The sequence below is a fragment of the Oncorhynchus kisutch genome, linkage group LG21, assembly GCF_002021735.2.
Source record: "Oncorhynchus kisutch isolate 150728-3 linkage group LG21, Okis_V2, whole genome shotgun sequence".
NCBI classification, from domain to species: domain Eukaryota; kingdom Metazoa; phylum Chordata; class Actinopteri; order Salmoniformes; family Salmonidae; genus Oncorhynchus; species Oncorhynchus kisutch.
Genome location: NC_034194.2, coordinates 3,942,279 through 4,014,367, shown reverse-complemented (window position 1 = coordinate 4,014,367; position 72,089 = coordinate 3,942,279). Strand labels below are relative to the sequence as shown.

Sequence of the window (72,089 nt, the reverse complement as noted above, 5' to 3'; positions counted from 1 at the left end):
AGTACATCCGGCAGGCGAAGAGACTGCGGGTGAAGAATCCTCACCAGGCAAGGTGGGCCATGTTTTTCACTCGTTTTGTGTTTACTCTTTCTTACAGACCAGGCTCCCAGAACGTCAAGGCAGACGCATTGTCTCGGCTGGATGACACAGAGGAGCGGTCCATGGATCCCACTCCCATACTCCCAGCTTCGTGTTTGGTGGCGCCTGTAGTGTGGGAGCTGGACGCGGACATTGAGCGGGCGTCACGTGCAGAGCCCTCTCCCCCTGAGTGTCCAGCTGGTCGTCTGTACGTTCCATCTGCTGTCCGCGACCGATTGATCTATTGGGCTCACATGTCACCCTCCTCAGGTCATCCTGGGATAGGTCGGACGATGCGCTGTCTTGATGGGAGGTCATGGTGGCCCACTTTAGCTAAGGACGTGAGGATTTATGTTTCCTCCTGCTCGGTGTGCGCCCCAGTGCAAGGCTCCTAGACACCTGCCCAGAGGTAAGCTACAACCTTTACCCATTCCTCAACGGCCGTGGTCGCACCTGTCGGTGAATTTTTGACTGATCTTCCACCTTCACAGGGTTACACCACGATCCTGGTCGTTGTGGATCGGTTTTCAAAGTCCTGTCGTCTCCTCCCTTTGCCCGGTCTCCCAACGGCCATACAAACTGCAGAGGCCCTGTTTACACATGTTTTCCGGCACTATGGGGTGCCTGAGGATATAGTGTCTGATCGGGGTCCCCAGTTCACATCAAGGGTCTGGAAGGCATTCATGGAGCGTCTGGGGATCTCGGTTCGTCTTACCTCAGGTTTTCACCCCGAGAGTAATGGGCAGGTGGAGAGAGTTAACCAGGATGTGGGTAGGTTTCTGCGGTCCTATTGCCAGGACCGGCCGGGGGAGTGGGCGAAGTTCGTGCCCTGGGCAGAGATGGCCCAGAACTCGCTACGTCACTCCTCCACTAACCTTACTCCTTTTCAATGTGTATTAGGCTATCAGACGGTTCTGGCTCCTTGGCATCAGTCAGACCAAGGCTCCTGCGGTGGACAATTAGTTTCGGCATGCTGAGGAAACCTGGGAGGCAGCCCACCATAAGGCCCCAGAAAATTGGTGCAGACCGTTGCTGCAGTGATGCCCCGGTGTTCGCACCAGGGGACAGGGTCTGGCTCTCTACCCGAAACCTGCCCCTCCGCCTGCTCTGCCGGAAGCTGGGTCCGTAGTTTGTGGGGCTGTTTAAAGTCCTGAGGAAAGTGAACGAGGTATGTTATAGGTTACAACTGCCCACTAATTACCGTATTAACCCCTCGTTCCATGTGTCTCTCCTCAGGTCGGTGGTGGCTGGCCCACTCCAGGAGGCTGAAGTGCATGATGTTCCTCCGCCTCCTCTAAACATCGAGGGGGTCCCGGCGTACTCTGTTCGATCCATTTTGAATTCGAGACATTGAGCGAGGGGCCTTCAGTACCTCGTGGACTGGGAGGGGTACAGGCCGGAGGGGAGATGCTGGGTTCCGGTGGAGGACGCGTTAGATCCTTCCATGTTAAAAGAATACCACCGTCTCCATCCGGATCGCCCTGCACCTCGCCCTCCGGGTCGTTCCCGAGGCCGGTGTCGAAGCGCGGCTGGAGCCGCGCGTCAGAAGCCGTGCATCAGGGGGGTGGTACTGTCACGACTTCTGCCCGAAGTCGTTGCCTCTCCTTGTTCAGGCGGGGGGCGGCGGTCAACGTCACCGGTCTTCCAGCCATCATCGATCCATTTTTCATTTTCCATTGGTTTTGTCTTGTCTTCCCACACACCTGTTTTCAATCCCACCCATTATCTGTTGTGTATTTAACCCTCTGTTTCCCCTCATGTCTTTGTCAGAGATTGCTTATTGTCAGTGTAGTGTTTATTTGTATAGGTGCACATTTATCTTATTAATGTTATGGAGCAGGTTACTTGGACATTTATTAAAAGACTCCATTTTACACTCCGTTTGACTCTCCTGCACCTGACTTCCCTGCCACCTATACACACGTCTCTGACACCTATGGCCACAGCACATACTGAAAGCAATCCCTGCCCACTGGGCACAGACATCAATTCAATGTCAACTCTATGTTGGATTTTTTTTTAAACAACATTGATTCAACCAGTGTTGGCCCAGTGGGTGTAAAACTCTGCAGTTAAACTGTTTTTCAACTGGCCTCTTCACTCCAGCATTTTGGATATGAAATCTAATGTTTAATGAGGCGACATTATAGAACCTTTTATTTGAGGGTATTTTCATACATATGTTTTACCGTTTAGGAACAAAAACAAATTATGTATCTAGTCCCCCAATTTGAAGAAGACATAAGTATTTGTACACCTTCACTTGTAGTGTATCAAAGCTTTTAACCCTTTAAACGTAATGTTCAGTTAAATTATATATTTAGATATTGGTTCCCTTACCCTGTAAACAGTCTATGAACTTCTCTAATGAGTGACTGCAATCCACACTTTGGTTTAGGTACTCAGGGCCAACAAAAAATACTTATCATTTTCAGACAAACACGTTACTTCCTTCAGCACACTATAAGAACATTAGAACAGCGTGACTGTTTTTTAAATAAAATGTTCAATATTTCTTTAAACATCCTCTGTGTTGTGTGCTTATTGTTTAACCATTGATATGTTATAGGTCATTTTGAGAACATCAGGCTCTGTTGGAATTTCTACCAATAGCATGTCCGTCTATTAGTGAGAAATTACACTGGTCACTGTTCAAAACATTCATAAAGTATGAAAAGTCCTTACTTTAGATTAGGGACGGCAAATTTGACTGTACTAATGATCAGTAAATGGTTTATAAGTTAATTCATTTAACATCTCATGAATGATCTTCTGAATCATTATTACAGACTATGAAAGTTAATTAATGTGTGAATAACCTGCTTTCTAAAACAAATGTGGGATGTTATACATGAAGGATGAATAAACGATTTACTAATCCATTATACATTTTTTCTTACAAAGTGTTTTTACTTAACATTATAGTGTTACCCTTAATAGCATATTCTTGCATTTTACCCTCAACTACTTACACAATACACCATTGAGATAGACTTGAACGTTATCTGATATGCAGTAGTGTACATTTAAACTTTACTACACTTGATGAGGACGTTGTGTCACAATTGAGCCACGAGAGGGAGATGTTAAACAACATATAGAATGACAAATGAAGTCCTCAGAATGGACTTTTACAATACTTACATAGAATACTTAGAATACTTACTTACTCCAAGTCCTTCAAATCCAATCCATCCAAATCATTCTGTATCAACACCACATGTATCTTTTGACGAGAACTCTGAGATAAGTAACGTCAGTGTATTGTCACATGAAAGAAGCAATTACAACAATTGTATAACTTGACTATATCAAACCTTTGTGAAACTAGGGTTAAAATTATAGGAACTTCAGAGTTAAACTATGTTTAGCTGTCACTTTGAACCATGGATAAAATAATGCATAAATTATTATTATTATTATTATTTATGAAGGAATTAACAAGTGGTAGAAAATGGATGAAAAGTGATAAATTGTCACTTAAAACACACAAAAATAAGAAAATAAATAGGGTTGGAATCCAACAAATATAATAGGTGAAAACAACAATAGATAGAGTATTTGCTGTCTTTCTCTCAGACTTATTTGGTTGTGCAGTTTTAACACCAGACACACTGGCAGCCTCTTTTGAAAACACCTTTCTGGCCTGTGATCTGGCCACCACAAAGGTTTTCACAGAAAGCGGTATAATAATAGAGCAAGGGACAACCATTGTAAATACAATGTAAATTATATTAACCCATGTTATTCCTTCAACAATAACACATTCTGTCAAACACCTACTTGGTATCCGTAAATTTACAAAGTTTGTTTTATTATTAGCAGCACGGTATATGATACAACAACACCAGGTAATGGATATACAACAAATGATTCTTGTTGTTGTTATTTTAGAGTGGTACAGTAAGGGATCACACACAACAACATAGCGGTCAATAGATATCAAGACCAAATTGCCCAGAGATAAAGAAGTACACAAACAAGCAATGTAGGCATGAAACACACAGAAATATTCCCCAAAACCCCAGCATGGATCCATTGTTGCTACAGTCATTACTGGTATTACAATCAGTCCCACCAGGAGATCTGACACAGCCAGAGAAAGGATGAGCAGATTGGTTGTGGAGTGTGGAGCTGCTTGAAGGGAGAGATGGAGATGATCACCAGTAGGTTCAAAAATACTGTAACTGCTGAAATCAACTGTTCTCTGCCCTCTCCCGTACTCCCTGTTCACCCATGACTGCATGGAAATGCACGCCTCCAACTCAATCATCAAGTTTGCAGACGACACAACAGTGGTAGACATGATTACCAACAACAACGAGATGGCCTACAGGGAGAAGGTGAGGGTACTCGGAGTGTGGTGTCAGGAAAATAACCTCACACTCAACGTCAACAAAACAAGGGAGATGATCGTGGACTTCAGGAAACAGCACAGGGAGCACCCCCTATCCACATCGACATGACAGTTGTGGTGAAGGTGGAAAGTTTTAAGTTCCTCGCCGCACATATCACGGACAAACTGAAATGGTCCACCCACACAGACAGTGTGCTGAAGAAGACGCAAAACAGCACCTCTTGAACCTCAAGAGGCTGAAGAAATTTGGCTTGTCACCAAAAACACTAAAACTTTTACAGATGCACAATCGTGAGCATCCTGTCGGGCTGTATCCCCGCCTGGTATGGCAACTGCTCCGCCCACAACCGTACGACTCTCCAGAGGGTAGTGAGGTCTGCCCAACACATCACCGGGGGCACACTGCCTGCCCTCCAGGACACCTACAGTGCCCAATGTCACAGAAAGGCCAAAAAGATCCTTAAGGACATCATCCACTTGAGCCATGGCCTGTTCACCCGCTATCATCCAGAAGGCGAGGTCAGAACAGGTGCATCAAAGCTGGGACCGAGAGACTGAAAAACAGCTTCTATCTCAAGGCCATCAGACTGTTAAATACCCATCACTAGCCGACTACCACCCAGTTACTCAACCCTGCACCTTAGAGGATGCTGCCCTACAGTCTGTACATAGTCATGGAATCACTGGTCACTTTAATAATCGAACACTATTCCCTTTAATAATGTTTACATACTGCTTTACTCATCTCATATGTATATACTGTATTTTTTGTCAGTACCACTCAGACATTGCTTGTCCTAAAATATATATTTTTTAAATTCCATTCTTTTACTTTATATTTAAGTGTATTGTTATGAATTGTTAGAAGCTTCTGCACTGTTGGTGCTAGGAACAAAAGCAATTCACTACACTTGCAATAACGTCTGCTAAATATGTTTATGTGACCAATAAAACGTGATTATGATTTGATTTGATGTGTATTAGAGGTAGTAACCCTTGAATCGTAATGTTCAGTTCATTTATGGATTTGGATATTGGTTCCCTTACCCTGTAAGCAGTCTATAAACTGCTCTTACCCTGTGCCACTGACATTGCTCATCCATATATTCTTAATTCCATCCCTTTACTTAGATTTCTGTGTATTAGGTATTTGTTGTGAAATTCTTAGATATTATTTGTTAGATATTGCTGCACTGTCAGAACTAGATGCACAAGCATTTCGCTTCACCCGCAATAACATCTGATAAGCACCTATATGTGACCAATAAAATATGATTTGATCTGATTCCTAATGAGTGACTGCAATCCACGCTTTGGTTTTGGTCGTCACAGCCAACAAACACAGTACTTCCTTCAGCACACTACCACAACAGTGTGGTTCTTAGAGAGCATATTACATCAGCAAAAGTCAACCTGTGTTCTGTGAATGAGGTCTAAAACTCTAAGGAATTCCAACAATTAAAGGTGTTACTCCAGGGACCTAATAAGGCCCTAAAACAGCATAAACATTCAAAGTGAACCTATGTACAGCTCTATTGTCATTTGTGTGAGTACAACTTCTATTGGTCTCCTGCTCTGTTGTTTCCATCGTTCAACCAGGTGATAGCAGGAAGAGGGATGTCACAGGTTAGAGACAAAGGGTTGTTCAGCACCACACTCACATGTTCTGGGACCTGGTTCTGAACACAGATAATGGGGGAGACTGGAGGGACAAAACACACATTATGTATATTAACACATACAGACATACACACACACGCACTCATAATGCACACCTACATTTTGTACAATTCTGAGGTTGTTGTTTACGTACCATATACCTGCAAGCTCTACTCCTTGGCTGCGTTGCTGACGTCTGTGTAGATGCCTGTGTTAACTGCTTTAGAGCATGTACGTGAGTTTTGCAGCAATGTGTCAGATTGATTAGAGCCCGGGGTGGCCGTGTGGCTCTGCCTCACTGACCCAGGGTTATGGCTAATAGTGTGGAGTGGGCTAGATGTTAGCAAGTATGCCCTTAAAGGGAAATTACACTCAAAAATTCACAGTTGATTTTGTCCGAAAATGTTTTGCATGTCTGATATCAACTTTTCAAGATATTTGACATTCAAGAAGCAGAGTCACCGGCCACATCATCATGTGATGCGTTTTGCATCATATGATATTTTGCATCATCATGATGATGTGTCCATCGACACTTTGATTCTTGTTTTTTTCCCCTTTAAATCTGGAATACGTAGAGGTGAAACTGCCAGCTACTATTCCTGGGGTCCAGTAAAATTAAGGCTATGCAATATTACAATACATTCACTGATTCCTCAACACACTGCGTGACTTCAGGTCCCTACTCCACCACCACCACATATATACAGTACAAAATCCATGTACGTGTGTGTATGTTATCGTGTGTGTGTGTGTGTGTGTGTATGCTTGTGTCTGTCCCTATGTTTGTGTTGCTTCTCAGTCCCCGCTGTTCCATATGGTGTTTTTTAATCTTGTTTTGTTATGTAATTTTACTGCTTGCATGAGTAACTTGATGTGGAATAGAGTTTCATGCCTCCCAAAGTCTGTTCTGGACTGTGAAGAAACCTCTTGTGGCATGTCATGTCGGGTATGTATGGGTGTCCTAGCTGTGTGCCAGAAGTTCAAACAGACAGCTCGGTGCATTCAACATGTCAGTACCTCTCATAAACACAAGTACTGTAGTGATGAAGTCAATCTCTCCTCCACTTTGTGCCAGGAGAGATTGTCATGCATATTGTTAATATTAGCTCTCTTTGTACATCCAAGGGCCAGCCGTGCTGCCATATTCTGAACCTATTGCAATATTGCAAAGTCCTTTTTTGGGACACCTAACCAGATGACTGAAAAGATGACTGAAAAGTAGTCCAGGTGCGACAAAACTAGGTTCTGCTGTAAAGAAGGTAGAGCAGCGCATTCTTATGGACTGACTTCTCCCAATCTTAGCTACTGTTGTATCAATATGTTTTGACCTTGAAAGTTTACAATATAGGGTAACTCCAAGCAGTTTAGTCACATCAACTTGCATAATTTTCACATTGTTTATTTCAAGATTTAGTTGAGGTTTAGGGTTTAATAAATGATTTGTCCCAAATACAATGCTTTACGTTTTAGAAACATTTAGTACTAACTCATTCCTTGCCACCCACTCTGAAACTAACTGCAACTCTTTGTTAAGTGTATTCTACACTGAGATTTCCAAACATGAAGGGAAAGATTTTGACATTTGCCATATGGTCGGTGAGAAAGTACATATTGCAAATGTACGGTCCCTTACTAGACGTCCGCAAATGTTTCTAAAATTTGCGGACGGTGGTGGGCCGTGCAGTAGGGTCGGATCTTCCGGGAAGTCATCGAAAGAAGTCTCTCTGACATTCGGTTTCCGTTTTATACAATTTTCTAAATCTTGTGTTTTTTCCACCGTCCCGGTAAATCCCACCAGAGGGCGAATGGAATCATTTTGCAAATTTTCTCCTAGACGGAAAAGACTTTGAAGATGAAACTTGGTGAGAATAGGTTTGGCATAATGGTCAGATGGCCATGAACAAGATGGCGTCGAGGCCTCAACGCTTTTTGAGGTATGGCCATTTTTCTGGGATTAAGCGTTCCCTTTATTTTTTTGAGCAGTGTAGAATATGCATATAATTGATAGCTTAGGATAGAAAACACTCTAAAGTTTCCAAAACTGTAATAATATTGTCTGTGAGTATAACAGAACTGATATTGCAGGCGAAAGCCTGAGATAAATCCAATCAGGAAGTGACTCTTATTTTGAAACCTCTGCGTTCCTATGCATCCCTATTGAGCATTGAAAGGGGTATCAACCAGATTCCCTTTTCTACACAAATGCTTGTCTTGCTTTGGCTGTAAAGCATAATTTCAAAATCTGAGATGACAGGGTGATTAAAACAAGTCAAAATGAGCCTCAGTAGTGTGTGTGGCCTCCAAATGCCTGTATGACCTCCCTACAATGCCTGGGCATGCTCCCGATGAGGTGGCGGATGGTCTCCTGAGGGATCTCCTCCCAGACCTGGACTAAAGCACCCGCCAACTCCTGGACAGTCTGCGGTGCAATGTGGAGTTGGTGGATGGAGCGAGACATGATGTCCCAGATGTGCTCAATTGGATTCAGGTCTGGGGAACGGGTGGGCCAGTCCATAGCATCAATGCCTTCCTCTTGCAGGAACTGCTGACACACTCCATCCATATGAGGTCTAGCATTGTCTTGCATTAGGAGGAACCCAGGGCCAACCGCACCAGCATATGGTCTCACAAGGGGTCTGAGGATCTCATCTCGGTACCTAATCTCCAGACTGTCACATCTGTTACATGTGCTCAGTATGAACCTGCTTTCATCCGTGAAGAGCACAAGGCGCCAGTGGCGAATTTGCCAATCTTGGTGTTCTCTGGCAAATGCCAAACGTCCTGCACGGTGTTGGGCTGTAAGCACAACCCCCACCTGTGGACGTCGGGCCCTCATACCACCCTCATGGAGTCTGTTTCTGACCATTTGAGCAGACACATGCACATTTGTGGCCTGCTGGAGGTCATTTTGCAGGGCTCTGGCAGTGCTCCTCCTGCTCCTCCTTGCACAAAGGCGGAGGTAGCGGTCCTGCTGCTGGGTTTTTGCCCTCCTACGGTCTCCTCCACGTCTCCTGATGTACTGGCCTGTCTCCTGGTAGCGCCTCCATGCTCTGGACACTACGCTGACAGACACAGCAAACCTTCTTGCCACAGCTCGCATTGATGTGCCATCCTGGATGAGCTGCACTACCTGAGCCACTTGTGTGGGTTGTAGACTCAGTCTCATAATACCACTAGACTGAAAGCACCACCAGCATTCAAAAGTGACCAAAACATCAGCCAGGAAGCATTAGGAACTGAGAAGTGGTCTGTAATCACCACCTGCAGAACCACTCCTTTATTTGGGGTGTCTTGCGAATTGCCTATAATTTCCACCTGTTGTCTATTCCATTTGCACAACAGCATGTGGAATTTATTGTCAATCAGTGTTGCTTCCTAAGTGGACAGTTTGATTTCACAGAAGTGTGATTGACTTGGAGTTACATTGTGTTGTTTAACAAAAGGCTAAGCTGTGTTTCACTATATTTCAGTTGTGATTTCAAGAATATGAATATTTTCTAGTAAGATTTTTTGTCCGTTGCGTTATGCTAATTAATGTAGTTGATGACAATTCACCCGGTTCCGGGATGGGTAGTTCTAAGAAGAAGAGTCACTTCTTGATTGGATTTTTCTCAGGCTTTCGCCTGCAATATCAGTTATGTTATACTCACAGACAATATTTTTACAGTTTTGGAAACTTTAGAGTGTTTTCTATCCTAAGCTGTCAATTATATGCATATTCTGCCATCTGGTCCTGATAAATAGGCCGTTAACTTTGGGAACATTATTTTTCCAAACATAAACATAGTGCCCCCTAGCTTCAAGAGGTTAACACAATGTCCAAAGAAGGGCCAGATGTATACAGAATTGTGTCATCTGCGTAGAGGTGGATCAAGGAATCACCCGCAGCAAGAGCAACATCGTTGGTGTATACAGAGAAAAGAGTCGGTCCGAGAATTGAACCCTGTGGTACCCCCATAGAGACTGCCAGAGGTCCAGACGATCAAACCTCCGATTTGACACACTGAATTCTGTCTGAGAAGTAGTTGGTGAACCAGGCGAGGCAGTCATTCGAGAAACCAAGGCTAATGAGTCTGCCGATAAGAATACGGTGATTGACAGAGTCGAAAGCCTTGGCAAGGTTGATGAAGACGGCTGCACAGTACTGTCTTTTATCGATGGAGGTTATGATATCGTTTAGTACCTTGAGCGTGGCTGAGGTGCACCCGTGACCAGCTCGGAAACAGGATTACACAGCAGAGAAGGTGCGATGGGATACGAAATGGTCAGTGATCTGTTTGTTAACTTGGCTTTCGAAGACTTTAGAAAGGCAGGGCAGGATGGATATAGGTCTGTAATAGTTTGGGTCTAAAGTGTCACCCCCTTTGATGAGGGGGATGACCGCGGAAGCGTTCCAATCTTTAGGAATCTCGGACGATACTAAACAGAGGTTGAGCAGACTAGTAATAGGGGTTGCCACAGTGGAGGCGGAGCTGTTGGCCAGGGTTGGAGAAGCCAGGAGGAAGGCAAGGCCAGCCATTGAGAAATGCTTATTGAAATGTTCGATTTTCATGGATTTATCAGTGGTGACCGTGTTACCTAGTGTCAGTGCAGTAGGCAGCTGGGAGGAGGTGCTCTTGTTCTCCATGGACTTTAGTGTCCCAAAACGTTTTGGAGTTAGAGCTACAGGATGCAAATTTCTGCTTGACTTCCCTGAACAGTTGCATATCGCGGGGACTATTCGATGCTATTGCAGTCCGCCACAGAATGTTTTTGTGCTGGTCAAGGGCAGTCAGGTCTGGAGTGAACAAAGGGCTACATCTGTTCTTAGTTCTGCATTTTTTGAACGGGGCATGCTTATCTAAGATGGTGAGGAAATTACTTTTAAAGAATGACCAGGCATCCTCGACTGACGGGATGAGGTCAATATCCTTCCAGGATACCCGGGCCAGGTCGATTAGAAAGGCCTGCTCGCAGAAGTGTTTTAGGGAGCGTTTGACAGTGATGAGGGGTGGTCGTTTGACCGCAGACCCATAGCGGATACAGGCAATGAGGCAGTGATCGCTGAGATCCTGATTGAAAACAGCGGAGGTGTATTTGGAGGGCAAGTTGGTCAGGATAATGTCTGAGGGTGCCCATGTTTACAGATTTAGGGTTGTACATGGTGGGTTCCTTGATGATTTGTGTGAGATTGAGGGCATCCAGCTTAGATTGTAGGACTGCCGGGGTGTTAAGCATATCCCAGTTTAGGTCACCTAACAGAATGAATTCTGAAGCTAGATGGGGAGCGATCAATTCACAAATGGTGTCCAGGGCACAGCTGGGAACGAAGGGGGGTCAATAGCAGGTGGCAACAGTGAGAGACTTATTTCTGGAGGTTAATTTTTAAAATTAGAAGTTCAAACTGTTTGGGTACAGACCTGGAAAGTATGACATAACTTTGCAGGCTCTCTCTGCAGTAGATTGCAACTCCTCCCCCTTTGGCAGTTCTATCTTGACGGAAAATGTTGTAGTTGGGTATGGAAATCTCAGAATTTTTGGTGGCCTTCCTAAGCCAGGATTCAGACACGGCAAGGACATCAGGGTTGGCGTGGTGTGCTTAATGCAGTGAGTAAAACAAACTTAGGGAGGAGGCTTCTGATATTGACATGCATGAAACCAAGGCTTTTTCGATCACAGAATTCAACAAATGAGAGGGCCTGGGGACACGCAGGGCTTGGGTTGAGGGTACGGTAGGATGAGGGTACGGCTAAAGGATATCAACACTGGTTGCCTAGAGAGTTGTGGACAAAGAATAAAAGGAGCACATTTCTGGGCGTGGTAGAATTGATTCAGGGCATAATGTGCAGACAGGGGTATGGTGGGGTGCGGGTACAGCGGAGGTAAGCCAGGGCACGATGAATGGGCAGAGAGGGTCGGTTAACTACACACAGGGCCTGATTTCGCGGCTGGGGCCGACAGATAAAAAATTAAATAAGTGTCCGGATTTTCTCCTGTGTGTATTCTCTCATGCCTTTTCAGGGTAGCTAACACAGTAGAACTCTTTCCACACTGGTAACAGTGATAAGGCTTTTCTCCTTTGTGTATTCTCTCATGCCTTTTCAGGTTATTTAACACAGTAAAACTCTTTCCACACTGGTAACAGTGATAAGGCTTTTCTCCTTTGTGTATTCTCTCATGCCTTTTCAGGTTATTTAACACAGTAAAACTCTTTCCACACTGGTAACAGTAATAAGGCTTTTCTCTTGTGTGCGTACACTCATGCTCCTTCAGGCTTCCTAACTGAATAAAACTCTTTCCACACTGGGAACATTGGAAAGGCTTTTCTCCTCTGTGTGTCCTCTCGTGAGCTTTTAGGTCCCCTGATCCGGAAAATCTCTTTTCTCGCTGGTTTGGGCGTCTCTGGGTCTGGTTCCCTTGAAGGACTCTTCCTGCTGTCATAGCGAGAGTCTGGCCTCTCTCCTGCCAAAGACAGAGTATCTAGTTAAACAGAGACCTGAATGAAACCTCCACATGATAAAACGGTCTTCCTATGAGGTTCGATCTAGACTAGATCCCTCAATAAAAGAGCAGAACTGGTCATCACAGAGTGGCTGTAGTGATTTGTAGGCTGGGTAAATCCATTTGAATTCAATACATTTTTGACAGCATCCCTTCTGATTATTTTTTTTTCCTTACATGTTTGCCTATGGAAGAAGTGGTAAGAAAGTGACTTCATGTAACTGAATGTAAAAACATTCATGAGATATACAGTACCAGCAAAGGTTTGGACAGACCTACTCATTCAAGGGTTATAATTATTTGTTTGACCATTTTCTACATTGTAGAATAATAGTGAAGACATCAAAACTATGCAATAACACATATGGAATCATGTAGTAACCAAAAAAAGTGGTAAACAATTCAAAATATATTTTAGATTTTTCAAAGTAGCCACCCTTTGCCTTGTCAGCTTTGCACACGCTTGGCATTCTCTCAACCAGCGTCACCTGGAATGCTTTTCCAACAGTCTTGAAGGAGTTCCCATATATGCGGAGCACTTGTTGGCTGCTTTTCCTTCACTCTGTGGTCCAACTCATCCCAAACCATCTCAATTGGGTTGAGGTCGGGTGATTGCGAAGGTCAGGTCATCTGGTGCAGCACTCCATCACTCTCCTTTTTGGTCAAATAGCCCTTACACAGCCTGGAGGTGTGTTGGGTCATTGTCCTGTTGAAAAACAAATGATAGTCCCACTAAGTGCAAACCAGATGGGATGGCTTATCGCTTCATAATGCTGTGGTAGCCAGACAGGTGTGTGCCTTTCCAAATCATGTCCAATTAATTGAATTTACCACAGGTGGACTCCAATCAAGTTGTAGAAACATCTCAACAATGACCAATGGAAACAGGATGCACCGGAGGTCAATTTCAAGTCTCATAGCAAAGGGTCTGAATACTTATTTAAATAAGGTATTTCTGTGTTTTATTTCTAATAAATGTGACATTTTTTCTCCAAACCTATTTTCTCTGTCATTATGGGGTATTGTGTGTAGATGAGGATTTTTATTTATTTAATCCATTGTAGAACAAGGCTGTAACATAACAAAATGTGGAAAGACTTAAGTGACAAAAAAAGGGGGTTAAAGATGTGTAAAAAATATATAGATATAGTTTTATATATATATATATATATATATATATATATATATATATATATATCTCAGATATCAGACAGACACTTCAGAACTAACTTCCTTTAGATGTTTTGGGGGACTGTTGTTCCATGTTGTGAATGTTATCCAATGTGTTACTATGGTTACTGTTCCATGTTGTGAATGTTATCCAATATGTTACTATGGTTACTGTTGCTCCATGTTGTGAATGTTATCCAATGTGTTACTATGGTTACTGTTCCATGTTGTGAATGTTATCCAATATGTTACTATGGTTACTGTTGTTCCATGTTCTGAATGATATCCAATGTGTTACTATGGTTACTGTTCCATGTTGTGAATGTTATCCAATATGTTACTATGGTTACTGTTGTTCCATGTTCTGAATGATATCCAATGTGTTACTATGGTTACTGTTCCATGTTCTGAATGTTATCCAATGTGTTACTATGGTTACTGTTGTTCCATGTTGTGAATGTTACCCAATGTGTTACTATGGGTTACAGCAGTATGGACTAATATTTTTTGTTGATACTTCCATGGGTCTTACAGTTCAAAATTAAATAGCAAAATTATCCTTGGTATAACCTTCTTAAAACTGTACTGTACTGGGGAAGCCCTTCAAATAATTCCATATAGCTTAGAAGAACCTCCCCCTCAGACAGTTTTAACCCATTACAGTCTAAGCCCTATCTGAGACTTACATTACTCTGAGACTAGTTATCCTGGGATCTTACATTACTCTGAGACTAGTTATCCTGGGATCTTACATTACTCTGAGACTAGTTATCCTGGGATCTTACATCACTCTCAGACTAGTTATCCTGGGGAATAGTTTCAATACATTTGCAAAATATCTAAACCTGTTTTTGCTTTGGCGTTATGGGGTATTGTGATACATTTTAGAATAAAGGGATGCACCGATATTACATTTTTGGACAATACCGATATCCAATATTTTCCTTGACCCAAAAAACAATACCGATAACTAATATTAAACATTTTAGAGGCCTTTTAAGCATTCTAGTGCAGCATTCTAATAGTTGACGCAGCGGTCTAAGCCACTACATCTCAGTGCAGGCGTCACTACAGTCCCTGGTTTGAATCCAGGCTGTATCACATCTGGCCGGAATTGGGAGTCCCACTGTAGTTATTGGTGTAGAGTGGACGACAAAGGAGAGGGATCTCACATGTGGATAGGAAGATACAAATGATCATTATTACTGGAAAATATTCATTTAAAAATCCAGGAATTTTACAACTTTAGCTCTCTAGGTCATGCTAGTAGGTTACAGTAAGTTGTATCCAAGTGGTTCTCTCTCTCTAGGTCATGCCAGTAGGCTACAGTAGGTTGTATCCAAGTGGAAACAATTATCAACCCGATGTGGAAAGTGTCGAATTTGGTCAACAACTAAATTAATGGCTTATTTGCTACGTGAGGTTTACTTGATCCAACAGAAGTTTCGTAATGATTAAGTTATGTGGACACGTGACATACCGACAACTTTGATAAAACTATAGGAGTTGTCTCCAGATCCCTATGCATATTCATGCTAGTAGTTTAGCATATCTCTCCATTGAATACAGGCGGTTGACGACAACAACCCTCATAGAATATAAATAATAGATTACAATAAGATGTATCCACCAATCCAAAAAAAGGATAGGCGGGAGAAAGACAACCCACAGTGCCGCTTTGTGGACAACACTTCCCCCTGTTAGGGCAGAGAGACATCTTGTCAGTATAGCCATAATCTTTGGTGTAGTCAACCCAACTCTCACGTGGCACTATTGGGGGGCACTGTGTGTAGTAAAACATCACTACATGAAAATCACAACATGCCATGCCCCCCAGTCTACGGTCAGCAGATAGACCCTTCTCAAATATATATGTTAAGTCACTTTTTGGAAACGGAAGGGAGAAAACAAGGGGTAGCTTGCTCTCTACGTCGTCTGATTCTAGACATATCAGTCATCATCCCAGGGCCCTCCGTTGAAGAGGTATTGACGAGCCAACTCCGAATATCCAGTTAAAAACTAATTTAAGAAGGTACTTACTGGTGTTAATCAGATATCCTATCTCCTCCTCTTCATCTTTCAATGGGACAGTAATCGCCCCTTCACTCAAAAAAATGCATCCTCTTATTTTACTGTAACATCATCCTCTTTCACTCTGAACAAGTCTTCCTCTTCTTTCACTGAAACGTCTTTCTCTTCTTCTTTCATGGTAACAGCCTCAACCTCTACTTCTTTTTTCACAGTAACATCCTCCTCTTCCTTCTCCTCTTTCACGACAAAGTTCAGCCCCAGAGCTTCTTTCTCCGTCCAGCAGACCTCTTCTTTAACAGGAGGGGAGTAGTTTAGGGAGCTCATGTTCGGGGATGTTAGATAGTTAGCTATCATTAGCGACTTGGCTAGTGCTAACTTAACCAGCCAGCCACTATAGCTGACTAATACAAAATAACGTAATATTAAATTAAATAGGTTAACAAGTAGATACGACAGACGTGTGTCTAAAACACAGTAGCTAAAATACATTGAAAGCGTATAAACAGCTTGAATCTTTCGGGTATGTTGGCTAGCAAGCTACCGAGGTGGTTGACAAGCTGTTTATGAAGAACCGTCCACTAGATTATACGTCACGCTAGCAGCATCGCCCGAAAGACGCACATCGCTGTCTGCTGACTGGAGGGGAAACGCAGTTGAGAGAAATATTATATTTTCAGACAAAGCTTATTTTACATGGATTTAATTAAATAATACTATTATATTGAGACATACAAAGACAGGAATGTGTTGATTGATTAGTGAGAATGTATATTTTTTTACTACAGCACATTTAAGGCAGTTTCATTAAGTCAAACTAAATCTAAATAAGTTGCTAGCTACTGTAGGTCTATACTGCTCCTACATGGTGTAACAATATATCATGTGGGACTTTAAGGTAATGCTGTTGTTACACTGGAGAGTAGAAACTCATGCTTCCTACACTTTAACTTTAACTTAAATATACTGTAACGACCCTGGGTTTATATACGCGGAAATCGACTCTGCCGCACGAGCATGCGCCGGACCTCGGGCTAGAAGGTCGAGGGTTCGATACCTGCTCCCTGCTGTTTCATAACAATACGTTTTACTCAACTGCGTTACACACTCCAGTCAGCAGATGGCGGTCTGAGACTTTCATGCGATGTTGCTAGCGTGACGTATAATCTAGTGGACGGAACGCTTCTTTCAACAGCGTCAACAGTTAGTCAGCCACCTCGGTAACTTGCTAGCCAAAATAGCCGAACCAATAAAGCTCTTTAGACGCTTTAGTGTATATTAGCCACTGTGTTTTATACCCACTTCTGTCGTCTAGTTAGTTATCCGATTTAATTTCATATTTACCGTTGTTGTTATTAGTCAGCCAGCGGGCTGGTTAAGTTAGCATTAGCCTAGCTAACTAACATCTCCGACCATGAGTTCACTAAGCTACTCTCCTGCTGAAGAAGAGCGTGTCTGCTGGACGGAGAAAGAGGGTCTGTGGCTAAACGTTGTCGTGAAAGAGGAGGAAGAGGATGTCAAAATACCAAAACAAGTAGAGGGTGAGGCTGTTACAGTGAAAGAAGAAGAGAAAGACGTTTCAGTGAAAGAAGAGGAAGACGCGTTCAGAGTGAAAGAGGAGGAGGACGTTACAGTAAAAGAAGAGGAGGAAGAGAAAGAGGAGGATGCTGTTTTTGGAGTGAAGGAGGAGAAGGGGGAGATGACTGTCACATTGGAAGAAGATGAAGAGGAGGAAACTGGATATCTAGGCTCGGTTTCCCAAAGGCATGTTAAGGCATCCTATGGTTCTAACGATGAACGGGCCCCGGTTAACACTAGTAAGTACTGTCTTTTTTTAAATGTATTTTATTTATTTCACCTTTTTTTAACCAGGTAGGCCAGTTGAGAACAAGTTCTCATTTACAACTGCAATCTGGCCAAGATAAAGCAAAGCAGTGTGACAAGAACAACAACACAGTGTTACACATAAACAAACGTACAGTCTATAACACAATAGAAAAATCTATGTACAGTGTGTGCAAATGTAGAAGAGTAGGGAGGTAAGGCAATAAATATGCCATAGAGGTGAAATAATTACAAGTTAGCATTAACGCTGGAGTGATGTGCAGATGGTGATGTGCAAGTAGAGATACTGGGGTGCAAGAGGATAAATAACAATATAGGGATGAGGTAGTTGGGTGTGCTGTTTACAGATTGGTTGTGTACAGGTACAGTGATCGGTAAGCTGTACTGACAGCTGATGCTTAAAGTTCGAGAGGGAGATATAAGCCTCCAGCTTCAGTGATTTCTTTTTCAATTCTTTCCAGTCATTGGCAACAGAGAACTGGAAGGAAAGACAGCCAAAGGAAGTGTTGGCTTTGGGGATGACCAGTGAAATATATCTGCTGGAGCGCATGCTATGGGTGGGTGTTGCTATGGTGACCAGAGAGCTGAGATAAGGCGGGGCTTTACCTAGCAAGGACATATAGATGACCTGGAGCCCGTGGGTTTTGCGATGAATTTGTAGTGTGGGCCAGCCAACGAGAGCATACAGGTCGCAGTGATGAGTAGTATATGGGGCTTTGGTGACCAAACAGATGGCACTGTGATAGACTGCATCCAGTTTGCTGAGTAGAGTGTTGGAGGCTATTTTGTAAATTACATCGTCAAGGATCGGTAGGATAGTCAGTTTTACGAGGGTATGTTTGGCAGCATGAGTGAAGGATGCTTTTTTGTGAAATAGGAAGCCGATTCTAGATTTAATTTTGGATTGGAGATGCTTAATGTGAGTCTGGAAGGAGAGTTTATTTGTAGTTGTCAGAACCGTCCAGAGTAGTGATGCTGGACGGGCAACAATCAGTTGAAGAGCATGCATTTAGTTTTACTAGCATTTAAAAGCAGTTGGAGTCCACGGAAGGAGTGTTGCATGGCATTGAAGCTCGTTTGGAGGTTTGTTAACACAGTGGCCAAAGAAGGTCCAGAAGTATACAGAATGGTGTCGTCTGCGTAGAGGTGGATCAGAGAATCACCAGCAGCAAGAGCGACATCATTGATATATACAGAGAAAAGATTCGGCCTGAGAATTAAACCCTGTGGCGCCCACATAGAGACTGCCAGAGGACCGGACAACAGGCCCTCCGATTTGACACACAGAACTCTATTTGAGAAGTAGTTGGTGAACCAGGCGAGTCAGTCATTTGAGAAACAAAGGCTATTGAGTCTGCCAATAAGAATGTGGTGATTGACAGAGTCGAAAGACTTGGCCAGGTCGATGAAGATGCCTGCACAGTACTGTATTTTATCGATGGTGGTTATGATATCGTTTAGGACCTTGAGTGTGGCTGAGGTGCACTCATGACCAGCTCGGAAACCAGATTGCATAGTGGAGAAGGTGTGGTGGGACTAGAAATAGTTGGTGATCTGTTTGTTAACTTGGCTTTCGGAGACTTTAGAAAGGCAGGGCAGGAGGGATATAGGTCTGTAGCAGTTTGGGTCTAGAGTAGAGGTCGACCGATTATGATTTATTTAAAAATAAATGTACATATACACTGCTCAAAAAAATAAAGGGAACACTAAAATAACATCCTAGATCTGAATGAATGAAATATTCTTATAAAATATTTTTTTCTTTACATAGTTGAATGTGCTGACAACAAAATCACAAATTTATCAACCCATGGAGGTCTGGATTTGGAGTCACACTCAAAATTAAAGTGGAAAACCACACTACAGGCTGTTCCAACTTTGATGTAATGTACTTAGAAACAGGTCAAAATGAGGCTCAGTAGTGTGTGGCCTCCACGTGCCTGTATGACCTCCCTACAACGCCTTGGCATGCTCCTAATGAGGTGGCGGATGGTCTCCTGAGGGATCTCCTCCCAGACCTGGACTAAAGCATCCGCCAACTCCTGGACAGTCTGTGGTGGATGGAGCAAGACATGATGTCCCAGATGTGCTCAATTGGATTCAGGTCTGGGGAACGGGCGGGCCAGTCCATAGCATCAATGCCTTCCTCTTGCAGGAACTGCTGACACACTCCAGCCACATGAGGTCTAGCATTGTCTTGCATTAGGAGGAACCCAGGGCCAACCGCACCAGCATCTGGTCTCAAGGGGTCTGAGGATCTCATCTCGGTACCTAATGGCAGTCAGACTACCTCTGGCGAGCACATGGAGGGCTGTGCGGCCCCCCAAAGAAATGCCACCCCACACCATGACTGACCCACCGCCAAACCGGTCATGCTGGAGGATGTTGCAGGCAGCAGAACGTTCTCCACGGTGTCTCCAGACTCTGTCACGTCTGTCACATGTGCTCAGTGTGAACCTGCTTTCATCTGTGAAGAGCACAGGGCGCCAGTGGCGAATTTGCCAATCTTGGTGTTCTCTGGCAAATGCCAAACGTCCTGCACGGTGTTGGGCTGTAAGCACAACCCCCACCTGTGGACGTCAAGGCCCTCATACCACCCTCATGGAGTCTGTTTCTGACCGTTTGAGCAGACACGTGCACATTTGTGGCCTGCTGGAGGTCATTTTGCAGGGCTCTGGCAGGTCTCCTGCTCCTCCTTGCACAAAGGCGGAGGTAGCGGTCCTGCTGCTGGGTTGTTGCCCTCCTACGGCCTCCTCCACGTCTCCTGATGTACTGGCCTGTCTCCTGGTAGCGCCTCCATGCTCTGGACACTACGCTGACAGATACAGTGTATTGATGTGCCATCCTAGATGAGCTGCACTACCTGAGGCACTTGTGTGGGTTGTAGACTCCGTCTCATAATACCACTAGAGTGAAAGCACCACCAGCATTCAAAAGTGACCAAAACATCAGCCAGGAAGCATAGGAACTGAGAAGTGGTCTGTGGTCAACACCTGCAGAACCACTCCTTTATTGGGGGTGTTTTGCTAATTGCCTATAATTTCCACCTGTTGTCTATTCCATTTGCACAACAGCATGTGAAATGTATTGTCAATCAGTGTTGCTTCCTAAGTGGACAGTTTGATTTCACAGAAGTGTGATTGACTTGGAGTTACATTGTGTTTAAGTGTTCCCTTTATTTTTTTGAGCAGTGTATATATCATACAGAATATATATACATTTTTGTAATAATGACAATTACAACAATACTCAATTAACACTTTTATTTTAACTTAATATAATACATAAATACACACACACACACACACACACAGCTCTGAAGTGACAATGATACTGAAGAGTCTGCTTAGGAGACAAATACTCTCAACTGTTTGAATAAAAATAGAGTTTAAGTTACCTGTGATGAATGTTGAAAACAAAAACTGTAATTCCTATATGCAGGAAATCCTATTTTAATAATGGGCATGGTAAGAATTGACGACCAAAGTGCGAGTCATAATTCCCATGACACCTTCTAGCAAAATCTGAAAAGCGGTTCCTTCATTTATTCAATAGGATATTTTTAGATTCACTTAAAATAAGGTCTGTGTTTCGTGTAGGCTTACACCACCGTGCCAATTTTATAACTGTATTGATATCCATAGGACAAGGTAACTCTGATCAATATTGGCTAAATATAAGCAAAGATAATTTTTTTGTAGAGTGGATTTATGAAAATATGTTGACACACATTACCTTATCCTAGTGAGATTTATACGGGTATCAAAACGCTGAGGCGGTTTAAGCCTGCACGAAACACAGACCTTATTTGAAGCAGATCAAGACATTCTCAATGGAAGACATGAACGGTAAAATAACGAAGGAACCCCTTTCAAGTTCAGCCGCAAGTTATTACAGGAATTATAACGCTTCGACTATTTCTCTCTAAACCATATACTTTTGACTAATCCGGAAACTATCACCTCGAAAACAAAACGTTTATTCCGTTCCGTATTTTATCTAACGGGTGGCATCCATGAGTCTAAATATTCCTGTTACATTGCACAACCTTCAATGTTATGTCATAATTACCTACAATTCCGGCAAATTAGTTCGCAAAGAACCAGGTGGCCCAAACTGTTGCATATACCCTGACTCTGCGTGCAATGAACGCAAGAGAAATTACACAATTTCACCTGGTTAATATTGCCTCCTAATCTTGATTTTTTTTTGCTAAATATGCAGGTTTAAAAATATATACTTTGTATTGATTTTAAGAAAGGCATGGATGTTTATGGTTAAGTACACATTGGAGCAATGACAGTCATTGATTGTTTTTTCTAAGATAAGTTTAATGCTAGCTAGCAACTTACCTTAGCTTACTGCATTTGCGTAACAGGCAGGCTCCTCGTGGATTGCAATGTTATCAGGTGTCAGAGCATTGGACTAGATAACTGCAAGATTGGATCCCCCAAGCTGACAAGGTTAAAAATCGGTGCCTTCTGCCTCGTTCCTAGGCCGTCATTGAAAATAAGAATGTGTTCTTAACTGACTTGCCTAGTCAGATAAAGATTAAATAAAGGTGTAAAAAAAGAAATACATCTGCAAATCGGCGCCCAAAAATACCGATTTCCGATTGTTATGAAAACTTGAAATCGGCCCTGATTAATCGGTCGACCTCTAGTCTAGAGTGTCTCCCCCTTTGAAGAGGGGGAGGGGGGCTTGGGCAAGTTGCTGCAGGGGGTGCTGAGCTGTTGGCCGGGGTAGGGGTAGCCAGGTGGAAAGCATGGCCAGCCGTAGAAAAATGCTTATTGAAAGTTTTGGGACACTGTAAAGTCCATGGAGAATAAGAGCACCTCCTCCCAGCTGCCCACTGCACTGAGGCTAGGAAACACAGTCACCACTGATAAATCTACGATTTAGGTGCTCTTATTCTCCATGGACTTTACAGTGTCCCAAAACTTTTAAAATGTATGTTTGAATAAGCTAGCCTTAGCTTTCCTAACTGAGTATATTAATTCCTGACTTCCCTGAAAAGTTGCATAGGAGCTATTCGATGCTAGTGCAGAACGCCACAGGATGTTTTTTTGCTGGTCAAGGGCAGTCAAGTCTGGGGTGAACCAAGGTCTATATCTGTTATTAGTTCTACATTTTTTGAACGGGCATGCTTATTTAAGATGGTGAGGAAAGCACTTTTTTAAAGAGCATCCAGGTATCCTCTACTGATGGGATGAGGTCAATGTCCTTCCAGGATACCCGGGCCAGATCAATTAGAAAGGACTGCTCGCTGAAATGTTTTAGGGATCGTTTGACAGTGATGAGGGGTGGTCGTTTAACAGCGGACCCATCACGCACGCAGGCAATGAGTCAGTGATCGCTGATTTCCTGGTTGAAGACAGCAAAGGTGTATTTAGAGGGCAAGTTTGTCAGGATGATATCTATAAGAGGGTGCCCATGGTTATGGATTTAGGTTTGTACCTGGCAGGTTCCTTAATAATTTTTGTGAGATTGAAGGCATCTAGCTTAGATTGTAGGGTGGTGGAGGTGTTAAGCATATCTCAGTTTAGGTCACCTAACAGTACTAACTCTGAAGATAGATGGTTTCTAGGGCACAGATGGGGGCTGAAGGGGGTCAATAACAAGCGGCAACGGTGAGAAACTTGTTTCTGGACAGGTGGATTTTTAAAAGTAGAAACTTGAATTGTTTGGGCACAGACCTGGATAGTATGACAGAACTCTGCAGGCTCTCTCTGCAGTATATTGCAACTCCACCCCCTTTGGCAGTTCTATCTTGTCGGAAGATGTTGGGGATGGAAATTTCAGGAATTTTGGTGGCCTTCCTAAGCAAAGATTCAGACATGGCTAGGACATCAGGGTTGGTGGAGTGTGCTAAAGCAGTGAATAAAACAAACTTAGGGAGGAGACTTAAAAATAGAGGAGTCTTAAAAACAGAGGCACAAACTCTGCAGTTTTTGAACTAATGTGTGGTGTTAAAGGGGAAATATTTAATAGTTACATCTAGATTTAGACTTTTTAAATTTGTTTATTTGTAGCCATCGATTCTTGAAGAACATAACACATGCCTCATGAGCTTAGTTCGACTGTTGTACCCCATCAGATCCCCAAATAATATTTTTTTCACTCCTATGTTTAGAAACAATGTAAACCAACACTGTAGCCTCAACATGGTTAAAACTATAATGTTGATATCATGGATGGTCATCTTTAGGTCTGTCTATTAATTTGAGAGTAGTTACATTTCTCCAGCCCCATCATCATCTTATGACAAAACAGTGGTGGAATGACATCTTTGTTATTGTTTCAACTGCAGATTTTTCTGGGGAACTGTTACCGTTCTCAAATTCATAGAGAAAGCTATTGTAGCAACCGTAACCCAAAACCTAGCGATCTCGTCAAGAAGTTCAGACATCTTGGCGAAACAGTCATAAGGTGTTGGCTTGACAGTCACTGGACCCAGGTTTGAGTTCAGCTCAGGGCTACCCCATCAATTCACTACACTATGAATACAAGGACTGGTCATCCATAGGGTCAAAATCATAGTTTTAACCAGGTTTCGAGGCTATACAGTGGAGTTATGCAATGTTTTGGTTATGTTTTGGTTTCTGATGGGGTAATAAGTTGAAATATTTGAAGCATTTATAAGTTACACTACTGTTCAAAAGTTTGGGATCACTTAGAAATGTCCTTGTTTTTGAAAGAAAAGCTCACAAGTCCTCAACTGACAGCTTCATTAAATAGTACCCGCAAAACACCAGTCTCAATGTCAATAGTGAAGAGGTGACTCCGAGATGCTGAAAAGAAAAAGCCATATCTCAGACTGGCCAATAAAATAAAAGATTAAGATGGGCAAAACAACACAGACACTGGACAGAGATATGTATTTTTCTTTGCAACTCTGCATAGAAGGCCAGCATCCCGGAGTCACGTCTTCACTGTTGACATTGAGACTGGTGTTTTTAAGAAGCTGTTGAGCACTTGTGAGGCATCTGTTTCTCAAACTAGACACTCTAATGTACTTGTCCCCTTGCTCAGTTGTGCACCCGGGCCTCCCACTCCTCTTTCTATTCTGGTGTTAGGTTCAAATTTTTCAGAGTAAATAACTCACGGACACCAGAGTAGCTTAACCAAGTTTAATTCTTCCCAAAGGGTTGTTACAGCTGTAATTCATACAAAAACAAGTATATATACCCCACTTTGGACACTCCCCCTCTCCAATCCTTACATCTTCTGGTTTGACAGGAAGAGGGTAACAGGATACCAAACCCTTATTACTCCCTTCAGGGTATCTGACCTGACCTCCTGACATCAACCCCTCCTTCGCTTAATTCACAGATGCCCATCCGCTTCCCTTATAGCAATCCTGTGATCTCCCCCCGTCCACCCAGCACATTCCACAGCCACTCTGTCTTTCTACAGATCCACTCCTTTATATACTCTGCGTCTGATCTATCATGTCTTTAATATATCAATGTTCAAAGTTTACCCCCGAATCCAACATTGGTTAGAGTCCGTTTGCGCTGTTCTCTGAAGGGAGTAGTCACAGCGTTGTACAAGATCTTCAGTTTCTTGGCAATTTCTCCCATGGAATAGCCTTAATTTCTCAGAACAAGAATAGACTGACGAGTTTCAGAAGAAAATTCTTTATTTCTGGCCATCTTGAGCCTGAAATCAAACCCACAAATGCTGACACTCCAGTTACTCAACTAGTCTAAAGAAGGCTAGTTTAATTGCTTCTTTAATCAGAACAACAGTTTTCAGCTGTGCTAACATAATTGCAAAAGGATTTTCTAATGATCAATTAGTCTTTTAAAATTATAAACTTGGATTAGCTAACACAACGTGCCATTGGAACACGGGAGTGATGGTTGCTGATATTAGGCCTCTGTACGCCTACGTAGATATTCAATTTTAAAAAACAGCAGTTTCCAGCTACAATAGTCATTTACAACATTAACAATGTCTACACTGTATTTCTGACCAATTTGATGTTATTTTATTGGACAAAAACAAGGACATTTCTCAGTGACTCCAAACTTTTGAATGGTAGTGTATATTCTTCAAGAATCAATGGGTATATAGTAAATGGGTCTTTCTATAACTGCCAGTGTAGATTTCCTGTGGGGGTCAAATTATTACAGCTGTTGACAAGTCGTTGTATTCAAAGACCTCAATGTCTTGCCAGGAGGGTGCAAGGTGCTGTGTTGTTGTTGTCTGCTGCCAGGACTTGTGTGACGGCCTTTTCCTGCTCCAGAACTGTTTCCATCTGCAGTGGAGATCCCCACCTTATCAGGGATTCTGTGATGAGCTTGTTGAGGGGCAGGCTCAGTTTATCCTGTGGACTTGTCAGGGCCTTCTGCTTCTTCCAACTATGGGAAAATGTGCTGACCACTTCCTTGCATTTAATCCCTCTATAGATTTACATACTACTGTTGTGATTAAGAGAGCTATAGAAAACAGGATATTTTATATAGTAGGATATTTATTATTGAAAGAGAGAATACATTGAAACCAGAGGCTAATGTATTAATTATAAATAAAGGCAATGTAATGTTTGGATATTGCACACATTTACATATTACAAATATGATGGATTTGCATATATATATTCTGCTTAACGCATAAGAAGGATCAGGCAGTGTAGTCAGCTATAACTTTAAACAGAGGAGATAAAGAATACAATAGTTATTCTGCAATTTAAGTTATGCTGTTTTTAAATGAGGTTATTTTTCTACCTGCTCTGTGTTTTGGACGTTTAAACTTACTAATAGCAATGTGTAGCCTGTGTCTTGTCCATTTGTTCAGCTCCAATGCTTTGACCGTGTTCCATCCACTGTCTTGTCCATTTGTTCAGCTCCAATGCTTTGACCGTGTTCCATCCACAGTTGGTAGTCCTACATACTTGACGCGACTCTTTCAAGCCCCAGGATGAAAGTGCCTACCTCAGCCCAGCTGAAATTATTTATCCGGTGTGTTCATCTGGGAAATAAGAGGGCTGAAGGTGTTTGCTTTGCAGCTTCCAGTTGTCGTCAATGTAATGAATTATGGGGCTAATGTATGGCTCTGTGGTCCAGCTTGACCGTAAGTCGGCAGTGGTAGAGAAGAATGAAACGTTACGGATTTCCTTGGCATCTCTGTCCCGACATTCTGTGTAGAGTTCTGGCAGACATGTTTTCCTGAAGTATTTACGGCTCTGAATCTCGTATCTTAGGTCTAAAGTTCAAATCAACTTTCTGAAACCGTCTTTCTCCAGATAGAATTGGTTCCATCTCTTTCACTATGTGATACGTAATTGAACTCGTTATCTCAATCCACTTCTTGGTCATCTTGTCAAAACTCCCTAGAAAGGCCAAAACCTAGGAAGAAACCTAGAGGAACCAGGCTATGAGGGGTGGCCAGAACTCTTCTGGCTGTGACTGGTGGAGATTATAACAGAACATGGCCAATATGTTCAAATGTTCATAAATGACCAGCATGGTCAAATAATAATAATCACAGGCAGAACAGTTGAAACTGGAGGAGCAGCAGCACCGCCAGGTGGACTGGGGACAGCAAGGAGTCATCATGCCAGGTAGTCCCGAGGCATGGTCCTAGGGCTCAGGTCCTCCGAGAGAGAGAAAGAAAGAGAGAATTAGAGGGAGCATAATTAAATTCACACAGGACACCGGATAAGACAGGAGAAGTACTCCAGATATAACAAACTGACCCTAGCCCCCCGACACAAACTACTGCAGCATAAATACTGGAGGCTGAGACAGGAGGGGTCAGGAGACACTATGGCCCCATCCGATGATACCCCAGGACAGGCCAAACAGGAAGGATATAACCCCACTCGTTTTGCCAAAGCACAGCCCCCACACCACTAGAGGGATATCTTCAACCACCAACTTACCATCCTGAGTTGTCCTGCAAATCAACTTCAATACGTTATTTTATTTTACTTCAGGCATCACCTTTTACCTCAAACAGTACATTTCTGTTGTTGTGGGACTTTAACCATCTGTCTGACTTTCACACAGGAGAGAGATGTGACTATCGTGGATCCTCTGGGGAGCCTCAACAACATCATGATGCTGACAAGGTAGAGAAGAGTCTCTCCAGATCAGAACACCTCAAGAAACACCAGCAGAGACCCAGAGGGAAGAAATCTCACTGCTGCTCTGACTGTGGGAAACATTTCAAATTTTCATCAGAACTTAAATTACACCAGAGAACACACACAGGAGAGAAACCTTTTAGCTGTACTCAATGTGGGAAGAATTTTACTCAGTCAAGCAGCCTGATAGTGCACCAGAGAACACACACAGGAGAGAAAAGTTATAGCTGTACTCAATGTGCGAAGAGTTTTACTTCATCTGGCTATCTGAAGATACATCTGAGAGCACACACAGGAGAGAAACCATTTAGCTGTACTCAATGTGGGAAGAGTTTTACTACATCTGGCTATCTGAAGATACATCTGAGAGCACACACAGGGGAGAAACGCTACAGTTGTAATCAATGTGGGAAGTGTTTTACTCAGTCAAAGGGCCTGGTAGTACATCGGAGAACACACACAGGAGAGAAACGTTATAGCTGTGATCAATGTGGGAAGAGTTTTACTCAGTCAGGCAACCTGAAATCACACCAGAGAACACACACTGGAGAGAAACCTTTTAGCTGTGATCAATGTGGGAAAAGTTTTATCATATCTGGCGATCTGAAGATACACCAGAGAACACACACAGGAGAGAAACCTTATAGCTGTAATCAATGTGGGAAGAGTTTTGCTACATCTCGCTATCTGAAGATACACCAGAGAACACACACGGGAGAGAAACCGTATAGCTGTAATCAATGTGGGAAGAGTTTTGCTGCGTCTAGCTATCTGAAGATACACCAGAGAACACATGTATCTGTACTCAATGTTTGAAGAGTTTTACTCAAAGAGCCTGATAGCGCACCAGAGAAGACACACAGAAGAGAAATCCCATAGCTGTACTCAATGTGGGAAGAGTTATACTCAGTCAAGCAGAGTGAAAGTGCACCAGAGAACACACACAGGAGAGAAAAAACCTTATAGCTGCGATCAATGTGACAAGATACTCTGATTAAAGATCTCTGATCAAACATCAGAAAATGCATACATGAAGGAGTTGTTTCATGAATCAGTGAAATAATGTCACAATGTAGAATGATTTAACATTGTAGAATAAGTATTTTCATGATGTCACAATGTAGACCAGGCTCTGAATTGAAAGAGTACTATTAATGAGATTTAACAAAAAAGAGCTGTATTACTTACCGCGTTGGCGACCCATTTTAATCTAAATGTATCTGGCTGTTTTCTACAAATTGTCCTCTAACCAGGGATGGACACATTATTCCCAGATTCCGTGTGGTTTTTGAGCTGTTAGTTTTAACAGGACATGCAACCTCATCTCCCTCCTCTCGCACAAATGATTTTAGCATTATATTGATGAGTTATGACAAATTAGTGTTGGGTTCCTTTGTTTAGCGACCCCTACATTTAAATGCATCACTCCAAAATGTAGCTGACTGTCTTCTGCAGGTTGTCTTCTAACCAGTGAGGTAAAAGATATCTCCATTTCCATGTGTTTTTTTGTTTTGTTGTGTTAGTTTCAAGAGCAGGTTCAACCTGATTTCCCCCCAAATCGATATGCGTTGCCATGGAGCTTAATTTATTTTCACTGCACATTTTTCCCTTTTGGAGATGAGTTTTGTTTGAGCTCGTTCCAAGGGAAAGAGAGTTAGGATTCTATAGAAATTATACGATTGTATATTATTTAGAAATACATGTTTTTAATTGTTCCCAGCCAGTAGACACCATGTTTATATTGTAGAAGGCGAAGCATTTTAGTTGATTATATTGTGAATTGGAAGTTGTTTTGTTGGTGGTGAGCAAACTTGTCCATCAAAAATATAGGATATATTTGTTGTCTTAAAGGGGAAGATTTTACAGGCTTTGGTTTTTCCATTTATGTTTTGAGGTTGGACTTCGAGAACTCTCTTCTTCCTAAACGTATAGCTCATTAGCACGTAGGACGCACTGATTGGTGTCACCTCGTTAGTCAGTATGTGTTACCCCTGTGCTGGCTTGTCCATCTCGTTAGTGGGAAGGTGTTTCACCTGAGCTGGTCCAGGTTCTATTTAAGAGTGTCTGGCCCAGTGCTCCAGTTCTCTTGATTGATGTGGAGAGTCAACACCTTTAGTTGCTCCACCTTTTTGGTGTGTTTTTTTTGCCTCTTCTTGGGCAGATTTAGTGGGTCTCGTGGTGGGTGTCTTTTATGTCCCAGTTGTTGTTACTAGTCGTCAATTTTCAGTGGACACCCCCATAGTGTCTTTCAGAGTCACTCCTAAAAAACAAGCTTATATTTTAATCAATGGACTTTCCTTAGAATGTTTTTTAGTTGTTAGTCTTCTGTTTGTTGTGTACTAAATATTTCAATTTATTTTCTTTTTTCCCTGTGAAGCCATTGTGTTGCATCCATGTCTGAAATGTGCTGTATTAATAAAGCTTGATTTGATTTCAACAAATGAACCCAATGACTGGTCAATCAACAGACTCTTGGTCCCTCTTAGTATGGAAAAAAAGTATCAATCCCACTTTTCCAGCCTGCTGAAGGTGGAGTGGTAAACACCACCCCCGGCTCAACTGGTCTCCCACAGCTCTGCTGATGTCATGTTTTGTGGCCATGCTGTTCCATTTTTTGACTGCCCCTGCAACCCAGAAACACATTTAGTCATATTATATAAAACACTCAAAGTAATGGATATGGAGCATCTATGGCCTCAGTTACACCTGGCACCTAAATGTGACTTCTGTCATCTGATCACTCCAAGCTGAATTAGGTTCAGATCTACCAGGATGGGCTTTTGACATAGTCTGGACGTAGTCAGGCCACTGAATAGAAATTAGAAATGTGAAGAGATGGGGTGATTAAGTGGGGGAAAGTACATTTTACTCATGACCTTCATAATAAATTAAATCAAATGTTATTTAGCAGTTGTCGTCTGATGATAAGATAATAATAAAATAATTCCACTCTGAAACCTTATAACTGTATGAAATTGATTAGAATCATACAATTTTTATCTGATGTGTGTAGTTTGTCAGAATTATGTTAAACAATGTATCTGTACAGTGGAAAAACACAGACTGTCTGAGCAAGGCATAGTTTAGGATTTGAACTTGTATGTGTGTGCCGAAGGGAGAAAAAAAAACGAGAACAGTTCAACTGTGTTTGGACTGACCTGGCTAAGCCTCTGAGGAACCTATGATAGCATAGGGAGTACTTCTCCCTAAGGTTTCCCTAATCTCGGGGGATGGAACTGTTGGCTGGGCAGTGATACACAGTGGTGAGAACTACGGAGAAGGATACAACTCACCTACTCTTTGTGTGGAAGTATGTGCGTAGGATACCTACTGTTTGTGTGAAAGTATGTGCGCAGCTATAAAATGGATGTCTTTCTATAATGGCCTTTAGAACGTTCTCTGAATAAACTGTACTAACCTTTTGCATAAGCTGAGTAACTAATTATTATTAAACCCATGGTCTTACAAATCTCAGGGATTGGTCAGAGCTATTTATTGTCAGTTATTATCATTGGGATTGAAAATTCTCTTGACATCTGATCACTCCAAGCTGCAGTAGGTCTGGATGCACAAAAGTCACAATGTGCTGATTTAAGTTTAGATCTGCCAGGATAGTTATTGTGTTCGGGAATTCGATTCTAGCCACCAAATATGCATAAACAATGTAAAGAGATGGGGTGAATGAGTGGGGAAAAGTACATTTGACACAAATTACCTTCATAGTAACAAAGAACAAATGTGTGTGTCTGAGGGGAAATTAACTTTCATACAGCCAAAAGGGGTAAGAAATTACACCAAATCAGTGGACAATTTGCAGTAATGTAAATAAACATCCCGTTTGCTTACGTGATGAACCACTAAGGGGACTTAAATATTTACCATCTAAACCGTGTGTGACCTCTCACCTCTCTGGCTGTAGAAGTCTTCTCCCTAACCAGTCCCTCAACAGCTCTCTGACTGAGCTCCATCCTCATTGGGTCTTCAGGGGAGAGGAAGGCTGAGGAGGGATGGAAGGATGAATGGATCAGTCAGTCAAAGTGTAGAGCTGCTGTCTGACCAAATCACTATTTTAGTAGTTCATTAAAGTAAATAAGGCTTTATGACTGCTGAATACCAACTATCAATCACTTAGATTGTGTATTTTCAGGTAGCGATACATCCTTGGGACCTCCCTAGCCCATTGAAGTTGACATTTTAAGTGGCTACGGTAGGGGTTAGGGTTTAGGATAGGGATGTCCCAAGAATCCCAGATAGCATTGACCATTGTGCATTTGTAACCAATCTGAAATGGCTAGCTAGTTAGCGGGGTGCGCGCTAATAGCGATGGTAACGATGTTTTGTGGGAGGCCGTTGTTGGTGTGTGCAGAGGGTCCCTGGTTCGAGCCCAGGTAGGGGCGAGGAGAGGGACGGAAGCTATACTGTTACACATTCTTCGGTCTCTTTTACGTAGAATGTGTAAAAGAAACACAGACAAGACAAGTAGGCGCTCAGGTCATTATGGTCATTGTAGTTTAAAAAATAGCATCTAATTATGCCAATCTGTATGTGGGGTTTGAGAAGAATGTGATTTTCAGCCCTAACAATCCATTCTAGCAACTCATCAGGCTCTGAAAAAGACTTCATTGATGACGTGTTCCATCTATTCAAGGGCACAGCAGAGGAACTTCATCAATTCCACTTCTTCATTAATACAAGCAGTTAACATCTGAAATTCACCCTCACCTTTGATGTGCATGAAACAAGTTATCTGGACATTTTCATTAAGAGGGAAGGGTGGCTTCCTACCCTTTAACTTGTAGTCTGAAAATAAAATGTACATTTTACTCAACTGCGTCCAGTCAGAAGATGGACTAGATGCCGCTTAGGCCGCCCGTTGTGACTCCGGCAAGAATTCAGCAGAGCAAGTTTGTATGAAGGTCTGGTTATTAAATGGGTTCATAGGTCAATAGTAATATCCTCAAATCAAATCACATTTTTTATTTGTCACATACACAGTGATACATGTACTACATAAAGATGGCAAGATGCAGTAGATGCAGCAAGATGCAGCAGTTTAAATGAGTACAGTATATACATATACATATGAGATGAGTAATGTAGGGTATGTAAACATTATATTAAGTGGCATTGTTTAAAGTGGCTAGTGATACATGTATTACATAAAGATTCAGTAGCTGATATAGAGTACAGTATATACATATACATATGAGATGAGTAATGTAGGGTATGTAAACATTATATTAAGTGGCATTGTTTAAAGTGGCTAGTGATAAATTTGTACATAAATTCCCATCAATTCCGTTATTAAAGTGGCTGGAGTTGAGTCAGTATGTTGGCAGCAGCCACTCAATGTTAGTGGTGGCTGTTTAACAGTGATGGCCTTCCTGTGACATTGGGTGGTGTAGGTGTCCTGGAGGGCAGGTAGTTTGCCCCCGGTGATGCATTGTGCAGACCTCACTACCCTCTGGAGAGCCTTACGGTTGTGGGCGGAGCAGTTGCCGTACCAGGCGGTGATACAGCCCGACAGGATGCTCTTGATTGTGCATCTGTAGAAGTTTGTGAGTGCTTTTGGTGGCAAGCCAAATTTCTTCAGCCTCCTGAGGTTGAAGAGGCGCTGCTGCGCCTTCTTCACAACGCTGTCTGTGTGGGTGGACCAATTCAGTTTGTCCGTGATGTGTACGCCGAGGAACTTAAAACTTTCTACCCTCTCCACTACTGTCCCGTAGATGTGGATAGGGGGTGCTCTTTCTGCTATTTCCTGAAGACTACAATCATCTCCTTTGTTTTGTTGACGTTGAGTGTGAGGTTATTTTCCTGACACCACACTCCGAGGGCCCTCACCTCCTCCCTGTAGGCCATCTCGTCGTTGTTGGTAATCAAGCCTACCACTGTAGTGTCGTCCACAAACTTGATGATTGAGTTGGAGGCGTGCATGGCCACACAGTCGTGGGTGAACAGGGAGTACAGGAGAGGGCTCACAACGCACCCTTGTGGGGCCCCAGTGTTGAGGATCAGCGGAGTGGAGATGTTGTTACCTACCCTCACCACCTGGGGGCAGCCCATCAGGAAGTCCAGTACCCAGTTGCACAGGGCGGGGTGTGTTCTCGAGCTTGATGACGAGTTTGGAGGGTACTATGGTGTTAAATGCTGAGCTGTAGTCGATGAACAGCATTCTCTCATTGGTATTCCTCTTGTCCAGATGGGTTAGGGCCATGTGCAGTGTGGTTGCTATTCTGTCGTCTGTGGACCTATTGGGGCGGTAAGCAAATTGGAGTGGTTCTAGGGTGTCAGGTAGGGTGGAGGTGATATGGTCCTTGACGAGTCTCTCAAAGCATTTCATGATGACAGAAGTGAGTGGCGGTAGTCGTTTAGCTCAGTTACCTTAGCTTTCTTGGGAACAGGAACAATGGTGGCCCTCTTGAAGCATGTGGGAACAGCAGACTGGGATAAGGATTGATTGAATATGTCCGTAAACACACCAGCCAGCTGGTCTGCGCATGCTCTGAGGACCCGGCTGGGGATGCCGAATGTGCCTGCAGCCTTGTGAGGGTTGACACGTTTAAATGTTTTACTCACGTCTGCTGCAGTGAAGGAGAGCCCGCAGGTTTTGGTAGCGGGCTTTGTCAGTGGCACTGTATTCTCCTCAAAGCGAGCAAAAAAGTTATTTTGTCTGTCTGGGAGCAAGACATCCTGGTGTGTGACGGGGCTGGTTTTCTTTTTGTAATCCGTGATTGACTGTAGACCCTGCCACATACCTCTTGTGTCTGAGCCGTTGAATTGCGACTCTACTTCTTCTCTTTACTGACACTTAGCTTGTTTGATTGCCTTGCGGAGGGAATAGCTACACTGTTTGTATTCGGTTATGTTTCCGGTCACCTTGCCCTGGTTAAAAGCAGTGGTTTGCGCTCTCAGTTTTGCGCGAATGCTGCCATCAATCCACGGTTTCTGGTTTGGGAATGTTTTAATCGTTGCGCGGGAGCTTCTTGTTTTAGTTTCTGTCTGGACGCAATGCGGAACATATCCCAATCCGCGTGATCGAAGCAGTCTTGAAGCCTGGAATCAGATTAGTCGGCCCAGCGTTGAACAGACCTGAGCGCGGGAGCTTCTTGTTTTAGTTTCTGTCTGTAGGCTGGAAGCAACAAAATGGAGTCGTGGTCAGCTTTCCCGAAAGGAGGGCGGGGGAGGGCCTCATATTCGTCACTGAAGTTAGAATAACAATGATCCAGGGTATTACCAGCTCTGGTAGCACAATCAATATGCTGATAGAATTTTGGGAGTCTTGTTTTCAGATTAGCCTTGTTAAAATCCCCAGCTACAATGAATGCAGCCTCAGGATATGTGGTTTCCAGTTTACCTAGAGTCAAATAAAGTTTGTTCAGGGCCATCGATGTGTCTGCTTGGGGGGGAATATATACGGCTGTGATTTTAATCGAAGAGAATTCCCTTGGTAGATAATGCGGTCGACATTTGATTGCGAGGAATTCTAAGTCAGGTGAACAGAAGGACTTGAGTTCCTGTATGTTGTTATGATCACACCACGTCTCGTTAATCAGAAGGCATACCCCCCCCGTCCTCTAAAACTATCTGGTGACAAACTTTGCTGCCCTGTTTCCAGTTGTCCACATGGCTGGGAGAACCTATTCAAGTAAGTAAGCAAGTAAATACATTTTGAAAATGTTTAAATAAAACTATGTATTATTAGCTAACTAGCTACAGTGCAGGCTAACTCAAATGAGTTGCTAAATGAGCTATCTAGTTGGCTAGCTAGCTAACCAACTTATACTTGCCGTATTCACCGTCTGCTGACTGGAGTGGGACACGCAGTTGAGGATCATATTTTATTTTCAGACAAGATTATTTTAAATGGATTTAATTAAATAATACTATTATATTGAGACATACAAAGACAGAAATGTGTTGATTGATTAGTGAGAATGTATATTTTTTTACTACAGCACATTTAAGGCAGTTTCATTAAGTCAAACTAAATCTAAATAAGTAGCTAGCTACTGTAGGTCCGTACTGCTCCTACATGGTGTAACAATATATCATGTGGGACTTTAAGGTCTATACTGCTCCTACATGGTGTAACAATACATCATGTAGATGTATATAATGAACAGACTAGGTCTACACTGCTCCTACACGGTGTAACAATACATCATGTAGATGTATATAATGAACAGACTAGGTCTATACTGCTCCTACATGGTGTAACAACACATCATGTAGATGTATATAATGAACAGGCTAGGTCTACACTGCTCCTACATGGTGTAATAACACATTATGTAGATGTATATAATGAACAGGCTAGGTCTACACTGCTCCTACATGGTGTAACAATACATCATGTAGATGTATATAATGAACAGGCTAGGTCTACACTGCTCCTACATGGTGTAATAACACATTATGTAGATGTATATAATGAACAGACTAGGTCTATACTGCTCCTACAGTGCCTTGCGAAAGTATTCGGCCCCCTTGAAATTTGCGACCTTTTGCCACATTTCAGGCTTCAAACATAAAGATATAAAACTGTATTTTTTTGTGAAGAATCAACAACAAGTGGGACACAATCATGAAGTGGAACGACATTTATTGGATATTTCAAACTTTTTTAACAAATCAAAAACGTAACAATTGGGCGTGCAAAATTATTCAGCCCCCTTAAGTTGCTTTTACGCCAAACATAACGTTTTGCATTGTTGCCAAAAAGTTCCATTTTGGTTTCATCTGACCAGAGCACCTTCTTCCACATGTTTGGTGTGTCTCCCAGGTGGCTTGTGGCAAACTTTAAACAACACTTTTTATGGATATCTTTAAGAAATGGCTTTCTTCTTGCCACTCTTCCATAAAGGCCAGATTTGTGCAATATACGACAGATTTTTGTCCTATGGACAGAGTCTCCCACCTCAGCTGTAGATCTCTGCAGTTCATCCAGAGTGATCATGGGCCTCTTGGCTGCATCTCTGATCAGTCTTCTCCTTGTATGAGCTGAAAGTTTAGAGGGACGGCCAGGTCTTGGTAGATTTGCAGTGGTCTGATACTCCTTCCATTTCAATATTATCGCTTGCACAGTGCTCCTTGGGATGTTTAAAGCTTGGGAAATCTTTTTGTATCCAAATCCGGCTTCAAACTTCTTCACAACAGTATCTCGGACCTGCCTGGTGTGTTCCTTGTTCTTCATGATGCTCTCTGCGCTTTTAACGGACCTCTGAGACTATCACAGTGCAGGTGCATTTATACGGAGACTTGATTACACACAGGTGGATTGTATTTATCATCATTAGTCATTTAGGTCAACATTGGATCATTCAGAGATCCTCACTGAACTTCTGGAGAGAGTTTGCTGCACTTAAAGTAAAGGTGCCTGAATAATTTTGCACGCCCAATTTTTTAGTTTTTGATTTGCTAAAAAAGTTTGAAATATCCAATAAATGTCGTTCCACTTCATGTTTGTGTCCCACTTGTTGTTGATTCTTCACCAAAAAATACAGTTTTATATCTTTATGTTTGAAGCCTGAAATGTGTCAAAAGGTCGCAAAGTTCAAGGGGGCCGAATACTTTCGCAAGGCACTGTACATGGTGTAACTGTAACAGGGTTATATTGGTGATTCCCCTTGCTACTTTATTGTTAAGCCAATGGGTTTTTGGTTTTAGTTTTGTCTTGCCTTCACCTACTCAACATGGCATCTTATTGGCTGGTTTGCGTAGCTTGCTTACGAGGGAGGATGTTTCAGTTAGAATCGTCCCAGTGAACAAGCACCAAACCAGCGGTAAGTTGTTGGTTGCAAAGCACTGTACGTCAAAAGTGATTTTTATACTCCCAAATGATGATTTAAATGTACAATTTATATAAATTTGTTTGTAAATGTTATTCAAACATCACACATAAGATGCAGCGTTTATTGGAGAATATTTGTTGTGCATTTTGTTGTAAAGAATTCCCGCTAATACTAGATAGCAACTTACTGTGTCTGGTGGGGGGGGTTCATATATTTTGTACAATGCGTGAGTGCAGAGTTGGATGGTGAGCCGTGCATTGCACGACGTGCAATTTTGTGCTGCTCCTATCAGGTACATTGTTAAATATATTATATTGTATATTGTAATTGTATTATTTTGGTAACTACATCCCCAGTGAACAAGAACAAAACAAGAGTGTGTGAGTGCAGAGTTGGATGGTGAGCTGTGCATTGCATGACGTGCAATTGTGTGCTGTTTCTATCAGAATAAAGCTCCATGACTGGTGCTACAAGTTGGAGTTCGTGTCGATGTTTGATTGTACACAACGCAAGAAGAGCACTGTTACATAACAATATATCATGTAGATGTATATAACTGAACAGAATAGGTCTATACTGCTCCTACATGGTATACCAATACATCATGTAGATGTATATAATGAACAGACTAGGTCTATACTGCTCCTACATGGTGTAACAACACATCATGTAGATGTATATAATGAACAGACTAGGTCTATACTGCTCCTACATGGTGTAACAATACATCATGTAGATGTATATAATGAACAGACTAGGTCTATACTGCTCCTACATGGTGTAACAATACATCATGTATACTACCGTTTAAAAGTTTGGGGTCACTTAGAAATGTCCTTGTTTTTGAAAGAAAAACACATTTTTTGTTCATTTAAAATAACATCAAATTGATCAGAAATACAGTGTAGACATTGTTAATGTTGTAAATGACTATTATAGCTGGAAACGGCAGATTTTTAGTGGAATATCTACATAGGTGTTCAGAGGCCCATTTTCAGCAACTATCAGTCCTGTGCTCTAATGGCACGTTGTGTTAGCTAATCCAAGTTTATCATTTTAAAAGGTTGGAAATCCCTTTTGCAATTATGTTAGCACAGCTGAAAACTGTTGTGCTGATTTAACAAAGCTTTTGTAAACAGTGTGTGGGCCTTCTTGTTCTTTAACAAAGCTTTTGTAAATAGTGTTTTTGCATAACAATCAGGCAGTAGAACAACCATAATCATCACCCTCTTAACCAATCTTCCCTCCCCTTAACATTGGGTTTGATTCAGACCCTGTCAGTGTGCCAGGTGGACATTGTGTTTGATTCAGAACCTGCAAGTGTGCCAGGTGGTCATTGGGTTTGATTCAGACCTTGCGAGCGTGCCAGGTGGTCATTGGGTTTGATTCAGACCATGTCAGTGTACCAGGTGGACATTGGGTTTGATTCAGACCCTGTCAGTGTACCAGGTGTATATTGGGTTTGATTTAGACCCTGTCAGTGTACCAGGTGGTCATTGGGTTTGATTCAGACACTGCCAGTGTGCCAGGTGGTCATTGGGTTTGATTGAGACCCTGTCAGTGTACCAGATGGACATTGGGTTTGATTCAGACCCTGACAGTGTACCAAGTAGACATTGGGTTTGATTCAGACCCTGTCAGTCAGTGTTCCAGGTGGACATTGGGTTTGATTCAGACACTGCCAGTGTGCCTGGTGGACATTGGGTTTGATTTAGACCCTGTCGGTGTACCAGGTGGACATTGGGTTTGATTCAGAACCTGCCAGGTGGACATTGGGTTTGATTCACACCATGCCAGTGTACCTGGTGGACATTGGGTTTGATTCACACCATGCCAGTGTACCTGGTGGACATTGGGTTTGATTCACACCATGCCAGTGTACCTGGTGGACATTATGTTTGATTAAGACCCTGCCAGTGTGCCAGGTGGACATTGGGTTTGATTCAGACCCTGCCAGTGTGCCAGTTGGACATTGGGTTTGATTCAGACCCTGCCAGTGTACCAAGTGGACATTGGGTTTGATTCAGACCCTGCCAGCATGGCCAGAAATGTATTCCAAGGTCAGTAACTTATAACCACAGAATCACCCCAGACCTTTCATGCATGACTAAAAATACCTAAGTATTAGATTTACTGCCATGGTCTAGTATGGCATCAGACACCATGGTCACGACTCCTACCGAAGGTTGCTCCCCTTCCTGTTCGGGTGGCGCTCGGCGTCACCGACCTACTAGCTGCCACTGATCCTTTTTCCCCCCCTTGTCTGTTTATTAGTTACACCTGTGTTTAGTTAGGTTAATTGGTTGGGCTTTATTATCCAGCCGGCCCGCCTGCTGGGTGTGCGGGATTATTTTCTGTGTACTATACTGCACGCCTGTAAGTCACGGTTGTCCGTGTATGTGTGTTTTTCTGGACTGTTTAGTTCCCTGTGTTTTGGGGCTTTTGGGGCATTCGTTTTCACCGGTGTAGTGAATTAAAAAGTATCGCTACCCTGAACTCTCTGTTTCCGGCGCCTGACTTCTTCCTCCACAACACCCCGGGCACGACAACCATTCACAATGCTGGCTGAGGTACGAGTAAAAAATGACATTATTTCCTAATTGTAAAAAATGGCAAGGCCATTGTTGAGGAAAGCAGGAGAAGTGTTGTGAGTAACAGAACTGCCTGAGATGTGGGGGAAGGGAAGCTGCTCACTGATTGGCTGTAGTGAAAGGGTCCCTCCAAAAATCTATCACTATTCCAACTGGCGTCAAATTCTCCCTCAAATCTACCACTAATAGTCCAAGCCTCCACAGACCCTGTCTTGTATTGACAAACAGAACAAATAATTTGACATTAAAATATGTCATTTTAAATAGCTCAATTCAATCCACCTGGGCCTTTTTAACACACACAGTTGTTCCTGCTGTTGATGTTATGCCTTTGTACAGATCTAGGATCAGTTCTCCTCCACAATGCATACACAGTACCGGTCAATTGTTTGGACACACCTTCAAATTCAATGTTTTTTCTTTATTTTAACTATTGTCTACATTGTAGAATAATAGTGAAGACAACACAACTATTAAATAACACATATGGAATCATGTAGTAACCAAAAAAGTGTTAAACAAATCAAAACATATGTTATATTTGAGATTCTTCAAAGTATTCACCATGTGCCTTGATTACAGCTCTGTCCCCTCTTGGCATTGGATGTTGGAGTTATTACATAAAACCAATCAGAATTCAGAAGAATGCCAAAGTCAGTTGTGATGTAATATGGAGGACCAGCCTATTCCCTGTGATGCAAACTACAACGGAAATAACTTCAAATTAAACCAATCGTTTGCACTCATGACTTGAGTGATTAAAGTAAATCAAAGTTTTGGAAATACATAACGCCATCTACCCAAATATCAAAGAATGTTAGCAAAATGCAGTTATCTTAGCCAGCCAGCTAACATTACTATTTAGCCAATGAGCTATGGTCAGTGAGTTGGAACACCAACTACCAGAGACCAGTCTGAACCCAACTAACAAAACTCAACTAAAACATGACTGCAGATCAAAAGAGCAGAGACATACAGAATGATGGCAGGGAAAATCCCTAACATCCAAAATAGACAGATTCCAGATGTCAGTCAGCTAGCACACTAGCAGTAAGCCAAGGTGGAAAAAGTTGCAAAACTCCCGTAGTCTACTTCACAGAGAACATGCTGAAAAGTAGTGATGGGGAAACAAAGCTTCTTGAAGCATTGCCGCTTTCAGCCTGTTGTGTCAAAAATAGGTTCATTACTCAAGGCTTTGAGCAACACCGAATTTAGAACAGCCACATTTTTATAGATGACGTCCCACACGTAGCGTGTGCACAGCGTAGCCTTTGTCATCTACTAAACAACTGACCGTGTTCGAGAGCATCAAATCCATGCTGCATTGTGGGTTAACAGTTACTGGCTGACTGATTTATAAATAATAATGAGTAGTTATTTATGATGCAAGGTTATTTGAGGACCAGTCAGTCAGCAGTCACCTGCACTTTCGGCTGCAATGTTGAACAAGCCCAATACCAAACCAATCAGGTGGTTGTTCGACGTTCTGGCGTTTTGAGCCCACGGCATGTAGGCACCAGAGCCTACCCTGCTAACGGGTTCCCACTAGATAACACAACCACACAGTTCATGAAAAGCACGAGGTGTGGTTAACATTTGCAAACTTGAGCTAGATATGGACCTAGTGTGACCTTCCTAGTCCCGTCCCTCAAGTCAGTGAGTCAACACAGGAAGGAGCAATGAATGGATAGTTAATTTATTTCCAAAGCTGCAATGATGGGACACACACAGTATGGATGAATGATCAGTAGTGACGGGATATAAATAGCACTCCCACAGCAATTCTCCATAAATCTGCACTATAATATACTAACAAAAAAACAATTGAAATGTCTATCAAAAAAAAAGAATCATTGTGATCGTATAGTGGATTTAACAATTCCTAATAATTCCTAATTTACTATAATAAAAATGAATACATTATTTCCATGTGTCTCATATTCACTACAGCAGAGTAAACTACCATCCATTTTAGCATCAAAATATATCAAATTAACCTTAAAATGACTCAATGTCCCCCTCTGGTGGCGAGGAAGTATAATAACAAAACCAGGCTAATAAACCGACTGGTGTTCATGAGTTTATAAAACATAGACTTCATACATTTGTTTTAAATGACCTGCAATGACTAGACACACAGTGAATGATCAGTAGTCGACAGGGTAAAAATAGCACTCCTACAGAATATGCATTTTCCAGTTAGCTACCAACTTGAAAGAGGGAACTTTAGCATATAACCTACATGGAAAACTGAGATTCAGCAAATAACATAAAGAGTGGCTTATTTGACGACAAACCAACAACAGTAGTTACTAAAACATTACTAATGTATGATTTAAAAGGTGGATTGTATGATGTAATGTCAACTTTATACATTTCTATCCCAGGACCACTCAATTTTCAAATTGTCCAAAAATCTGCTGTGGACTACCCAGAATCCCATACCTTTATCACTGAGTGTATTACACTGAGTGTAATGTAAACACACGAGCGGCGCAGCGGTCTAAGGTACTGCATCTCAGTGCTAGAGGCGTCATTATAGACCCTGGTTCAAAACCAGGCTGTATCATAACAGGCTGGGCTGCGCACAATTGCCCCAGCATCGTCTGGGTTACGGTTTGGCCGGGGTAGGCCGTCATTGTAAAAAAGAATTCTTAACTAACTTGCCTAGTTAAATAAAGGTTCATATATTTTTTAAATGTAACTTCATTACACTGTTACACTAGCATACAAACTCGGTAGCACAGAGTTGATCATCCATATGACCTTGGGAAATAGGGCATTGTGGGTAGTTTAGAAGATTTCCCGAAATAAGTTAATAAATATGTAATAACGCAAAAATATATGTGTGTAATTATAGGTAACCATAAAGTGACTACAACTAGCTTATTAAGTCTTTTACCACACGGTATTATTACTCTGGTGAGTAAAAACTCATGCTTCCTACACTTTAACTTTTTGTCTGAAGATAAAATATACGTTTTACTCAACTGCATTACCCACTCCAGTCAGCAGATGGCGATGTGGGACATTAAAGCCAATGCTGCTAGTGTGACTTATCATCTAGAGGACGGAACGCTTCTTTCAACAGCAGCAACAGTTAATCAGCCACCTCCGTAGCTTGCTAGACAAAATAGACGAACCAATATAGCTCTTTACATGCTTTATTGTTTATTAGCCACTGTGTTTTAAACACACTTCTGTCATCTAGTTAGTTATCCGATTTAATTTCATATTTAAGGTGTTGTTGTTATTAGTCAGCTAGCGGGCTGGTTAAGTTAGCATTGGCCTAGCTAGCTAACATCTCCAACCATGAGTTCACTAAGCTACTCTCCTCCTGCTAAAGAAGAGGGGGGCTGCTGGACGGAGAAAGAAGCTCTCGTCAAAATACAAAAACAAGTTGGTGAGGCTGTTACAGTGAAAGAAGAAGAGAAAGAATTTTCAATGAAAGAAAAGGAAGACGTGTTCAGAGTGAAAGAGGAGGAGGATGCAGTTTTTGGAGTGAAAGAGGAAGAGGGGAAGATGACTGTCACATTGGAAGAAGAGGAGGAAATTTGATTTCTGGGCCCAGTTTCCCAAACGCATCTTAAGGCATCCAATGGTGCCTTAGCCGTAAGATGGTTTTGAGAAACCGGGCCCTGATTAATACTAGTAAGTACTGTCTTAAATACCAAGGCACAAAACCTGCAGTTGTTGAACTGATGTGTGGTGTTAAAGGGGAAATATGCAATGGCTACATCCGTTTTTGGACTTTTAACCCTTTCATGCGCGAGTTCCAAATATCTCTTAACGGTCGCTCCAGCGTGAGTTTTTTTATGCACGTGATGTTAGAATGTTCTCTCCATTCCAGAATGTGATTGATACGTAACAGTACATTTTATCCGCGCTGCCCTCAAACTAAAGCACGCAGCTTGTTTATATTTATAGGCTGTTTCAACTTCAATTTCAAATGATTTTCTAACAAGTTTTTAATTTTCTAAAAACAGTAAGAATTTAGGTGTGTTCCGCCTCCTCATTCATTCACATAAAAATAGTCCTTTTGCGGACAATTACATTTTTGGGACATTTCTGACACGGACAAAATTCCCCAAGCACTTCCCAATTGTTTGTGTTCACGTCTGCAGACATTTGCTCATTTCCCGTCAGAACAGGATCTGCACACGTGTTCACATTTTTCCATTTTCCATTCCACATTTCTATTGTATGTATGGAGCATAATATATTTGTGTATATTCTTTATAACCGTGGACACGTGAGGTACCGTTACTCATTTTATAACCTTTATGGTGTTCTAGTCAATTGTGCTTATGTAGCCACATTCTTCTATTAGCTCTGTAAAACAATGCTAAATGCGTCAGAGAAGTATTATCTTGGGTTGTATTTTGAAGCTACATGGCCTTATGACTCCCAAGTGGTGCAGAGGTCAAAGGCACAGCACATCAGTGCTAGAGGCGTCACTACAGACTCCCTGTTCAAATCCAGGCTGTGTTTCTATCAAAGTAAGTGCCTTATTACGTTATTATAGTTTCCGTGTAACGTTTCTGCTGTAGCTCACTATGTATGGATCATAATATATTCCTTATAACCGCGGACACGTGAGGTAACGTTACACATTTTATAACCTTTATGGTGTTATAGTCAATCGTGCTTACGTAGCTACTATTAGCTTGTGTTGTATTTTGAAGCTACCCTGGCCTTATGACTCCCAAGTGGCGCAGCGGTCTATGGCACTGCATCTCGGTGCTAGAGGCGTCACTACAAACACCCTGGTTCAAATTCAGGCTGTTTCACAACTGGCTGTGATTGGGAGTCCCATAGTGCAGCGCACAATTGGCCCAGCGTAGTCTGAGTTTTGCCGGTGTAGGCCATCATTGTAAGTAATAATTTGTTCTTAAATGACTTGCCTAGTTAAATAACAAAAAAATGTGACCATGGTTTGTTTATTTGGTCTATTCAGCATAGCTCTGTTCTGCCCTGCCTTGCCCCCTTGCGGAGCTCAAAAGTTAGTTTCTTACTGTTATAACTCAAATCTGTAATTTTGTCAATGCAATAAACAATTTTTTATAGCAGTGTTTATTATGTTACTTCTTTGTAGTATTGTTTTATTGCTATATCCTTATATTGTATTCTAATGAATAATTCCTCTTTATTCTGTACTTTCAGAAACCACAAACATTATTTGCCAATATCATAACTGGAGCTGGACATCTTTGGAGCTGAAGAATGAGGACAGCTTTTGTATGCTAACGTACACTCCTTAACAGTTTTACTGGATGAAAACACAGCAAGAAAACACATATGCCAATATGTAATAGTCATCTATTTTATTGCAGTGTTGGTAGTTGGTAGTAGAGGACAAAAAACTGAATATGCAAAACCCATATTCATTATCCATGCAGTGACTGAACAACAACTGCATTTCCACCCCCACCTCTAAAGGCATAGTATCATGGCAGGTCACCTGTCAAGTCACCTGTCAGGTCAGTCAGTCACTTATTGCTGCAGATGTGCTCAATAATGCTTGAGCATGTGATACTCCTCAAAGCATGGTGAAATACATAGAGGTGTTTCACAAGCTAAACACATGTATTTTGTCATCTTCCTCTGCTTACTTCTCCTGGCGCCAGACAGGCAGACTTTGCAGTGCCTCCGTGTGCGACTACCTTGAGAAGCAGTTTGAGGGACTTTGCAGGGAAAATGCCGTGCAGTGAGGCGTAGGGGATTGTCTACAGCAGGACGGCCCCCAGTGGATGGGCGCCGAGGGGTGTGGTGCTCCTCCAGCAGCTCTCTCATGAGGTTCTCTCTGTATTTTTGGTAGGTAATTACTTTACCTTTGAGGGAGTGAGGAGGATGAGGAAAGTTAGAGGATGATGAGGATGATGAGGCAGTGGGTAGGTGGGTGAGATATTGTCACTATAATTGCATAATGGATTTGTATGTGAACTGTACATCCAATTACAAAAATACCTTGTTCAGTAATCATCTCACCTGTTAGTTGGCGGTGAACTATGCTGCCGTTGTGGACAGCAGTGTCGATCAGCTGGAAATATATATTCTTATACCACTTGGTCGTTTTCCGAGTGCATTCCACAAAGCTGTTTATCATGTCCGCCTTATCTACGGCCCCCATTTTGAGGTTACAATCAAGCACACAATCTGGTTTGATCTTTCTCTCTCCCGTCAGTTAGTCCACTGTTAAGAAAATTATGATTAAATGACTGAACAAATCATTTTAAATGGAACTGTAACCAAGTAAACTTATACTCAGTTTTATTATATCTGATTAACCAATATGAGTTTATAAGAAGGGATTGTGTGACACGGACAAGGAGTAATTAAAGTTAATGAACACCATTCCAACTAGGCAGAAACGAATGGGTTGTGGATTAAATAAGCAGATAAGGTAGTTAACCTATGATTGAACTGACGAAACTTAGCTCTGGGGTGTTTTAGATAAGACAGTGAGTGCATTCCTAGATTTTCTGTTAATTAAAACTGTCAGCTAAGTGGTGATCGATAATGTTGAGGGGTCAAAAGTTAATTCAGTTGTGTTGTGTGTCCTGTGTATGTGCTATGTGGTCAGAATGAACTCAGAATGAACCTTTAAAGTTCCCTTTGACCCAGTCTGGAGGAGGAGATTCATTTTAGGAGCAATGAAATGACATCATGTTATTGTATATAAACTGTTGCTCGTGGTAACGTGGCAGCGCGCTCCGAGAATTAATTATGTTACCTATTATTGATAAGACTGGTCTCCGTCTATTTTATGCAAACAAGAATCTTACAAATTCTCATAAAAATAGATTCAGGGAATTCAATTAATGAAAACACATTGGTATAATTAAATTACAGTAACATCCACCTTCCCTGTGGCCGACATGGTTGCTGTATGGACAGTGGAGAGGACATGGACGTCTCGCTTGTCATGCGACTTTACTGCCAGCTGTTGACCGTTCTCCTGGAACTCCACCTCCCCTCTCTGCATCTTCCTGCATCCGAATACCGGCATCCCCTTCCTGTTCGACTTGACTGTGCCACAGGCCCCTTGCTGTTGGAGAGCAGATGCTGGAAGAGTGTGGGACTGCTGTACCAATTGTCCACGTACAAAGTGTGCCCCTTGCTGAGATGAGGAGCCAGCATGGTCATCACCACGGACCCTGACACCCCAAGCCCCTCATAATGTTTAATGTCAATGGTGGACCCTGTGTAAACTATAATATCCTGGACAAATCCTGGGGATTTTAACAAGGCTAATCTGAACACAAGACTCCCTAAATTGTATCAGCATATCGATTGCGCAACCAGGGCTGGTAAAATCTTGGATCATTGCTATTCTAACTTCCGCGACGCATATAAGGCCCTCCCCCGCCCTCCTTTCGGAAAAGCTGACCACGACTCCATTTTGTTGCTACCTGCCTACAGACAGAAACTAAAACGAGAAGCTCCCGCGCTCAGGTCTGTTCAACGCTGGTCCGACCAATCTGATTCCACGCTTCAAGACTGCTTCCATCACGTGGACTGGGATATTTTCCGCATTGCGTCCAACAACAACATTGACGAATACGCTGATTCGATGAGCGAGTTCATTAGAAAGTGCATTGATGATGTCGTTCCCATAGCAACGATTAAAACATTCCCAAACCAGAAACCGTGAATTGATGGCAGCATTCGCGTGAAACTGAAAGCCCGAACCACTGCTTTTAACCAGGGAAAGGTGACCGGAAACATGACCGAATACAAACAGTGTAGCTATTCCCTCCGCAAGGTAATCAAACAAGCTAAGCATCAGTATAGAGAAAAAGTAGTCACAATTCAACGGCTCACACACAAGAGGTATGAAAACCAACCCCGTCACGGACCAGGATGTCTTGCTCCCAGGCAGACTAAATAACTTATTTGCCCGCTTTGAGGACAATACAGTGCCACTGACACAGCCCGCAACCAAAACCTGCAGACTCTCCTTCACTGCAGCCAACGTGAGTAAAACATTTAAACCTGTTAACCCTAGCAAGGCTGCAGGCCCAGACGGCATCCCCAGCCGCGTACTCAGAGCATGCGCAGACCAGCAGGCTGGTGTGTTTACGGAAATATTCAACCCTTATCCCAGTCTGCTGTTCCCACATGCTTCAAGAGGGCCACCATTGTTCCTGTTCCCAAGAAAGCTAAGGTAACTGAGCTAAATGACTACCGCCCCGTAGCACTCACTTCCGTCATCATGAAGTGCTTTGAGAGACTAGTCAAGGACCATATCACCTCCACCCTACCTGACACTCCAATTTGCTTACCACCCAAATAGGTCCACAGACGATGCAATCTCAACCACACTGCCCTAACCCATCTGGACAAGAGGAATACCTACGTGAGAATGCTGTTCATCGACTACAGCTCAGCATTTAACACCATAGTACCCTCCAAACTCGTCATCAAGCTCGATACCCTGGGTCTCGACCCCGCCCTGTGCAACTGGGTACTGGACTTCCTGACGGGCCACCCCCAGGTGGTGAGGGTAGGTAACAACATCTCCATCCCGCTGATCCTCAACACTGGGGCCCCACAAGGTTGCGTTCTGAGCCCTCTCCTGTACTCCCTGTTCGCCCATGACTGCGTGGCCATGCACGCCTCCAACTCAATCATCAAGTTTGCGGACAACACCACAGTGGTAGGCTTGATTACCAACAACGACGAGACGGCCTACAGGGAGGAGGTGAGGGCCCTCGGAGTGTGGTGTCAGGAAAATAACCTCACACTCAACATCAATAAAACAAAGGAGATGATTGTGGACTTCAGGAAACAGCAGAGGGAGCACCCCCCTATCCACATCTAAGGGACAGTAGTGGAGAGGGTAGAACGTTTTAAGTTCCTCGTAAGGCTCTCCAGAGGAGTGAGGTCTGCACAATGCATCACCGGGGGCAAACTACCTGCCCTCCAGGACACCTACACCACCCGATGTCACAGGAAGGCCATAAAGATCATCAAGGACAACAACCACCTGAGCCACTGCCTGTTCACCCCGCTATCATCCAGAAGGCAAGGTCAGTACAGGTGCATCAAAGCTGGGACCGAGAGACTGAAAAACAGATTATATCTCAAGGCCATCAGACTGTTAAACAGCCACCACTAACATTGAGTGACTGCTGCCAACACACTGACTCAACTCCAGCCACTTTAATAATGGGAATTGATGGAAATTGATGTAAAATATATCACTAGCCACTTTAAACAATGCTACTTAATATATTGTTTCCATACGCTACATTACTCATCTCATATGTATATAATGTACTCGATACCATCTACTGCATCTTTCCTATGCCGTTCTGTACCATCACTCATTCATATATCTTTATGTCCATATTCTTTATCCCTTTACGCTTGTGTGTATAAGGTAGTAGTTTTGGAATTGTTAGGTTAGATTACTTGTTGGTTATTACTGCATTGTCGGAACTAGAAGCACAAGCATTTCGCTGCACTCGCATTAACATCTGCTAACCATGTGTATGTGTCAAATAAAACATTTGATTTGATTTGACAAAGAACTTGACTCCAAACCTGTGCCTTTTGGAGGGAATATATTGACTGAACGTCAGCCTACCTTTCCATAACATAAGGGACTCATCAATGCATAGGTCCTTGTATGGCACAAAGACCCAACCAAATGCTGATGTCAGGTTGATAAGAACATTTCTTATTTTGTATAACGGTTCACTTAGGATGGCAGTAGCATTGTTGACGAAATGCAGGCATCGCAGCAGAACTAGGAAGCGGTCTTGGGAAAAGAGGGTGGCAAAGAAGGGAGTTGCAAACATGGGATATGTGCTCCAATATTCTCTTAGGGAATTCTTCTTTACTATTCCCATGAGAAGAACTGTCACCAGGAAGGTATACATTTCACTAATTGTGGTTGTCACCTATTTAGCGAGTTTCCCCCTCACTCCTGACTCTCTCTTCTCCTGTAGCTCCAAGGCATAGCGATTGGTCTCCTACTATGTTTCCCACCAGCTCCTCTGTCAGAAACAACTTGAAGAACTCTGCCTCAGAGGGAAATGGCAAGGGGCGTTGCACTCCAGACTGGGACTCGTCAAAGCAAACAGCAGGGCCAGGAGGGGTGAAATGACTGGTGATCTTCCAGCTACCACAGAACTCCTGTACTTCATCCACTGTCGGTCTGCCTCCATCACCACCAGCATCTTCAAAGTGACCTGGGACTTTGTCAGTGGACAAGGGAAATTCAGATTCAGGGTTCTCAATGGCTACAAGGTTTAGGGGGCGGCTCCTCACTGTCAGAATCTGATTCCTGACTTTCATACTCAGACTCATTGTCAGAATTTTTTTTACATCTCCAGAATTTCCACATTTCTGAGTTGTCTCCTTTTGAAAGGCATTGATAATGCTACAGCTTAGCTCATTAGCTACATGCATAAACAACAACACTGAATGGAGCAGAGTGGGAGGTTATGTGGTTGACTGCCGGCACGCGCCACTTGTATCAATAAATCACTCAGAAAATGTTTTGTGTGGCAATTATTTGTGTATTTACGGTTTTATTCACGTTTTCAATTCTAGGTGACAAATCATGCATTCCGATTCTTGCACAGATTGTAATGGGCACATATTATGTGTGTAAAATACATTTTTGAAGGCTGTACTGATTATGATGAGCTAAGCTAATTCCAGCTGTGTAGCCATGTCTGTTGACATACAATAATGCATTCTGGGTTTCACGTCTGTTTGACCAAAGATGTTATAACAAAATGAGGTGAGTAAGAGTTCGCAAATTGTTTGAGGACTTCCGGAAATTAATGGTGGGATGTGAACGACGGTAGATGACACACCCCTTCAACATGCATACTATAAACAGACCAAACTCATCTCGTCTTTTATTATCTTCGTTGTCTGTGAGGAAAAATGCATGGCTGCGCTGAAACTAATTTTCGGATTACTTTCGATTTCTATAAAGTGTTTTACCTAGTTATTTCGATCAATGGTGAGCTCACCCGTGATGTGATTAATTATACATAGTAATTGCTATTAGCTAATTCATATTGTAGTTTATGTCAGCCGAGAGTTAGAAAATATGACTGCTTGTGTTGGGTCAATCTTTCCTCAGCGCTAGGACAAATGTAGCCTACATTTTTCCGGTTAGGATGATTGTGTTATGCTATATATACACTTCTGTGAATACCTGAACATTGCATCCAAAAATAAACTGCTGACATTGTGGACCAAACTTTGTAAGGACTGTGTTTGTGTAAATAGTTTCTGAAAAAAGTGTGGCCAGCTCAAACGCTGATTGTTGCGTCATTCGAAACTGCCGTTCTAATCGATCATTTACACTTCAGGGACCACTGTAGAACGATCACACCCGTGTGATGGTACGTGTGAAAGGGTTCAATTATTTATATATAGTCATTGATTCCTTGAGAATATAACACATGCCTCATGAGCTTAGTTCAGCTGAACCCCAAATAAGCTTGTTTTACTCCAATGTTTAGAAACAATGTAAATCAACACTGTATAGCCTCAAAACATGGTTTTAAACTATAATGTTGATATCATGGATGGTCAGTCCTTGCATCCATAGGTCTGTCTATGAATTTGAAAGTAGTTACATTTCTCCAACCCCATCATCTTATTACCAAAACAGTGTTTGAACTGCAGATTAGTTGATTGATTGATGTGTTTTTATTAAACAGCAACAAAATGGCTGCCCAGAGACTTGGTTTGGTAAACAGCTGAGGGATGGGGGCTGGAGAAATGTAACCACTCTCAAATTCATAGAGAAAGCTATTGTAGCAACCGTAACCCAACACTTACCGACCTCGTCAAGAAGTTCAGACATCTTTACATAACAGTTATAAGGTTTTGACTTGACAGTCGCTGGACCCAGGTTTGAGTTCAGCTCAGGGCTACCCCCTGAATTCACTACACTATGAATACAAGTACTGGCCATCCATGATGTCATAATGATAGTTTAACCAGATTTCTAGGCTATATAGTATATTCTTGAATTGCCAGTGAAGATTTCCTGTGGAGGTCAAATTGTTACCACTGATAAGTCATTGTATAATATTCAGCCAATGTTTTTCATACCATTACTTTAAAGGCTAAACATACCTAGATTCAATTACATTCATGAATTGGTTTGAAACCCTTGTTTTAAAACCTTCTCAAAGTTGGTGCCTTGACGGATTTGTAGAAAATAGTTTGTCATAAAACAATATTTTTTATTTATTTAAATGTAGGAAAAAGTAAACCGCACACTGCTCTTGGTAGATTCACTGATATTTAATAAGCTTACGTATTGGCCTCACAGCCTTCGTCAGAGCAATACTCAACAAATGTTCACTAGATTTAATGCTATTAATCGTTAAACGTGTTGAAGGAAGCAAAAGAAGTTGAAGTTATGATTAGCGAACATGAGGTAACATAATGAAGGAGATTCTAGGCCCTAATTTTATAGGCATAGACAACACGATCAGCCAGTCCATTGGGAAATACAGAGACTTCCTACAAGCAACAAAGATCAAGAAACATCATCGAGACACAGAGGACTACCAGCTTAACCAGGTGTACGCATGGGAAGGCCCAAGGACAGGAGCACGGAGAGGCCGACGTAGGGACGCACCACTGATCGGGGGACGCAGATACGCAGCAGCGGGAGGACATGGAAACTTGGACACAGAGGCATCCACCGAGAGTGAATTCCCTACAGACAGTGACTCCAGCTACCATGGCACACAGTCCGTTTTTTTAGCCCGGAAGCAACACAAGGCTCCACGAAAGAAAATAAACGATGTAGGAGAGGCAAGCAGTCGAAGAGGAGACCAGGAACACAGGCCGTGGATACGGAGCTACAGCAGGACGCGGTAATTAACCTCTCCAAAAAAGACCTCACTGACGCTCAAGTCTCAGTCTTATCTAAGGGCCTCTCTTTTGTACCTTCATGTACAGATAAACCATTCGATACGAAAGTAGATCTGTTTAAATTATTTCGCAAGATTAAACTTAAGCATGTGTTTTCACAAAACACTGTTTCGGGCCTAGAAACACATCAAAGAACTGGTACCCATTTTAAGCCCAAAAGCAAATTCTGTCCCATGGTTAACAACTCCTCGATTAATACCTATTGTAGGTTAGTCGAACAAGAAGCCATGTCAGTATATACAAGACAAACAAACCACATTCAGAAGAATCTCACTAGAACAGAAGAACAGGCACTTAATTAATTAATGAAAGATTCATCTTTGGTTATTAAACCTGCAGACAAGGGCGGTGCTGTGGTTGTTTTAGACTATGAAAAATATAAAGAAGAAATTCAGAGACAACTCAGTAATGAACGTTTCTATAGAAAACTGAGTGTTGATCCCACACATGTGTTCCAAAGGGATATATGCTCTAATCTGGAGCCCTATTTTAAACCACCTCATCTCAAAACCTGAATATGAATATCTTTGCTGCAAATGTGCCATACGTCCATGCCTGTACATTTTACCGAAATTACACAAACCTAAAACACAACAAGGCAACTATCCAGGCAGACCAGTGATTGCAGAAATAGGCTCAATGCTAGAGCCGTTCTCGAACTTTGTTGACTCTTTTATTAAAACTCATGTGCAAGCATTGCCATCATATGTAAAAGACTATAGACTTCATAAACAAGATCTCACCAATAACGGGTTTAAAAGAAGACTGTATCCTGGTCACATTAGATGTCGAGAGTCTATATACCAGCATTCCCCATGTGTGTGGGAGGGGGCAGCACTAACACACTATTTGGGAGACAGAGATACTAATGAATATCCACCAACAAACTTCATTCTAGAGCTGGCTGAATATGTTTCGAAGTATAACTATTTTAGGTTTGATGACGAATACTACCTCCAAGCGATTGGAACATCGATGGGCTCCACATTCACTCCTAGTTATGCTAACCTTTATGTGGGTCTTTTTGAAGAACGTATTGTTGATAATGAAAACGAAAATCTATTTTTGAATAAAGTGCTGAAGTGGTATCGATATATTGACGACATTGTTTGCATATGGGAAGGAACTGAACAAGAGCTGTCAGATTTTATGGCACTACTCAATGACATTGACCCCAATCTCAAATTCACTATTGAATGTGACACTCAACGTGTTCATTACCTCGATATGTGGATTGAGAAATCAAATGGAACCCTGTTTACAACTCTGTATAGAAAAGAAACGGACTGAAATACTCTATTGCAGGGGGACTTCCAAGAAGCCAATTTTTCAGATTGTGCCATATATGCCTCTCCACAGAGGATTATCTAGAAAAAGCAGAGGAGATGTGCATTAGGTTTCTAAGAAGAGGCTATTCGCCACAATGTGTGGATGAAGCTCTTAATTTGGCATTGGGAAAAACAGAGATGCTTACATAAAGGACCCGCTAAAGCTAAAGAACACTCCGTAATGTTCACAACTACATATACTTTGAACTTGTGAAAAGTGGGAGGTGTGGTCAAGAAACACTGGCATATTTTATCATCGGACACAGCTTTGCCGGCCAAATTTAAAAATCCATCACTTATTGTGTAGAGGATAGGTCGCAATTTACGCGATAAATTGGTTCATGCCAACTGCCAGCCACACTCTTTTACGCCCTCTTCCAAATGGCAGCTAGAAATGCAGAGGATGCGCACAGTGCAACAATATGATGAAGTGTGAATATTTCTGCCACCCACACACAGGAAAACGGTTCCAAATAAATGACATCATCACGTGTTCTACCACTCATGTTATTTATATTATTAAATGTCCACGTGGGCTCTGTTATGTCGGTAAAACCTCCCGCTCTCTCAAACAGAGAATTAGTGAACATAAAAGTTCAATCAGAAGAAATGACAGGGATTATCCAGTCGCAGTACATTTTAATGACCTGAAGCATGACATTTCTACCTTTAGATTTTGTGGCATAGAGAAAGTTAAGATATCAGACAGGGGAGGTGATATCAATTAATACTCTGAGTTAAAGGGAATGTTTTGGGATTTTCACCCTCCAGACATTATTTCCGAAAGGACTTAATGATGAAATACCTATGTATGTTATGTTGTGAATTTGAACATGAATTATGTGGCTATTTAAGATTACTCTGATGATTAATTAAAACTGGCTGTGTCCTCATTGTGGTTTTATGGACGTGTTTAAAGCGTCTTATTTATACACTTTTGTAGTGTTTGTGAGATGCATGTTATATTTGGTAGCACTTATTTGTTTTTCCTTTGCCTCCAACCCCTTTCCATGCGTGGAACGGATGTGGGTGGGGCTAGGTCTACATAAGGGTGCTAATTTAAAAAAATTCATAAAAGCTCTGACAAAGGCCGTGAGGCCGATACATAAGCTTATTAAATATCAGTGATACTACCAAGAGCAGTGTGTGGTTTCCTTTTTCCTTCATCTTGTTCAACTGTTGCCATGCACCTGCAAATAAGATTGCTCAGATGTGCAAGTGCCTTTTGAATTTATTTAAATGTAACCTTTATTTAAATAGGCAAGTCAGTTAAGAACAAATTGTTACTTACAATGACTGCCTCCCCCGGACCAATTGTGCGCCGCCCTATGGGACTCCCAATCAAGGCCAGTTGTGATACAGACTGGATTTGAACCAGGGTGTCTAGCGATGCCTCAAGCACTGAGCTGCAATGTCTTAGACCGCTGCGCCACTCAGGAGCCCCTAAATCATGTTCTAGTGCTGTCCCCAACCAAAATATATCTAGGTCAACCAAGAGTTGTCTGTTTTATATACCAATAGCCCCATGTGTTTTAATAAAATCAACTATATGTACGTAACGTGTCTGATTCTTTAAGACATGGCCCTATGCTATTGGTTGCATTAAGACATGGCCCTATGCTATTGGTTGGTGTTATTTGAAAAAAGATGCTACTTCTCTACAAAATGTTGTTCAGATCAATAACTTCCAGCAAGTAGGTCCAGCCTTTTTCTTTCCACTCTAAAGGGATGGAAATGTGTTTTACCAGTGAACAGAGCTAGTAAAGGGAACCAATGAGGCCCCTGATAAAAACACATTTATTGTTTCAGCCAAAACATCAGAGCTAAAATTCATCCATCTTCTTGGTATTTATTATAGATTCCCATTGGCTGGTCTCCTGTATTTATTATGGATCCCCATTAGCTGGTCTCCTGTATTTATTATGGATCCCCATTAGCTGGTCTCCTGTATTTATTATGGATCCCCATTAGCTGGTCTCCTGTATTTATTATGGATCCCCATTAGCTGGTCTCCTGTATTTATTATGGATCCCCATTAGCTGGTCTCCTGTATTTATTATGGATCCCCATTAGCTGGTCTCCTGTATTTATTATAGATCCCCATTAGCTGGGCTCCTGTATTTATTATAGGTCCCCATTAGCTGGTCTCCTGTATTTATTATGGATCCCCATTAGCTGGTCTCCTGTATTTATTATGGATCCCCATTAGCTGGGCTCCTGTATTTATTATGGATCCCCATTAGCTGGTCTCCTGTATTTATTATAGATCCCCATTAGCTGGGCTCCTGTATTTATTATGGATCCCCATTAGCTGGTCTCCTGTATTTATTATAGATCCCCATTAGCTGGGCTCCTGTATTTATTATAGGTCCCCATTAGTTGGTCTCCTGTATTTATTATGGATCCCCATTAGCTGGTCTCCTGTATTTATTATGGATCCCCATTAGCTGGGCTCCTGAGTGGAGCAGCGGTCTAAGGCACTGCATCTCACTGCAAGAGGCATCACTACAGTACCTGGTTCCAATACAGGCTGTATCACATCTGGCCGTGATTGGGAGTCCCATAGGGCGGCGCAAGGCAGCAGCTACTCTTCCTGGTGTCCAGCAAAATTAAGGCAGTTTATACCAACATTCACAGATTTGAGTACCAACCAATGACGTATATAAACCCTGGATTGCACATGCTATGTATTGGCCAATGAGAGGCTTTGAAGCCACCGGTCGGCCTTATTGTCCCTCCCCAGAAGAAGCCTCAGCCCTCCATAGGAATTCTACAGTATTTCAAAAAAATGTTTCAAGGACAAAATTCCACTTTAAAAACATTATAGTGGAAAAAGTAATAGTACTTTCTAAAAATTATAAACATTAAAGAAATATATATTTTTAAATGTTAAATGTTTATGTTGTACACCCACACACAGTCCCCCCCACACACCCAGTCCCCCCACACACACTCAGATGCAGTCCCCCCCACACACCCAGTCCCCCCACACACACTCAGATGCAGTCCCCCCACACACACCCAGTCCCCTACACACAGTCCCCCCCCCCCACACTAAACTCCTATTCACATTTTCTAAATGTCCGATATGGAACGCTCTGTGCATGTGCTATATAAAAACCTTTTGCAATGATGAATACTGTGTTCTACTACCCAGGTCTGGTGTTGGATCTTCTGCGTGTATTTTCTGATGTTTAATCAGACCACTTGAATGAGAGTATCTCTTGTCACATTGATCACAGCTATAAGGCTTCTCTCCTGTGTGTGTTCTCCCACAGTCAGAGCAGTGGTAAGGTTTGTCTCCTGTGTGTGTTTGCTTGTGTTCAATCAGACAATAAGTTCTACCAAAGCTTTTCCCACATTGATCACAGCTTTAAGGTTTATCTCCTGTGCCTATTCAGGCTGCTTAACTGAGTGAAACTCTTCCCACACTGATTACAGCTATAAGATTTCTCTCCTGTGTGTACTCGCTGGTGTATAATCAGTTGATCAGCTTGACTAAAGCTTTTCCCACACAGATTACAGCTTTGAGATTTCTCTCCTGTGTGTGTTTTCTGGTGCAGCTTCAAAGTCTGATGTTGAAAAGCTTTTCCCACAATCTGAACAGTGGTGAAGCTTCTCTCCTGTGTGTACTCGCTGGTGTGTTTTCAGATTACTTGAATGAGTAAAAGTCTCCCCACATTGATCACAGCTATAAGGTTTCTGTGTGTACTCGCTGATGTATTTTAAGTTTGGATGAAGATTTGAAACGTTTCACACAGTCAGAGCAGCAGTGAGGTTTCTTTCCTGTGGGTCTCTGATGGTGTTTCTTGAGGTGTCCTGATCTGGAGAGATTCTTCGCTGCCTCGTCAGCATCATGATGTTGTTGAGGCTCCCCAGAGGATCCAAGATCATCACATCTCTCTCCTGAGTGAACAACAAAGTCACACAGTTATTGTAGTGAATGTTTAAATGCTTTTACAAAGTTTTTTTGACAATTATCTTCTACTATTAATTAGACAGTCAAGAGAGCAACAATACTCATTATTTGGTCTTTGTGTCCAGTATGAAGTACAGTGCCTTGCGAAAGTATTCGGCCCCCTTGAACTTTGCGACCTTTTGCCACATTTCAGGCTTCAAACATAAAGATATAAAACTGTATTTTTTTGTGAAGAATCAACAACAAGTGGGACACAATCATGAAGTGGAAAGACATTTATTGGATATTTCAAACTTTTTTAACAAATCAAAAACTGAAAAATTGGGCGTGCAAAATTATTCAGCCCCCTTAAGTTAATACTTTGTAGCGCCACCTTTTGCTGCGATTACAGCTGTAAGTCGCTTGGGGTATGTCTCTATCAGTTTTGCACATCGAGAGACTGACATTTTTTCCCAATCCTCCTTGCAAAACAGCTCGAGCTCAGTGAGGTTGGATGGAGAGCATTTGTGAACAGCAGTTTTCAGTTCTTTCCACAGATTCTCGATTGGATTCAGGTCTGGACTTTGACTTGGCCATTCTAACACCTGGATATGTTTATTTTTGAACCATTCCATTGTAGATTTTGCTTTATGTTTTGGATCATTGTCTTGTTGGAAGACAAATCTCCGTCCCAGTCTCAGGTCTCCATCAGGTTTTCTTCCAGAATGGTCCTGTATTTGGCTCCATCCATCTTCCCATCAATTTGAACCATCTTCCCTGTCCCTGATGAAGAAAAGCAGGCCCAAACCATGATGCTGCCACCATCATGTTTGACAGTGGGGATGGTGTGTTCAGGGTGATGAGCTGTGTTGCTTTTACGCCAAACATAACATTTTGCATTGTTGCCAAAAAGTTCAATTTTGGTTTCATCTGACCAGAGCACCTTCTTCCACATGTTTGGTGTGTCTCCCAGGTGGCTTGTGGCAAACTTTAAACAACACCTTTTATGGCTATCTTTAAGAAATGGCTTTCTTCTTGCCACTCCTCCATAAAGGCCAGATTTGTGCAATATACGACTGATTGTTGTCCTATGGACAGAGTCTCCCACCTCAGCTGTAGATCTCTGCAGTTCATCCAGAGTGATCATGGGCCTCTTGGCTGCATCTCTGATCAGTCTTCTCCTTGTATGAGCTGAAAGTTTAGAGGGACGGCCAGGTCTTGGTAGATTTGCAGTGGTCTGATACTCCTTCCATTTCAATATTATCGCTTGCACAGTGCTCCTTGGGATGTTTAAAGCTTGGGAAATCTTTTTGTATCCAAATCCGGCTTTAAACTTCTTCACAACAGTATCTCGGACCTGCCTGGTGTGTTCCTTGTTCTTCATGATGCTCTCTGCGCTTTTAACGGACCTCTGAGACTATCACAGTGCAGGTGCATTTATACGGAGACTTGATTACACACAGGTGGATTGTATTTATCATCATTAGTCATTTAGGTCAACATTGGATCATTCAGAGATCCTCACTGAACTTCTGGAGAGAGTTTGCTGCACTGAAAGTAAAGGGGCTGGATAATTTTGCACGCCCAATTTTTCAGTTTTTGAGTTGTTAAAAAAGTTTGAAATATCCAATAAATGTCATTCCACTTCATGATTGTGTCCCACTTGTTGTTGATTCTTCACAAAAAAATACAGTTTTATATCTTTATGTTTGAAGCCTGAAATGTGGCAAAAGGTCGCAAAGTTCAAGGGAGCCGAATACTTTCGCAAGGCACTGTACATTAGAGAAAGTTTCAACAGTAGTCATTATTTGTCTTATTTTTCACATTAGTAGTCGATGACTTTAGGCTTAATTAATTATGAATTATTACTCATTAATTTTAGGCTTACAATAAGTTACAGTTGCTGAAACCTTCAGCAGTGATCCAATATTATTATAGTAAAGTAGATGATGTTACTCTGACAATAAGTTATTACAGTTGCTGAAACCTTCAGCAGTGATCCAGATGACTTTAGGTCACCAATATTATTAATGGTATTATTTGATTGAGATTTAAAACAAAGTAAAACCACAGCAAATAAAACCACAGCAAATATGGATCAATCAACTATATTATGTTATTCTAATACAAATTGCTCAGAGAAAGAGATTTAGTTTAACAAGTAATAAGTCAAAATTATTGGCACCACTGTTTTCAATACTCCAGCACCCCCCCCCCTTTCTGATTTGCTAAATATAAGGAAATTGAAATAATGTATACTTTTACGTTTGATATTTAAGTATATTTAAAACAAATACTTTTAGACTTTTACTCAAGTAGAATTTTACTGGGTGACTTTCACTTGAGTAATTTTCTATTAAAGGTATCTTTACTTTTACTCAAGTATGACAATTAGATACTTTACCCACCACCGCCTGGTGGGCGTGGTCATAGAGCTCTATTTTCATGTCATCTGACAATAGCACCGCCTAGTGGGCGTGGTCAAAGAGTTCTAATTTCATGTCATCTGACCATAGCACCGTCTGGAGTTTGATAAATGGCAGAACCAGTGCTTTTGGTCAGATGACATGAAAATAGAGGTCTTTGACCACGCCCACCAAGGCAACACGTCCCCCTGATTCACCTGCCTCTAACTCGGGACCTTTGCTTCACAACGTGACCTGCTTCCGGGTTGAGCCACCCAAAAGGTACCTCTTGAATGGCTCCATCCGCAACATTTCAAGCTAAATGTGGAGTGAGTTCACTGCACGTTCTAAACTCCGTTACACTTACAGATTGGATCATAACCCTAAGAGTAGCAGAGATCCCGCTCTCTAAGCGGAGCAGAGATCCCTCTCTCTAAACGGAGAAGAGATCCCTCTCTCTAAACCGAGCAGAGATCCCTCTCTCTAAACGGAGCAGAGATCCCTCTCTCTAAACGGAGCAGAGATCCCTCTCTCTAAACGGAGCAGAGATCCCGCTCTCTAAACCGAGCAGAGATCCCGCTCTCTAAACCGAGCAGAGATCCCACTCTCTAAACGGAGCAGAGATCCCACTCTCTAACTTTGATATGCCTGCAGAGTATTTTATGTTCAAAACATTTTTTAAATGTCACTAATCAAAAAACAAAATATCAATATTCATGTTTAGATATGTCTGTATTCTACAGACAAAACATTATGGAGTCTTAAAGGAAGCTTAGGTAAGACCAAAACGTCAGAAATATGCCACCTTTGATTAATTATTTCTAAATGAAACTTTTAAATACAAAATGTCAAATAATTAACTATCCTTTCTGTGGATCAAATCTCGTGAGAATCCCCCAAATCATTGTATTTTTTGTCCTGGTTTCACTCAGTACTTACTGGTGTTAATCAGATCTTCTCTCCCCTCCTCTTCTTGTTCCTCCTTCTCCTCTTTCAATGTGACCGTTATCTCTCCCTCCTCCTTTACTGCATCCTCCTCTTTCTCTTAATCCTCTTCTTTCACAGTAACATCCTCCTCCTCTTTCACGGTAAGAGCCTCACCCTCTACTTATTTTTTGACAGTAACAGACACTTCTTCCTCCTCCTCTTTCAAGACAATGTTCAGCCCCAGACCCTCTTCCTCCGTCCAGCAGACCTTTTCTTCTTTAGCAGGAGGAGAGTAATTTAGTGACCTCATGGTCGGGGATGTTAGCTAGCTAGGCTAATGCTAACTTAACCAGCCCGCTAGCTGACTAGTAACAACAGCACGGTAAATATGAAATTAAATTGGATAACTAACTAGACGACCGAACAGGGTTTAAAACACAGTGGCTAATATACACTAAAGCGTCTAAAGAGCTTTATTGGTTTGGCTATACAATGTGATTTTCTGGATTTTTTTTCTCATTTTGTCTGTCATAGTTGAAGTGTACCTATGATGAAAATTACAGGCCTCTCTCTTCTTTTTAAGTGGGAGAACTTGCACAATTGGTGGCTGACTAAATACTTTTTTGCCCCACTGTAGCTGTGTATGTGCAGATAGTTTTACTACATCAAACCAGCTGGTAGTACACCAGTGAGTACACACAGGAGATAAATCTTATAGCTGTAATCAGTGTGGGAAGAGTTTATCTCCGTCAAACAGCCTGAAATCACACCAGAGAACACACACAGGAGATAAATCTTATAGCTGTTATCAATGTGACAAAATATATTCTCATTCAAGTTGTCTAATTAAACATCAGAAAATACATGCAGGATATCCACAGAGTGTAGAATGACCTCCAACACCAGACCTGGGAATGATCTCCAACACCAGACCTGGGTAGTAGAACACAGTGTGGAATGATCTCCAACACCAGACCTGGGTAGTAGAACACAGTGTGGAATGATCTCCAACACCAGACCTGGGTAGTAGAACACAGTGTGGAATGATCTCCAACACCAGACCTGGGTAGTAGAACACAGTGTAGAATGACCTCTAACACCAGACCTTTGTAGTAGAACACAGAGTGTAGAATGACCTCCAACACCAGACTTGGGTAGTAGAACACAGAGTGTGGAATGATCTCCAACACCAGACCTATATACAGTTGAAGTCAGAAGTTTACATACACCTTAGCCAAATACATTTAAACTCAGTTTTTCACAATTCCTGACATTTAATCCTAGTAAAAATCCCCTGTCTTAGGTCAGTTAGGATCACCACTTTATTTTTATGTGAAATGTCAGAATAATAGTAGAGAGAATTATTTAGTTCAGCTTTTATTTATTTCATCAAATTCCCAGTGGGTCAGAAGTTTACATACACTCAATTAGTATTTGGTTGCATTGCCTTTCATTTGTTTAACTTGGGTCAAACGTTTCAGGTAGCCTTCCACAAGCTTCCCACAATAAGTTGGGTGAATTTTGGCCCATTCCTCCTGACAGAGCTGGTGTAACTGGGTCAGGTTCATAGGCCTCCTTGCTCACACACACACACTCTATTTATTTATTTATTTAACCAGGTAGGCTAGTTGAGAACAAGTTCTCATTTGCAACTGCGACCTGGCCAAGATAAAGCAATTCGACACATACAACAACAGAGTTACACATGGATTAAACAAAACATACAGTTAATAATACAGTAGAACAAATTAAACAAAAAGTCTATATACAGTGAGTGCAAATGAGGTAAGATAAGGGAGTTAAGGCTATAAATAGGCCATGGTGGCAAAGTAATTACAATTGAGCAATTAAACACTGTAATGGCAGATGTGCAGAAGATGAATGTGCAAGTAGAGATACTGGGGTGCAAAGGAGCAAGATAAATAAATAAATTCAGTATGGGGATGAGGTAGATAGATGGGCTGTTTACAGATGGGCTATGTACAGGTGCAGTGTTCTGTGAGCTGCTCTTTACGAATTGTCTATGGGATTGAGGTCAGGGCTTTGTGATGATCACTCCAATATCTTGACTTTGTTGTCCTTAAGCCATTTTGACACAACTTTGGAAATATGCTTGGGTTCACTGTCCTTTTGGAAGACCCGTTTGCGACCAAGCTTTAACTTCCTAACTGATGACTTATCCATAAATGGAAAATATCCATATAATTTTCATCTCATGATGCACCAGTCCCTCCTGCAGTAAAGCACGCCCACAACATGATGCTGCTACCCACATGCTTCACAGTTGGGATGGTGTTCTTCGGCTTGCAAGCCTCCCCCTTTTTCTTCCAAACATAACGATGGTCATTATGGCCAAACAGTTATATTTTTCTGTCATCGAACCAAAGGACATTTCACCAAAAAGTACGATCTTTGTAAGTTAAATAATCTGTCTGTAAACAATTGTTGGAAAAATTACTTGTGTCATGCACAAAGTAGATGTCCTAACCGACTTGCCAAAACTATAGTTTGTTAACAAGACATTTGTGGACTGGTTGAAAAACTAGTTTTAATGACTCCAACCTAAGTGTATGTAAACTTCCGACTTCAACTGTACATCTACAGGATGTATTGTTACACCATGCAGGAGCAGTACAGACCTAGTCTGTTGATTATATACATCTACATTAGATAGGGAAATTATATTATTTTATACTAATACAAATGATCAGAAAAAGAGATTTAGTTTAACATGCAATTATCAAAAGGTAGGGGTCTGAATTATTGCCACCCATGTTTTCAATACTCCAGCACCCTCCCATTGAGAGGATAACAACACTGAAATGTTTTATGAGATTAGAGAACACATTAGGTGGGATCTTAGACCATACAGAATCTCTCCAGGTCCTTGATTTATTTAGTCTGCGCTTATGGAATGCCCTGTTCAATTCAAACCACAGGTTTTCAATGGAGTAGAAGACTGAGATGGCCATTGAAAATGTTGATTTTGTGCCCAATTAACCATTTTTTTGTGGATGTTGATGTGTCTTGCTGGAAGATCCACTTATGGCCAAGTTTCAGCCTCCTAGCAGAGAGGAAATCAGATTTTGGGCTAAAATATCCTGGTAGTGGGTGGGAAAAGTTTATTTATTTACTTTATACAGTATTTTTTGCTCATCTTTATCAAGGGTATCAATAACTAGGTGCTTATTTTGATATATAGTTTATTTAACTGAATCGGAAATACAGATGTGGGGTAGATGTAGAGTTTGTTTTAAATTCTCATAAAAAAAATCTGAACTAATCAAACAACACTTGTTGCTCTTTGTACGTGTTGATATAATATTCGTATTTAATGGAGAGGAAAAAACGTTTCCATAAATTGCTTTATACTATTCTAATTCAATGAAGAAGAAAAAAAGTATTCCCTCCTCAACTGCGTTTCCTCCCTCCAGACAGCAGATGGCGATATGTTTCTTTCAGGCGATGTTTCTAGTGTGACGTATTATCTAGTGGACGGAACGCTTCTTCAACAACTGCAGCCACCTCGGTAGCTCGCTAGCCAATAAAGTCGGAACATTCAAGTTCATTAGACAATTTCGTGCTTTATTTGCCACTGATTTAAACATACTTATGTGGAAACAACTAGCTACCCCGTTTAATTTAATATTTACGTTGTAAGTCAACTAGCTGGCCGGTTAAGTTAGCACTAGTCTAGTCACTAATGCTAACATCCCCGAACATGAGTTCACTAAGCTACTCTCCTCCTGCTAAAGAAGAGGAGGTCTGCTGGACGGAGAAAGAAGCTCTCGTGAAAGAAGAAGAGGAAGAGAAGGATGTTACAATACAAAAACAAGTAGAGGGTGAGACTGTTACCGTGAAAGAAGAAGATCAAGACGTTACAGTCAAAGACTCCTTCAGGGTGAAAGAGGAGGAGAATGTTACTGTGAAAGAAAAGGAGGAAGATGTAGTTTTGGGAGTGGAGGATGAAGTGAAAGAAGATGAAGACATTTTTGGAATGAAGGATGAAAAGGGGGAGATCACTGTCACATTAGAGGAGGACGAAGAAGAGAAGACTGGAGATCTGATTAACAACAGTAAATACAGTGAGTACTATCTTAACAGGGGCACAAATTCTGCAGTTGTTGAACTAATGTGTATAAACACACTAAAGGGAAACAGATAAGTGTTTTGAGCAAAATAGTGTTTTTTACAACTGCAAACTTGAAGGAGTAGGTGATGTCATAGTAAGGAGTTGGCTTGATGGGAAGTCGTGATGTCATCCAATAGGCGACAGATCTTCATGTGAATATTCATAATTCTTTTTAAAATCCTTCATGTTCTGTCAAGTTGGTTGTTGATCATTGCTAGAAAGCCATTTTCAAGTCTTGCCATAGACTTTCAAGACGATTTAAGTCCAAACTGTATCTAGACCACTCAAGACATTCAATGTCATCTTGGTAAGCTGCTCCAGTGTAGATTTGGCCTTGTGGTTTATGTTATTTTCCTTTTCCTACAGTTTTTTGTATTCAGATCTCTGAAATGCACTCTACCTATGTAACATTTAGTGTCTCCTTATATTACGCTGGGAAAACAGTTTTCATGGGCACAGAAATCCTAAATAATTTCTGAGTTTGCTCAATCCAATGGTTTTAACCGAAAGTCTCTTTAACTTTATTGACAACACCCAAGTCGATACTGTCATTAATGTGGTTCTTCAATAATTACACACAATTCTTAATATTGTAGCTGTTTAGTTACAGTCACATGTTCAACTATCATCAGCTGATCCAGGAAATAATTTTCTGAATGCTAGTTGAATGACAAACATCACGACATGCAACAACAACCAAAGTGATTATTCGTTCATTACTCTGGTAAAGACAGTTATGCTGTGCTCCACATTGGCTCCAACATCCCTAACAAATTGATGTTTATAATGTGTTATTGTCTGCTTGAATTTCAGTCTTGTCTCATTAGTCTGTTTGGACACAGAGATACTTAGCTCATAATGTGTAGAGAACTGTTCCTTGATGGGTAGGCTATATAACACACAGAGCTATTTTCCTTTATTCAGGACATTTAGAATGACTACACATTACAGAGTAGCCTAGTAGGATTGTTCACAAAATGATCTGGTGATCAGGTTATGAAATGTCATGACAAAGACATTTTAGTTTCCTTGTTTCACCTGAAATATTAAATGATTTATAGTCCGAGGTCTATGTTGTTGTTGTTGTTGTTAGGTGAAGTTATGGGTCCTACAGTAGGTCTATGTTGTTGTTAGGTGAGGTTATGGGTCCTACTACTGTAGATCTGTGGGTCAGCAGGTCTGTGTTGTTAGGTGAAGTTATGGGTCCTACAGCAGGTCTGTGTTAGGTGAAGTTATGGTCCTTACAGTAGGTCTATGTTGTTGTTAGACCTACTATATAACTTAATCTAACAACAACATAGACCTACTGTTGCACCCATAACTTCATCTATGTTGTTGTTAGGTGAAGGTGTGGGTCCTACAGTAGATCTATGTTGTTGTTAGGTGAAGTTATGGGTCCTACAGTGGGTGTAGGGCAGGTATTCCCAAACTGGAGTATGCCGTGAGTGGTACGCCAAATGAAAATGTGATTCACATTTTTTTAAATGAACAAATAATACATTTTCTTCACATTATCAAACAGCCCGTTTATATTTTCCAACCGGGTGATGTTTTTTTCTTACCTGGGTAGCCTCGTTTCACTTCCAAAAATGAAATGCAAGCATCTCATGTTCAGCGAAATAACAACACAATGTCAAATACAGGTAGCCTAGTCAAATAATTATCAGCCAATCACATTAACCATTAGTCTCTCGCAGGAATTCCACTAATGAAACATAGCTGCTGCTCATGTTGGTATCTGTACTGATGGCGCAGGGAGACATAGTGGAGTGGTAATGCGTGAGCAAGCAGTTGCTCCCAACGCCACTTGGGTACACTGCAACATCCACCGACAGGCTCTTGCTGCCAAGGGAATGCCTGACCGCTTGAAAGACGTTTTGGGCACAACAGTGAAAATGGTTAACTTTGTTAAAGCAAGGCCCCTGAATTTGCATGTATTTTTTGCACTATGCAATGATATGGGCAGCAACCATGTAACGCTTTTACAACATACAGAAGTGTGCTAGTTATCAAGGGGCAAAGTATTGACGTGTTTTTTTAAACTAAGAGGCGAGCTTAAAATGTTCTTTACTGACCATAATTTTCACTTGTCTGACCTCTTGCATGATGACGAGTTTCTCACACGACTGGCCTATCGCCTGAATGATCTTAATCTAGGATTACAGTTACTCTCCTCAACCATATTCAATGTGCGGGACAAAATTGAGGCTATGATTAAGAAGTAGGAGCTCTTCTCTGTCTGCATTAACAAGGACAACACACAGGTCTTTTCATCATTGTATGATTTTTTTGTGTGCAAATGAACTCAAGCTTACGGACAATGTCAAATGTGATAGCGAAGCGCCTGAGTGAGTTGGGTGCGCAATTACGCAGGTACTTTCCCGACACGGATAACACAAACAACTGGATTCGTTATCCCTTTCATGCCCTGCCTCCAGTCCACTTACTGAAATCTGAACAAGATAACCTCATTGAAATTGCAACAAGCGGTTCTGTGAAAATGTTATTTAATCAAAAGCCACTGCCAGATTTCTGGATTGGGCTGCACTCAGAGTATCCTGCCTTGGCAAATCGTGCTGTTAAGACACTGATGCCCTTTGCAACCATGTGCCTATGTGAGAGTGGATTCTCGGCCCTCACTAGCATGAAAACTAAATACTGGCACAGACTGTGTGTGGAAAATGATTTAAGACTGAGACTCTTTCCAATACAACCCAACATTGCAGAGTTATGTGCATCCTTTCAAGCACACCCTTCTCATTAACCTGTGGTGAGTTATTCACAATTTTCAATGAACAAAAAAGGTTTTATATGTAAGATAGTTAAATGAAGAGCAAAATTATTCATTATATTACTATTTGTGCCCTATTCCTATAAGAGCTCTGTCAATTTCCACAAGCCGGGTTGTGACAAACTTATGTTCAATAAATGTATGTATGTATAGTGTGTGTGTGGCAGGCTTACAATGATGGCAAAAAACAACATTTGAGTGTGCTGACCCTGGTGCTAGAGGGGGTACGCAGCTGGAGCTTTCCTCATTAGCAGGAGTTTCTATAACCAAATTGCCCTCATGTTGCAATTTTAACAAACACAGAAAGGGGTCGATATTGGAGACCAAAAGTCATCTGGCACACTGCTTAGGGGTTCCTACAATCATCAATGTTACTACTAATGTGAAAACAAGACAAAATATGACTTGCTGCTCACTTGACTGTCTTAAGACAAATGTCAAATAATTTAACAGATGTCAATTGTTGTACAACTTCATAGGTACGCTCTGGGCATCACCTTTTACCTCAAACAGTGGATTTCTGCTGTTCTGGGTCTTTAACCATCTGTCTGACTTTGTCGTTCACACAGGAGAGAGACGGAACTATCATGGATCCTCTGGGGAGCTTCAACAGCATCATGATGCTGACAAGACAGAGAAGAGTCTCTCCAGATCAGAACTTCTCAAGAAACACCAGCAGACACCCACAGGAAAGAAATCTCACTGCTGCTCTGACTGTGGGAAACATTGCAAATCTTCATCAGAACTTAAAAAACACCAGAGAACACACACAGGAGAGAAGCCTTATTGCTGTGATCAATGTGGGAAGAGTTTTACTAATTCAAGTAATCTGAAAACACACCAGAGAACACACACAAGAGAGCAGCCTTACAGCTGTGATCAGTGTGGCAAGAGTTTTACTCAGTTATGCAACCTGGTATCACACCAGAGAACACACACAGGAGAGAAGCCTTATAGCTGTGATCAGTGTGGCAAGAGTTTTGCTCAGTCAAGTAGCCTGGTATCACACCAGAGAACACACACAGGAGAGCAGCCATATAGCTGTGATCAGTGTGGCAAGGGTTTTACTCGGTCAACCAACCTGGTATCACACCAGAGAACACACACAGGAGAGCAGCCTTATAGCTGTGATCAGTGTGGCAAGGGTTTTACCAATTCAAGAAACCTGGTAACACACCAGAGAACACACACAGGAGAGAAGCCATATAGCTGTGAGCAATGTGGGAAACGCTTTTCTCGGATAGGATACCTTAAAGGACACCAGAGAACACACACAGGACAGAAGCCTTATAGCTGTGATCAGTGTGGCAAGAATTTTACTCAGTCAAGCAAGCTGCTATCACACCAGAGAACACACACAAGAGGGCAATCATATAGCTGTGAGCAATGTGGGAAAAGCTTTTCTCGGATAGGACACCTTAAAGGACACCAGAGAACACACACAGGAGAGAAACCTTATAGCTGTAATCAATGTGGGAAGAGTTTTACTCATTCAAGTAATCTGAAAACACACCAGAGAACACACACAGGAGAGAAGCCTTACAGCTGTGATCAGTGTGGCAAGAGTTTTACTCAGTCAAGCAACCTGGTATCACACCAGAGAACACACACAGAAGAGCAGTCATTTAGCTGTGAGCAATGTGGGAAAAACTTTTCTCAGGGAGAAAGCCTTAAAGAGCACCAGAGAATACACGCAGGAGAGAAGGCTTATAGCTGTGATCAATGTGGCAAGAGATACTCTCATTCAAATGGTCTGATTAAACATCAGAAAATACATGCAGGATATCCACAGAGTGTAGAATGACCTCCAACACCAGACCTGGGTAGTAGAGCACAGAGTGTGGAATGACCAACACCAGACCTATATACATCAAATCACATTTTTGTGTCACATACAGTTGTTTAACAGATATTATTGCGGATGTTGCGAAATGCTTGTGTTTCTAGCTCCAACAGTCCAGTAATATCTAACAATTCACACAATCTAAAGGAATGGAATTAAGAATATATAAATATTTGGGTGAGCAATGTCAGAGCGGCATAGTCTAAGATGCAGTAGAATAGGATAGAATCTAGTCTGTTCATTATACACATCTACATGATGTATTGGTACACCATGTAGGAGCAGTATAGACCTAGTCTGTTCATTATTTACATCTATATGATGCATTGTTACACCATGTAGGAGCAGCATAGACCTAGTCTGTTCATTATATACATCTACATGATGTGTTGTTACACCATATAGGAGCAGTGTAGACCTAGTCTGTTCATCATATACAGTGCCTTGCGAAAGTATTCGGCCCCCTTGAACTTTGCGACCTTTTGCCACATTTCAGGCTTCAAACATAAAGATATAAAACTGTATTTTTTTGTGAAGAATCAACAAGTGTGACACAATCATGAAGTGGAACGACATTTATTGGATATTTCAAACTTTTTTAACAAATCAAAAACTGAAAAATTGGCCGTGCAAAATTATTCAGCCCCTTTACTTTCAGTGCAGCAAACTCTCTCCAGAAGTTCAGTGAGGATCTCTGAATGATCCAATGTTGACCTAAATGACTAATGATGATAAATACAATCCACCTGTGTGTAATCAAGTCTCCGTATAAATGCACCTGCACTGTGATAGCCTCAGAGGTCCGTTAAAAGCGCAGAGAGCATCATGAAGAACAAGGAACACACCAGGCAGGTCTGAGATACTGTTGTGAAGAAGTTTAAAGCCGGATTTGGATACAAAAAGATTGCCCAAGCTTTAAACATCCCAAGGAGCACTGTGCAAGCGATAATATTGAAATGGAAGGAGTATCAGACCACTGCAAATCTACCAAGACCTGGCCGTCCCTCTAAACTTTCAGCTCATACAAGGAGAAGACTGATCAGAGATGCAGCCAAGAGGCCCATGATCACTCTGGATGAACTGCAGAGATCTACAGCTGAGGTGGGAGACTCTGTCCATAGGACAACAATCAGTCGTATATTGCACAAATCTGGCCTTTATGGAAGAGTGGCAAGAAGAAAGCCATTTCTTAAAGATATCCATAAAAAGTGTTGTTTAAAGTTTGCCACAAGCCACCTGGGAGACACACCAAACATGTGGAAGAAGGTGCTCTGGTCAGATGAAACCAAAATTGAACTTTTTGGCAACAATGCAAAACGTTATGTTTGGCGTAAAAGCAACACAGCTCATCACCCTGAACACACCATCCCCACTGTCAAACATGGTGGTGGCAGCATCATGGTTTGGGCCTGCTTTTCTTCAGCAGGGACAGGGAAGATGGTTAAAATTGATGGGAAGATGGATGGAGCCAAATACAGGACCATTCTGGAAGAAAACCTGATGGAGTCTGCAAAAGACCTGAGACTGGGATGGAGATTTGTCTTCCAACAAGACAATGATCCAAAACATAAAGAAAAATCTATAATGGAATGGTTCAAAAATAAACATATCCAGGTGTTAGAATGGCCAAGTCAAAGTCCAGACCTGAATCCAATCGAGAATCTGTGGAAAGAACTGAAAACTGCTGTTCACAAATGCTCTCCATCCAACCTCACTGAGCTCGAGCTGTTTTGCAAGGAGGAATGG

At 41.8% G+C, this 72,089-nt stretch overlaps 2 protein-coding genes across 5 annotated transcripts; both read left to right on the top strand.

The window, feature by feature from the left end:
* The first annotated feature begins 16,410 nt into the window (after positions 1 to 16,410).
* Positions 16,411 to 51,316, top strand: LOC116356182 (zinc finger and SCAN domain-containing protein 2-like). 4 transcript variants are annotated; one of them, XR_004204655.1, is made up of 3 exons: positions 42,759 to 45,575; positions 45,727 to 45,909; positions 50,052 to 51,316. XR_004204655.1 is itself a non-coding variant. In XM_031800365.1 (2 exons), exons 1-2 carry the CDS (start codon positions 17,190 to 17,192, stop codon positions 50,207 to 50,209), a joined length of 561 nt encoding a protein of 186 aa, XP_031656225.1. In that variant the 5' UTR covers positions 16,411 to 17,189; the 3' UTR covers positions 50,210 to 51,316. The 4 variants fall into 4 exon arrangements, 2 of the variants coding, with proteins under 2 accessions (XP_031656225.1, XP_031656224.1); XM_031800365.1 differs by lacking the exons at positions 42,759 to 45,575; positions 45,727 to 45,909 and adding an exon at positions 16,411 to 17,592; XM_031800364.1 differs by lacking the exons at positions 42,759 to 45,575; positions 45,727 to 45,909; positions 50,052 to 51,316 and adding exons at positions 16,411 to 17,592; positions 27,637 to 30,024.
* A 13,768-nt stretch (positions 51,317 to 65,084) lies between these two features.
* On the top strand, positions 65,085 to 70,512 carry LOC109866416 (zinc finger protein OZF-like). Its single transcript, XM_020455094.2, has 2 exons — positions 65,085 to 65,662; positions 69,070 to 70,512. The coding sequence occupies exons 1-2, from the start codon at positions 65,281 to 65,283 to the stop codon at positions 70,302 to 70,304; spliced, it is 1,617 nt and encodes a 538-aa protein (XP_020310683.1). The 5' UTR covers positions 65,085 to 65,280; the 3' UTR covers positions 70,305 to 70,512.
* Positions 70,513 to 72,089: the final 1,577 nt, after the last annotated feature.

Excerpts from the sequence above, each read along its gene's own strand:
- LOC116356182 (XM_031800364.1), top strand. The coding sequence starts at position 17,190 with ATGAGTTCACTAAGCTACTCTCCTGCTGAAGAAGAGCGTGTCTGCTGG. Across the intron at positions 17,593-27,636 it reads ACGGGCCCCGGTTAACACTA|GAGAGAGATGTGACTATCGT; the intron begins GTAAGTACTGTC and ends ACTTTCACACAG.
- LOC109866416 (XM_020455094.2), top strand. The coding sequence starts at position 65,281 with ATGCTAACATCCCCGAACATGAGTTCACTAAGCTACTCTCCTCCTGCT. Across the intron at positions 65,663-69,069 it reads GATTAACAACAGTAAATACA|GAGAGAGACGGAACTATCAT; the intron begins GTGAGTACTATC and ends TCGTTCACACAG.